The sequence below is a fragment of the Papio anubis genome, chromosome 18, assembly GCF_008728515.1.
Source record: "Papio anubis isolate 15944 chromosome 18, Panubis1.0, whole genome shotgun sequence".
Taxonomy (NCBI): Eukaryota; Metazoa; Chordata; class Mammalia; order Primates; family Cercopithecidae; genus Papio; species Papio anubis.
Window position 1 is genome coordinate 20,285,455 of NC_044993.1, and position 71,951 is coordinate 20,357,405.

Genomic DNA, 71,951 nt, shown 5'->3' on the forward strand with positions numbered 1-71,951 from the left:
TTACATTTATGCTATCAATTACCAGCAGCTTAACAGATTGTGTGGATATTTCTTCCCTTAGATTTAGATAATTGGAATCAGTCTTCTACCTCAGGCTTTCATGAATCGACCAGGATTTGTCAAGCACCTACCAACTATTCAGCATCAGGGAGAGTGCTATGATAATAAATTCTTATTAGTATCGAAGATTAAACATTAAATTCAAACTTTGGTAACAAGAATGGGGGCATCCTTTCCTGTTAGTAATCCTCAGTTCCTGTGATAGTGAAATAGCCAAGCCCTAATGAACGATCTCTCAACAGAAATCTGATACGTTAGTAATGGTAGATGGCTATCAGTATGTTTTAAAGGTAATTATAAAAATGGTTTATTTCCCTTGTTTTATTAACACAGTCACTAAACTTCAATCTCAGTGTTTAATTTCCCCCAACAGTTTAGCTATTTCCAAGAAAAACAATCATTTGAAGACTGGCATTGCAGATAACAAAACAGTATTACCTGGTACTGGCTTCTCTTTCAGTAGGTAGTTTCAGTGGAAACAGAACCTCAAACCTGGCTACCCCGTTCCCACTTCACATCCATTAAAACACAGCCTTACTTTTTGCATTTCACGATTATCAAATGAACGATTCACTTCACGAAAAGAACAGTGAGCAGAATCCTGGAGAACCACGGAACTCCCCACCACATTGTGCTAAACACATCGTTAGCACAGACACGGGAGACTGTCATGCTTCTCAAATCCTTCTCTTCCAGAACACCTAAGGATTACAAAACCAACACTTCTACGTAAAAAAAAATTTTTTAATTAAAAAAAAAATAAGTGTAGTCAGGGCAAGAAAAGGAAAACAGTGTCTTTATTGTGTGTAGTTCTAACAAACATTCACTGTGTGTGCATTCCAGCAGAAAGAGACAAAGATCTTCGTTCAAAATATTCTGAAATAAAATAGGTAAACTAACGCCATTAGTGAATATACAAAAGGAATGTTAATGTTACTTGTTCACAGTCAAAGGTGAAGTTAAAAAAAAAGGGAAGTTAAATAACTGAAGTAATGGTTTGCCCAAATAGCAAACGTAGGATACAAGCGTGGGCAAAGAGCAGCTACTGAAGCTCACGAGGAGGATGCTGGATATAGGGTAGGTAACTTGACAAATGCCTCTGCTTCTTTGGAACCTTCTTCCTAGATCACCCCCACAAATTCCAAACCTGGCTCTTTCAGAGCACAACAGCCAAATGTAACTAAACTCCTCATTACTTCTGTGATATTTGGCAACAGAATGAGATAGTTAAAAAAAGAAAAATCAATTTCTTGTTGAGACAAGACATGTCTGAATCCATTTCTCCTGGGGTAGGAGGAGGTAATGAACATCAACGTTCTGCATCTCAATCTCCTAAAACGGAATTTAACCAGATAGATATTGCTTGAGATTTTAAAGCAGGAGATACCATAAGTAATGATACTTAAGGCCTGTAAAGCATTTTTCATTGTCCCACATTGCAGCTAAATGAGTATAAACTCGACAGTGTTCTGATTTCACAACATATGCATTTATGACAACTGCTAAAAGAACTTTACAGGCTCAAAAGATAGGTTCCAAGGGATTTTTGTTTTTGCTTAAGGAGTCTTGAGATCTAAACACAAGATAAACTTTGACCCCACCACTCTGTTATCTTTACAAATGCAGAAGTCATTTGGAAACCAAAACCAATTGCTGAGTAGGGGCTGGGGAATTTTGGTGTCATTTCAAACTAGTCTCTACTGAGGCAGGTTTAAACCCTGACTCTCAGACCAGGGGCAGTGGTACCAACACCCTCTATTTTGGTGGCATGAAACTTCTCTTACCTCCTCCTTCGTGTCCAGCAGCCATGATGTGTACAGTCCAGTTTGCAGCAGCAGCAGCAGTTAGTCCTCCTCAGGAATAAACAACCAAACACCCCAGAGACCAGCTCCAGGTGGCACTGTCAGCCAATGGGGACTGGCTCCACTTGCTCTCCAGAGGACTTTCACCACCTACCCCTGTCAAGACTGTTTCGTGAATTCAAGCCTACTTCCTTAAAAAAAGTCCTTTTGGATGGATTTGGCTAGTGTGCTATATTACTTTATTGTTTAGAAAAACCTCCGCAAACTCTCACACAAGATTTACCTTTCACCTGGCTGTTTTTGTAGGCAACAGAATAATAGTAAATGGACCCCCAACTGGTTTTCCTAATACAAAGTGACATCACATCAGCAGTAGCTCAGAAGCAGCCCTGGGTACTGCAGGGATTTCATGGGTGGAAGAGACAAAGTCTAATTATCTTTTCCTCTGGCTCTCAGTAAAAAACAAGTCCAGATGTAAACAGGAAAAGAAAACCAATGTGAAGTAGAAAAACATACCTTTTGCACTGGCATTTACCTTAAAAATAACAAAAACACCAATTTTACTTAAGATGGTAATTCTCTAACATTGCTTATAAGCCAGATGTTTTTCATTCAATTTTGGACATTGCCAACACATTTTTACAACTGATTCAAGTTATCTTCAGGCTTGGCTTTAGATTGAATGTTCCATTTCAAGCTCCTCAATACTCCTCTGTTCTTTACTTTTACCCCAATGTACTTCAATAATCACGTAATTTATTTATTACAGGCAATCATATACCAATCCTTCCTTGCCTTTAAATAGAGAAGCATCAAGTTATACCACTGTTGTTAAATAATAACCAAGGTTTTTATCAATATTGTCTTAAAAGTAGCATCTTATAATGCATACGAACATTTTTCTAAAGATAAAAGTTTTACTAAACCCATATCCCTGACATTTTGTAAAACTCAGCCAGAAATCTCCTAAAATTACTCCCAAATATATCCAAGTGTGCAAGTACAAGGTTAATATTATTTTGATGAATTCTGTATTCATTCAACTGCTAAATCACAGGATACAAGACCTGGGTTGAACTTTTTCTTAAATAGTTTGCATGGGCAGTCCCTGGTTTGCTGGGCAGTTTCCTGTCTCATCAAATCCCTGGCAAGCTGGGAGGGAGGGAGGAGATGCTGAGCAGCCTCTATGGTCCTTCTTGAACCAAGCTGCTCCCTGCCGGATATGACAATGGCTCAGAAGCAGACTAGCAATTCTCAAAGGACAGGGAGAAAAATTACCACAGTTGCTGGCAGAAAACAGCCAGTGTACTATTTATTTCCTCAGGTGCTTCTATGGGGAAAAAAATAAAAGTCTAATATGCCAGAGAAATCATCACTGAACCAATAAGACACAGTAACATAATTCTAGTAACCTACTTCTCAATGAACACACATCAGAGAAAAAAACTGCCAGTATTTTATTCTCATGGAAAAACAGAACAAACCCACAAGTTGGAGTCATGGAGGTAAAATACAGAAGAAATGGAAAACGGGCTCTTGTCATGAACTCTCACTTTCAAATACCATTTTCTATGGAAGTTACTTTACTCGGGGCAAACAGAAGGCCATGCTGGAGTCTTTTACTTTTGGAAAATGGAGAATCAAAAATTTGCTAATCAACAAACAAAATAGGAGGGAAAATCCTTGGTAAAGCTCTACAGACATAATTATACATTTATATTTTACCAATAAAAGATAGCTAGGGTAGAAAAAACAGATGGTTAGAAACTGGTGCCAAACCAAAGTGAAAGCTTTGGTGCTTTTTCTAAACTCCTATCCTGAAGTAGTGTTTTTCAATATTTTTCTAAAGAAAGATAACTCTGAATTCACCAGGGTTCTATCACCCCAATTCATCCCTCCCTTTCCAGCCCCAAGACATAAAAGGGCCATGTAGTTTTTTTGTCCAGCACCACTTGGGAAGGGGCTGGGCTCAGGGGGTGGGAAGAGCTACCTGCTGCCCTAGCTTGAAAGGGAGGAGGAGGTGGCCACACCATTCCTTGTAGCTTTATCATGCACATAAAAGGAACAAAACTCATTTGGCAGTTTTAAGTTTAATAGGTGCATACCTTTACTTCAGGAATTAAACCCCTTATGATAAATAACAGAATTAAATCAGATTTTTTTTTTTTTTAAACAGATAAGAGTCTCGCTATGTTGCCCAGGCTGGTCTCAAACTCTTGGCCTCAAACGATCTTCCCACCTTGGCCTCCCAAAGTGCTAGGATTACAGGCCTGAGCCACCGCACCCAGCCCTAAATCAGAAATTTTTTTAAAAATTTACTTAAAAGAAAAATGAAAAAATAAAAGTTTCAACACTAGACTGCCGCCCTGTTAAGAATGTCTAATGTGCAATCAAAGTATTGGAAAGCAGGCATTTTTACGAAAGAGCAATGTCACTATAACTTATGAACAGGAAGTTTTGAAATATAAGGGTACTCATGGAAACCAGTGAAGAGAGGAAACACCGGCAATCATTTGACACAGAACAGTGAGCAGGTACTTTGGGAGTAAGGCTCTGAGAGATGGAGGACACTGGTCCCAGATCTGAGGTGGATGTCTGGCCAATCGTCTTGGCTCCAAGGGGGAAGAATGCAACTGGCAGGATTCGAGGAGAGGGCACTTCTGCAGCCCCCAAGCAAGTCTCTAGTTTTCACCCCAAAATGGATGCACTTTCCAACTTCAGCAAGGCCTCCTCAGGAGGATTTGCTTTCCGATGTGTAGTAGCGGTACAGGAAACCTAAGAGAACAGCGCCTATGATGGGTAAAATCCAGTATGACCAGCAACTAGGAGGAGGGGGAGAAAGCAATAAAACTGTTAATATTTTAAGACACATGTTCACTATCTTTCAGCTTTCACATGTTTTTATATGGGCGAGGAGTTTTTATTTACTTTGGGAAATTTAACTGCTTTTATCACAAAGTAGTTGGGGAAAAAATATTTGGATTGGAGTGACAAAATTACAAAGTAATTTTTTAAAAGGTTAAAAACAACCAATAGTATGATATCAAATAAGATGCCTTTCCATGCCTTTATATGTGTTTCTACAAAGTCATATAGTGGTTATTTCTGAGTTAGGGATTATGGATACTCTCACATTGTCTTCTCTGTGCTTTTGCTTTTCACGTATTCTGCAATTAACATTTTTAAACAGGAAAAAACACCATTATGTAAGTGACATTTCATATATGTATAAAAAAAATCCATCCCAATATAAATTTGGAAGTAATCATATCTAATATAACTACCAGAAATATCCTATCTACTTCATATGTATTTTAAAGATTTAATCCTTACAACACCCTATGAAATAGGGCTATTATTCTCATCTCATACAAGAGAAACATAAGCTTTGCACCCCAAATCCCAAAGCTAGTAAGGGAGTTGGACAGTGTGATTCCAAACCCCTCTTCTTAATCCCTAGTTAAGTTTGGACACTAATAAGGATACACATACACAAAAAGTATATACAGTTCTAATAGGGTAAAGCAAATGGCAGCTTCAAAAGTACTGCAAGAGCCTTTCCTTAGGAGCTTCAGAACAGTCATCATTCTCCTTAACATAATAATTCTTTAATAGAACTTATTAGCACACTAGTTTTAAAGTATAATTCTTCCATGATCCAAATGACCCGGCTGCCCCTCTACTTAAAACATATGAGTCTTGGTATTAAAAGGTTTTGAAGTCAATAAAACGAGCTGAAGTTCATGAGAAAAATGATTCTTTGCCTAAACATGCCTAGCACTCTGTATGCTTACGTATGGCAGAAAGCTAAGCTGGACTAGTTTGGAATGGTAGCCAGGCAGCTTTGTTTAAAATACCAAGCAATATGGCATGTATAACAGCAATATGCACTGGGAACTCTGAAGTAATCTCCTGATAAGAGTAATGAATTCAGACTCCTTGAAGAGCAACCACAAAAGCCTAAAGAATCCAAAAGTAGGATCCTTAAGAAAACACTGAAGAAGAAAATTTGACTTTTTTTTTTTTTTTGAGATGGAGTCTCGCTCTATCGCCCAGGCTGGAGTGCAATGGCGCGATCTCGGCTCACTGCAAGCTCCGCCTCCTGGGTTCACGCCATTCTCCTGCCTCAGCCGGTGGATCCGCCCGCAGAGGCCTCCCAAAGTGCTGGGATTACAGGCATGAGCCACCGTGCCTGGCCAGAAAATTTCTTTAGTACAAAAGACTGAGAATGGTTGACACCAATACTCACATAATTTTTCCTAATACTTAACTGCGACTGAGGAGAGAACCAGACGAAACACATTTATACTGCATCACAGGAGATTCAGGTTCAACAATAACTTCCTGTCCTAACACAGACTTTTCTTCTTGGAGATTCATCCAGATTACTACATGTTTGTGATTCATTTATTTTTATTGTTTTGTAGTGTTCCATTGTATGAATATACCACAATTTATTAGGGTTGTTTCTGATGTTTGAATATCTCGAATAATGCTGCTGTGAACATTCTTGTACATATTTCTGGGTGTACTTGTGCACACATTTCTATCAAGTATATCATTAGAAATGGAATTGCTGGGTCAAAAGTTAATTCATCCTGTCAAATTTACTAGATAATGCCAACCTGCTTTCCAAACTGATTATACTCATTTACATTACCCTAGGAGTGTTTTTAAGAGTTGGGGGATAAACTTTCCAACCAACTCTTACTTGCAAAATTTTTAATTTTTATCAATCTGGTTAGGTATGAAATACACCTATGATTTTAATTCACATATCACTAATGATGAATGAGATTAAACCTCATTTCCATATGTTTACATTTGTGTTTCCTTTTCTGTAAAGTGTTTAAATCTTTTTCTCATATTCTTTTTTTTTTTTTTTTGAGATGGAGTCTTGCTCATCGCCCAGGCTGGAGTGCAGTGGCGCGATCTCGGCTCACTGCAAGCTCCGCCTCCTGGGTTCAGGCCATTCTCCCATCTCAGCCTCCCAAGTAGCTGGGACTACAGGCGCCCACCACCACACCCGGCTAATTTTTTGTATTTTTAGCGGAGACGGGGTTTCACCGTGTTACCAGGATGGTCTCGATCTTCTGACCTCGTGATCCACCCGCCTTGGCCTCCCAAAGTACTGGGATTACAGGCATGAGCCACTGTGCCCAGCCCTTTTTCTCATATTCTACTGAGGTTTCAAAAAACTGATTTGTAGGGATTCTTTATATCTTCTGCCTGATAATTCTTAATCAGTTTTTATGTTTAGCATAAGTCTAAGTTTTATAGCATAAGCATAAGGTTTTTTTTTTTTTTTTGAGATGGAGTTTCGTTCTTGTTGCCCAGGCTGGAGTGCAATGGCACGATCTTGGCTCACTGCAACCTCCGCCTCCCAGGTTCAAGCAATTCTCCTGCCTCGGCCTCCCAAATAGTTGGGACTATAGGCACGCACCACCATGCCCAGCTAATTTTGTATTTTTAGTAGAGATGGGGTTTCAACATGTTGTCCAGGCTGGTCTCGAACTCCTGACCTCATGATCCACCCGCCTCAGCCTCCCAAAGTGCTGGGATTACAGGCGTGAGCCACTGCACCCCGCCCTGCATAAGCATAAGTTTTAAGTTTAAAATCTGCAATTTTGTGGCTTGTATTTTCAAAATTTTATGCAGCATTTTGTTGACCCTAAGCCCTCAATATTAAGGAAACTAAATTTACTAATAGTTTGTACTTTTTTATACTGTGTCCATTACCTCAAATAATAGATCTGATATTTTATGGGAAAAAAAAGACATATTTTCTTTCTCTGAAATACCCTGAGATGTCCAAAAGATAGAATGGCTAGCTCTATATAATCTCCACAAATATATTGTACAGGCCAAGGATTCCACAGTCATTTTAGATAGAGGCACTTAAGGGAAGGCAATTTATAACTTTCAGAGCTAATACTAATGAATTACTAATATTAATGCCAAGGAATATATTGTAAGTAAACCTGAGAAAATCCAAATTCCTAAATATGACTGCAGTGTTTTTTTCTTCTGTAAAATGTAATAATAGCACCTATCTTACAGAATGGTTGTGAGAAGTAAATGAGATTAAGTTTTAAGTAGAATAGTGTAGCTGGTTTGAACTGCAGAGACTGAAGGCTGACCCACTAGTAGCTACCTGTCCATGCATACTGGCCTCTTACTGAGTGTGATTCCAATTTGTGTCACAATAAGATTAAAAAATTACTCAAGGCATGAACCTTTTAGATTATTCGAAACGGCTAAAAGTATAAAAGTTAATTTTGCTAATGTCAAGGAACAACTGAATTTGCAGTGATTTGGGCCAAAAAAGAATTAGTTGTCAAGCTGCACTCGTAAGTTATGTTACATACATATACTTACGGAAGAGTCTCTTGCTAGACATTACTTTGAACATAAGGAAATCTGTTAAGGGGATACTAACCTTTTGCATGTATCATGTTTTGAAGGGTCCTGAAAATGACACATATTCAAAAATAACAAACAAAAAGAAACAAGATTAACATAGCACATATACATTTTCTTGAATAGCTACATAAACCCTGTAACTGATACCAGAACTTCACTTTTCATGCATTTTGGTGTTTACAAATATATAAGCAATGGATGGACTGGGAATTTTATTTCTGATAACATACTGGCACTTTGCTAGGTTCCTTCCTACTGAAGAATCACTAATGAAAGCATAGAAATGACCTAAACTTTTTTAGATGTTAAAAAATGTTAATAATACAAACTACATTGAAATGGACTACTTTGTGGTCATGATGATGTGCCTGGTTCAGCTGGGCTTGCCACTGGCAGTAGCTAACATCATACTTTCTAAAAACCTTTTTTAAAGCCCAAAAAGCTCTTCTAACACGTAGATCAACTGTGAAATCCTCTAGATCATATAGATGATTGCTTTGTAGATCACAAAAATATACTGGTTCACTCTTTGAAATCATAATAATTATGAAGGGAGACCTTAGAATTGATTTCACAATGAAAAGAGAAAAAACGGAGTCAAAGGAAAGAAAATGACAAAATAACCTTAAAATATAAATCTTAGCAATAAAAGGTACTGAAGTATTGATATCTGCTATAACCTTCAGAGCATTATACTAAGTGAAAGAAAGCAGACACAAAAGACTACATATTATATAAATCTGCTTTATAAAGTGTTCAGAATAGGACAATCAATAGAGATAGAAGTAGATCAGTGGTTGCCTCGGGCTGGCATGAGGAGGACGAGTTGTGGGGAAGTGGAAAACAACTGCTAATGAGTATGGGGTTCCTTCTTGGAGTGAGGAAATTGTTCTCAAATAGACTGCACAGCTTTGTAAATACACTAAAAACCATTGACTTGTACAGTTTAAATAGGTGAACTGTATGGTATGTGAATTGTATCACAATAAGGTTGTTATTAAAATTTTTTACTCAATTTAAGTAAGTATCAAATGAGGTGCTGATTCCATTAATCAGCTGTATAGTACAAAAGGCCTGCTAACTTACTGCCAGAGGACAATAACACTTTTAGCATAGGTTACTGCTGCCCAAAATACCATCTTTGCAAAATGTAGAAGTACTTCACGGTATGAACATGGAATATTAGCTCTGCTTAACCACCGTTTTCAATAATCTCCAAGAATTTCCAATCACATTGGCCCCGATATACTTTAGAGTAGTCCATGAAATGAGTTTTAATTTCACATATCCAAAACACTGCCATGCAAATGAATACATGCCCCAAACCTGAAAGAAATTAGCCTGTAGACAAGAAAAATGTCAAATGAAAGGTTTTAAAGAAACCATACTGGCCGGGCGCGGTGGCTCAAGCCTGTAATCCCAGCACTTTGGGAGGCCGAGACGGGCGGATCACGAGGTCAGGAGATCGAGACCATCCTGGCTAACACGGTGAAACCCCATCTCTACTAAAAACTACAAAAAACTAGCCGGGCGAGGTGGCGGGCGCCTGTAGTCCCAGCTACTCGGGAGGCTGAGGCAGGAGAATGGCATAAACCCGGGAGGCGGAGCTTGCAGTGAGCTGAGATCCGGCCACTGCACTCCAGCCTGGGCGACAGAGCGAGACTCCATCTCAAAAAAAATAAAAAATAAAAAAAAAAAATAAAGAAACCATACTAACATACTACTATACTTCTTTAAGATTTTAATGATTATTGTTATCTGGGACATTTCAGCTAGTCTAGTAAGGATCTAATTAATTAAAATGAGTTACAGGTCAGTCTTTGAAAAATACAACAAATGTTACTATCTACAGATTCAGAAGGTGGGAGTGGTAGCGATGGTAGTGTGTGCATCAAGTTAATTTATAATGTTGCCTTTTAAAATAAATATTCCACCACAGCAGCTGAGAAATAATTGAATTCCATCAAGAAAATGTTCATGGTCTTTTATGCTTTAGCTACATAAATACCAATGATTTACAGACAAAAAATGTAGTTACTATTTTTAAAAGGGATAATTTGAAAGGCTTATATGAGAGCATCACAGCATAATATATGTATTATGATGCTTAATCTATAATTAGAGTAAAAATCATATACTTCATATAAACAGATTATCTAGATTTCAAAGCTTTTAGCCTCTTTTACGATCAAAAGCCCTGGATGTCTGCTAAGTAAGGTGAGCCTTAGAAAAAGGTAATAAGCAACCGAAGAAAGAGAACAGAGACAGCCAAAACTGTACTATGCTGAAACGTAAAAATTTCTAAACAATAAATAATTTAAAACATATGGTGTTCTTTGAACTAAGTACTGCAAAATGTGCCTGTTTTAAGATCAATCCATCCCTGGGGCCGAAAAAAAAAAAAAGACCAAGTTGTCTAACTCATTAAAGGAAAGAGAAGAGAAAGAGGCATACACTCCCTCTAGGATACTGACAGCCAAGTAGATGCAAACCATAGTGACCCCACTTTTAATCAAATACATAATAATCAAAGAGATGTTGAAGGCACAGCTCTTAGCAGCCAAGACGCTCAGTCAAATTTGGAAATAAGCCAAATCGGTTATTTTTAAACTGAAATGAAAAAAGTTCTATTAACACATAACCTCCCTTCCCTAGGCACAGCTCCCCCCAATCTTCATTTCCACAGTTAAGCACTGGGCTAAATCTAATGGATGCTTAAGGGAAATTCGTACAGTTTATAGTTGACTTTAATCTATCCCTTCAGGTATTGAGGCATATCTACCCGGTTATGTCCATGCCCAGATTTTAATGCTCTCAACCTTTGGCATGGAAAGTAATAATTGCAATACTATGACTTTAGTTACAAGAGCGAATCAAATCCACAGTTCTTCCAGCATAACCCCTACCAAGCAATTAATATGCATGCTTCTTTTTCTTCAAAGAGCTTAGAATACACTGGCAAACAACAAAATTGCTGTGACTTTTGGTATTATAGGTTCTAAAAAAAAAATTGCTGTTAAGTCTACTCTGACTTTAGCTCAAAACTCATGGAAATTAACTATTTAAATAAAACTGGTTCCTCAAGTTCAAGGTTCATTAAGGCTTTTCTTCCCCACTAAAATAAATAAGTAAGGGCTAGGCACTTGGTTCACACCTGTAATCCCAACACTTCGGGAAGGCTGAGGCAGGAGGATCGCCTGAGCCCAGGAGTTCAAGGTTGTAGTGAGCTAGGATTGTGCCACTGTACTCCAGCCTGGGGGACAGAGCAAAATCCTGTCTCAAAAATAAATAAATAAATAAATAAATAAATAAGTATATTTATATACATATAAACACTAAAGACAGACTTTTTAGGGAAAAAGGAAATATTTTGTAATACCTTAATAGAATTTTTATAAAGCTGCTCATAACTAAAATTATATCTAATATCTTCAAGCCCAATGTTATAAATCAGTTTCCTAATTTGTAAAATGAAAGGCTCAGATCAAATAAATGTGAATTCTAAAGTCATATTCAATTATCTCAACACAATTTTCTAAGCCAAGGACATTGTGGCAAAACCTAGAGGAGCAGGCTTCTAAAGGGTAGAGAGAAGAAAACACCATTCTCTCACGTCTAGGAAGACTGAAGAAGCACTACCACAGGTAGATTTTTCTCTCTTCCACCAGCTACATAAAGGAGTGATTTCCCAGATATTCATCTGAGAGTATCACGTCAGTGCACCATAAGCATTGACCCAATTTGCTAAGATTAAGAGAATGACAAAGAGGCCGGGCGTGGTGGCTCACACCTGTGATCCCAGCACTTTGGGAGGCCAACGTGGGCGGATCATGAGGAGAGGAGATTGAGATCGTCCTGGCCAACATGGTGAAACCCCGTCTTTACCAAAAATACAAAAATTAGCTGGGTGTGGCAGCGCATGCCTGTAATCCCAGCTACTCAGGAGGCTGAGGCAGGAGAATTGCTTGAACCCAGGAGGCAGAGGTTGCAGCAAGCCGAGATAGGGCCACTGCACTCCAGCCTGGTGACAGAGTGAGATTCCACTCAAAAAAAAAAAAAAGAGAGAGAGAGAATGACAAAGAAATGTCACAACTGGCAACTACATGGAAAGGATGTGGGGGTCAATGGGGGTGGATTTCACGATGAACTTTGTTTATGAGAAAACATGACAGAAGAGCACACACTTAAGGAATGGAGTACACTTTGTCATCAGGACAGAAATGTAGGAAAGAATGAACCAGAATCATGATTATGATGCATTAAGACAGACAGGGCAGCCGGGCACAGTGGCTCATGCCTGTAATCCCAGCACTTTGGGAGGTCAAGACAGGCGGATCACGAGGTCAGGAGATCGAGACCATCCTGGCTAACATGGTGAAACCCTATCTCTACTAAAAATACAAAAAAATTAGCTGGGCATGGTGGCAGGGAGGCCGAGGCAGGAGAATAGCTTGAACCCGAGAGGCAGAGGTTGCAGTGAGCCGAGATCACGCCACTGCACTCCAGCCTGGGCAACAGAGCGACACTCCGTCTCAAAAACAAAAAACAAAACAAAACAAAACAAAAAAAACAGGGCATTATACCTTCAACCTATACAGCTTACATTTAGGCTTTCAAAAGCTTAAAAGGAAAATATGAGGTATATATAAAGACCTTATGTTTTAATTCCTACATTGCTATTCCAAGAGGATTCTAAGTAGTTAAAATTGGAAAAAGCAGATTTTAAGCCACAGGACACCTTTGGCAAATTTAATGGGTATTTAGGTGGTCTGGTAGAGATTGTGTAGCTTTGAATTTGGAACACTGTGGTATCTCTGTAGCCAGTAACTTATGAAAAACAAGTTGGGAACTTCTGGCTTCAAATTCTAAACTGGAAAGGATTTTCCCCCCATAATACCATGGACCTTACAGTATGAGCTACCACTATATGAATTTTAACATTAGGTTCATTTTACCACCTAAAATGTTTGAGTATTGAAGGCATATGATTTCAGCATTTTATAGTCCCAACTATGACACAGTCATGTGGTATGGATCTTGAGGACAGCCTTCTCATCAAGCTCCAATATACTAAAATATACAAGTCAATAAGAACCATTTCTTTCTGGATATGAATATAATTTAACAATTACTGCCTTGCAAAGCATGTAATCCTAGAGTCGAACGGTTATATTAAAAAATTTCCCTGTAGATATGGCAAAATTCAAAGATAGAAAAACAGCTCCTAAAACAAATTGCTATAAACTCTCTTAAGAACTCATTGTGGGCCGGGCGCGGTGGCTCAAGCCTGTAATCCCAGCACTTTGGGAGGCCGAGATGGGCGGATCACGAGGTCAGGAGATCAAGACCATCCTGGCTAACACGGTGAAACCCCGTCTCTACTAAGAAATACAAAAAATAGCCGGGCGAGGTGGCAGCGCCTGTAGTCCCAGCTACTCGGGAGGCTGAGGCCGGAGAATGGCGTGAACCCGGGAGGCGGAGCTTGCAGTGAGCTGAGATCCAGCCACTGCACTCCAGCCTGGGTGACAGCGCGAGACTCCATCTCAAAAAAAAAAAAAAAAAAAAAAAAAGAACTCATTGTGATAAAATATGTAACACCTCGCTCAAGAAAAAAAAACTAACACATTCACAGGATGATCTCTATTGGGACTTAAGAAGTGAAAAATTTAACATTGGAGGACTGATTTGAAAAGAATGTTTCCTTGCCCTTCTGATCCCTTGTTTTGCAAAACTATACATCATTTCTAAGTAGAGCTTTACCAATAGAAGACATTAGTCCTTGAGAACTCTCAGCAAAGGGTATTTTGTCTTTTAAGAGTAATTTTGTCATCACATTCTACGATTTCTTTCAAAAGATTATGTTACAAAGTGTAAGTGTTATACAAAAACAGGAAATAAGCCAAGCGCAGTAGCTGGTGGCTCACGCCTGTAATCCCAGCACTTTGGGAGGCCAAGGCAGGCAGATCACCTGAGGTCAGGAGTTCGAGACCAGCCTGGCCAACATGGTGAAACCCCGTCTCTACTAAAAATACAAAAATTAGCCAGGCGTGGTGGTGGGTGCCTGTAATCCCAGGTACTCAGAAGGCTGAGGCAGGAGGAGAATCGCTTGAACCCAGGAGGCAGAGGTTGCAGAGCCGAGATCGCGCCACTGCATTTCAACTTGGGTGAGAGAGCAACACTCCGTTTCCCCCACCAAAAACAAAACAAAACAAAACAAAACAAAACAACCCAACACAACGCACAGGAAATCAGGAAATAACCAGACAAAATTCTTTGGTAAATAGCAATCACTGCTTGTCTAAAGGACATCAGGATCCCAATCCAAACTTTAATAAATTAGGTAGTAGGTATGGAAGGGATATTAAATAATTCTTAAAAATAAAAATTTTAATTTACTATAATCAACTATATTTCATAATTATAAACAATATATTCTTTTTAGTTTCTCTCCCATAAAAGAGGTAAACTGTATGTTACATAATACATTATATAACAGAAAACTGTATGTATAATAAAATTCAGTAGCATCTGGGAGAAAAAAATATAACTTTAAATGCAATTAATAGACTGCTTCTAACATGTAAAATTTACCAGATTCCAAAAGTTAAGCTTCTTAAGTTAAAAATGAAGTTTAAAAAACACGTTAAGCCTCTATGGAGACAATTTTATTTGTTTTAAAAAACAGATCAAATCCTTTGAAAGCAAATGTCATCACATCAACACTTTCATCTATGGAATACTAAATATCTACTTAAAAAATGAGAAAGATCTTTTTTTTTTTTGAGACAGAGTCTCGCTCTCTCGCCAGGCTGGAATGCAGTGGCGCGATCTCTGCTCACTGCAAGCTCCACCTCCTGGGTTCACGCCATTCTCCTGCCTCAGCCTCCCGAGTAGCTGGGACTACAGGTGATTGCCACCGCGCCCAGCTAATTTTTTGTATTCTTGGTAGAGACGGGGTTTCACCATGTTAGCCAGGACGGTCTTGATCTCCTGACCTCGTGATCCGCCCGCCTCAGCCTCCCAAAGTGCTGGGATTGAAGGCGTGAGCCACCGCGCCTGGTCAACATTTTTTATAGTATACTTTCGAACTATTAATATTTTTTTTTTACCATGTACATTTTAAACTACTCATTCAAAAAAAATGTAATGGGGAACTGGTCAAGTTACTAGACCTATTTGAATACAAGATTTGACTAGTAAAGCATTTGAACTATTATCTAGATAATATCTATTGAATAAATGAATGAAATGGTGCCCACTTTTTTAGTCAGGTTAGGATTTGTATGCACTTTATCTCTTGAACTGATGGCAGATTAAGTGATAAAACAGCTAACCAAGAAGTAAATACATCATCAAAAGAGGGAATTCACAGACCACGAATATTTATAGGTTACCTGCTAAAGAGCAGGCAAGCAGGCAGGCAAACTGGCACAGAGAGCACTAAGTCTGTTTCTAAGGTGAGTTTCCATAACCAAAAACAGACCAGAAAAATGTTAAGTCAAATATAAGTAGAAGATTGATGGCTCTCAGCATGAGGGTTAATCCAGCAAGGAAGAGATTCACAAAGACAAATGGTTTTTAATTCTAGTTAGTTATTTTTGATTGAAGCAGGTAAAACAAAAATCTGTTGATAGATCTTTAAGTTTTTAAGTCTTTAGGTTTTCAGTATAATAATTCTGGGCCTTCAACTCAGGTACTATCCATCTAACAATAAAACAATGGTGACCATTAATTATTTACCTGTGTTATAAAAGTAATATGAAAGGTGTTTTCTAAAAGAATTAGGGAATGGTTACTGATTTATATACTGGAATAGCAACATTTTGAGTGTTTCTTGGGGGGCAGTAGGGAAGGTGCGGTTCAGACAGGAAGTAGATATGGGGTTGTGGAGGTGGGAGAGGAGACAGGTAGAAATAGAGGAAAGGAGAAGAAGGAAAATGGAAATGAAAACTCCCCCCCATAGGCTGAAGATACCTTTAATTCAACTTTTAAAAATCACTTCTTCATAAAGATTCAGAAACCCTGAACCAAGAGAAAGGAAGGTAACCAATGAAATGAACTCCACTTCCATTTCTTAATGATGAATGGTTAAACCAGAGATAAAATATGAAGAAAAGAGACAGCTACATCCTAGACACCAAGTGCCTATTTAAACCTCTGTAAGAAATAAATGTGAGAGATCAAGAATTTATTCCTGGAACTGAAGTCAGGTTGGAATATTCGCTCTATAAAAACCTAAGTAGGTGGTCTTGAAAATGTTCCAAAAGGCCTTTCTTGCCTGATCTGCCTAAAGTAGAGCAGAGTGACTAGAGACACAATAGCCAGACTCTTTACTTGATGAAGACATGGCCCTTGAGTACAGTGACATGAGGAAAACTGGATTGAAAACACTGCCTTTAGTCATTTTTTAACCCAGATAGGGGCTAAACTACATTTGGAGACTTCTAAATTATTACAGAACTCGGTGAGCTTAAATGCTTTTTCTATATTTCTTACAAAAAAATCTAAGGTTCAATAGTTGTTTTGGTTTTTTTGTTTTGTTTTGTTTTGTTTGAGATGGGGTCACGCTGTGTGACCCAGATGGAAGTGCAATGGTGTTACCATGGCATACTGCAGCCTCAAATTCCTGGGCTCAAGCTATCCTCCAGCCTCAGCCTCCCCAGTAGCTGGGACTGGAGGCACACATTACCATGTGCAGCTAATTTTATGATTTTTTAAAAATAGAGACAGGGTCTCACCATGTTGCCCAGGCTGGTCTCCAACTGCTGGGCTCAAGCGATCCTCCCATCTCAGCCTCCCAAAGTGTAGGGATTACAGGCGTGAGCCACTGCACCTGGATGGCTCAATAGTTTTAATTCAGCTGAGAAATTTCTAATTCTTTGGCCTATAGAAGGCAGACAATGCTTATCACTGAAGAGAATTAAATTTTCCTAAGTTTTCAAATGAAAAGATGGGCATATCATTCAGCAAAAAGTTTGGGCTTAGCTACCTACTTATCACCTAGATTACTTAAACTGCAAATTCCTAAACCCCATCTCCAGAGATTCCAAATCAGTAGGAGTGGAAGCCCAAGAAATAAACATTTCCTATATATTTTCATGTACATGCCAAGGGATTCCAATTGAGGTGATACAAGAACAGAATTTGGGGAACATTGTTCTACATTCCTAAGAATGGTCCTAACTATACTACCAAGAAAGAAAAACAGCAACAAGAAGCAATTTGTAGACTTCTGGACATTGTAATTGCAAACATATTTTTTCTATTGTTTTAATATAAAAGATGCTCTCATAGTTGCTGTGCAGAAATGTGTTATGGCTCCTATATCCCTTGAATCAGATGTTGACCTCTGAGAGTGGTATTTTCTGGACATGTTCGATATACATATCAAGGCCATGCGTAGTTCAAATTTTACCATAATAACACAAGTTATTAAGAGTAAGCAACAACAAAAAATGATGGCTGCTTACCTCCAGGGAAGGGGAACTAAGACACTGAGAGCTGGAGATAGGAGGAAACTTTTTACAGAATACTGTTTTGAACTATTTAATTTTTTTTTTTAAAGGATTCAAGAATGGGTAATACATGTGTTAGGAGGAGAGGACAAACAACCAACAGTTGTTACAAAGTGTTTTAAGAACCATTTCATTCCCCCTTCAGAAACAATTCAATAGTTCAGAGTAGCAGTCTAGCAAGATGGAAGAGTTAATTTACACAAACACTCTGGATTGCAGGGCAACAGATGGCAGACACTGTTAAGCAAGCAATCTCTTGAGTTAATAGAATTCTTGTGTCTAGGCCAACTTTAATTGCTGTGTCAAACCTATTCAGTAATTCCAGCTCAATGAGGAATGGGAAGCAAGCAGCAAGGAGGAGAAAAAGGGGAGGGAGGCAGCATCACTTTCCTATGTTCTAGGTGGCACCTAAACTGCTGTCCCTTTAAATTAGAGTGCTGTGTAACAGCTATCTGAAGGACAGAAATTAAGGAAAAGTGTTAGGGAAGAAGGGAAATGAACCACCTAGCATGTGGGAGGCAGAAAATGGTTCCATATTTTCTTCCTGGTATGCAGTGCAGTACACATTAAAGTTTTCAAACACTCAAATACTTAGTCTTTTGTTTTCGCTGTATTACTAAGTAACCGGGAAGGGTGTGAGCCTATTTGAGCCTACAGGATAAAAGAATTAAATTTGGAAAATAAGTACAGAAAGGCCTCTGTGTTACAGATAAAGAAGATAAACTATAAGAAACAAAACAACTTTGAAATTATTTTTTTCCAACACAGAAACAATTATTATCATTTGTTCTACATAATGTAAAAGTAAGGTATTTTTCTATAACTGAACCCATAAACTAATGTCTTTCAAAACCACACAAGGCATAGCTTTGGAGTTTCAGGGTTTTTTTGGTTTTTTTTTTTTTTGAGACGGAGTCTCGCTCTGTCGCCCAGGCTGGAGTGCAGTGGCGCAATCTTGGCTCACTGCAAGCTCCACCTACCGGGTTCATGCCATTCTCCTGCCTCAGCCTCCTGAGTAGCTGGGACTATAGGCACCTACCACAGCGCCCAGCTCATTTTTTGTATTTTTAGTAGAGACGGGGTTTCACCGTGGTCTCAATCTCCTGACCTTGTGATCTGCCCACCTCGGCCCCCCAAAATGCTGGGATTACAGATGTGAGCCACCATGCCCGGCCGAGTTTCAGTTGTTTTTTTTTTAAAAAGCATATAGAAGCATTAGCAAAATGTTTCCTGCCGTTCAAGACTCAGCTATTCTTTTTTTCCTGAGATGACACCAAGTCCAAATTCCTGAAAAATAGGATTTTTGCTTGGGGAAAAAGGAAATACTTTGTAACTTCTCTTGTTAAGAAAAAATGTTCCAAAAAGCAGTTCTACTTGAGTAAACAGAAATATAAGCACAGAAGACAAACCAATGACTTCTTACCTTGCTACCATTTTCAGGTTTAAGGTCACTCTGTTAAAAAAAAAGGAAAACAAATAATATTTTAAGACATATCCAAATGAATTCTCATTATATGCTTGTTTCTAACTTTGGAATATGAGACTGTATTCTGGTGATAGTGAATTCCCTGGGAGACTTGAGGATCATAGAAAGATACCCCTACTCTGAGCATATCACAGTCCCTTGTTAGCATGGTATATACAGACAGTTTTAAAAGTCCATAATTACTACCTTTAGCAAGGAGCTTGCAAAAACAAGCAAACCACTATTTTAGGTAGAGGTATTATTAACTGCGTTACAATAATAAATCAACACATAAAAATAATCCACAATCAGTTCCCTTAGCTTTTTAGAGATACTACATGTGCTATCTGGCAAAGAAGCTATATCCTAACACAGTAAGACTGGATAATTTTGGAGAAAATTTAGCCTGATGGCTAGGTTGAATGAATTTCCATCTTTTTTTTTTTTTTTTTTTTTTGAGACAGAGTCTCGCTCTGTCGCCCAGGCTGGAGTGCAGTGGTGCAATTTTGGCACACTTCAACCTCTGCCTCCCAGGTTCAAGCAATTCTCATGCCTCAGCTTCCCAAGTAGATGGAATTACAAGGGTGCCTCACCACACCCGGCTAATTTTTGTATTTTTTAGTAGAGGCAGGGTTTCACCATGTTGGCCAGGTTGGTCTCGAACTCCTGACCTCAAGTGATCCGCCTGCCTTGGCCTCCCAAAGTACTGGGATGACAGGTGTGAGCCACCACACCCGGCCAATAATTCATTTCTTCATCCTGTTCTGCAGCTATTGAGTAGTTTTCTCTGCATAAGGGTTGCTAGCACTGATAGTTCTTACCGGATGGATATCACCAATATAGTACTGCTTTAGCATTTCTCTGGCATCAGAGGAGTGTCCTACATCTTCAAAGCTTTCACTTGCATCTACACCAGCTTGTTCCAGCAGAACCTCTTCTCCTCCAGGGTGCTACAAGGAAAATATATTTACTGAACCGAGGGTTCTCTAAAAAGCAAACCAACAAGTTACTTTCCCATACCCCTTTCTTCCTTTCTCCCTTTATTAGAAATAATAGAACAAATTGACACTGTGTGCTGCCCGGTAAGAGGCAATGGGAAGAACATAGCATAACTTCTGTGATACTGTGGTCAAAAATGCATAATATGGGGATTACTGTGAGGACACCTAGGACAACCACAAATTTAGAAATATTCTACAAAATCTCTCTGGACAGGTCTGGCCTGTATCTCTAAAGATACCACCATCATGAGAAAGTAAAAGAAAGAGTGAAGAAATTGTTCCAGATTGAAGGAGGCTAGAGAGACATGACAACTGGGAACAATGTGCAATCCTAGGTTGGTTCCTTTTGCCAATATTATTAAGATAACTGCAGAAACCTGACTGAGGACTCCAGGCAAAGGGTATATGCAATTCTTTATTATATTCTTGCAACTTTTCTGTAACTTTGAAATTGTTTCAAATTAAAAAGTTAACTAGGCCAGGCGTGGTGGCTCATGCCTGTAATCCCAGCACTTAGGGAGGCCAAGACGGGCAGATCACTTGAGGTCAGGAGTTCGAGACCAGCCTGCTCAACTTGGTGAAACCCTGTCTGTACTAAAAATACAAAAAGTGCCAGGCATGGTGGTGGCGGGTGCCTGTAGTCCCAGCTACTCAGGAGGCCGAGGTAGCAGAATTGCTTAAACCTGGGAGGGGGAGGTTGCAGTGCGCCAAGATCACGCCACTGCACTCCAGCCTGGGCAAAAGAGCGAGACTCTGACTCAAAATAAGTGAAGAAATAGATAAGTTAACTATATAAAGTAGTGCCTCAGGAAGCAGATTCTGTAACTATCAGCTATGTGACCCTGCACAAGTTATTAAGAAATTGAGATGTCTTTGGTTCCTTACTTGTAAAATGGAAATGTTAGTAAGAGTACCTGTCTTGACAACTATTGTACATATTAAATGAGATAAGCGTATAGAACACTTTGTACTCCAGAAGAGCATAATATAACACCATCTACGATTTTTAAATGTAGATACATATATGCATATTTATACCCCTGCATAAAATATCTCTAGACATGGTGAAAGAACCTAGTGGCTGGGAGATAGGGTGGAAGGAAGACTTAACCACATACTCTCCTGAAATTGTGTTTTGTTTGTTTGTTTGTTTTTTGAGACGGAGTTTCACTCTTGTTGCCCACGCTGGAGGCACTGCACTCCAGCCTAGGCGACAGAGCGAGACTCCATCTCAAAAAATAAAATAAAATAAAATAAAAAATAAATAAACTGTAAATGTTACTTCCCAGTCACAGTCACTAGCCAATGAGCTCCCTGAGGATGAGGATAACTTCTATTTTTATCTCCTAAAAGGTCTCCACCCAATGAGTGGGTCTCGCATCCTAGTATTTAAGAATGCTATTTTAAAGCAAGAGTAAGACAGCCACCATTCATTTGTTATTATATCTGAAACTCTCAGGTGTGGTGTGTTCTTTGTTGTGGAACTAAGTCATCAGTTCTGGAATTATGTCCCAATTTGTTCTATATATCTAAACTATGAACGCTATTTTTTCATTTTGACACATCCCAACTATTGTGTTGCCTTTCAAAGTAAAAGGACAACAAAGCTCTGTAGTAGATTACGACATTTCAGGGAATGACTGAATTTATGACTTGCTACACAGTTCTTTCTAGAAAGTACTTTCACTTTCATCAATCTCTCGCCACTTATAAAAAAGAGAAATCACACCACTTTTTAAAAATATCAAGTAAAAATTATATATTCACTGTGGTAAATCTGGAAAAAAGAATAATCAACTAGAGTCCTGGAACAGAAATAAGTCCAGTTAACAATTTGGTGCATAAAATTTCATTTCCTGTGTATTCTTTCAATCATTTCAGCCATTAGTCTACAATGTTTTATTGAATCCTTACTATTTTGTGTGGTAGGCAGTAATAAATAGAAGTCTTTTCTGTTCTCACAAAGTGAATTCATATAGTACATAATGTTTTATAGCCTGCTTTTTTTTTCACTGAAGCAAGTGGGGGTCAGAGTGATCAAACAAAATTCTTTGGTTTAATAACTTTCACTCTAAAATGTGATCTTAATAGAGATGGCTTAGAACAAGCAAAAAGATGTCAGGCAGCTCTTGGTTTCTGTTTAGAACTCCATAGTCTCCAGACATAGTGAGTGAAAATCAAACGGATAGAGGGCTGCTGTGGGCCACTGGAGGCCCAGCTGGAGGAGCTGAAATCAGTGCACTAGGCCCAAGGCTGTAGCAGGGTCCTGGCCAGTCTTAGGTCAAGATAATACCCAGGCTGAGGGAGCATGAGAAGGCATCGAGGAGAACTTAAAGAGCCCCAGCACCCCAGGAGAAGCCAGACCAGCTCTCAGTGAAGGAGCTACTGTTCAACTCCAGCATCAGCCACTGGATGGTCCTGCCCATATTTATCATCTCCTTCTTCTCAGACATGATCTGCCACTACATGTTCACCCTGGTACAGAGCGACAAGAAGCTCACCCAGGAGCAAGTTTCTGAACAGTTAAGTCCTAATTTGAAGCAGAGCCTTCAGTGAAAATGGAAATTACATTCCCAAAAAGTATTTTCTTGACATGAGAATATTACATCGACAACCCAGAGGATAAAAATATCACCACTTCCTCCCACTATGCTCTCAGGCATGATGAAAGGAAATATAACAAATGTCATCCCTATGATTACTTGTGAATGGGTCAACATGACATATTCAGGCATTGTTGCAACCAAGGTCCTATTTCCACTGACCCTCTATTTTCTGTTGTTGTTTGTTTGTTTGTTTTGAGACGGAGTCTAGCTCTGTCGCCCAGGCTGGACTGCAATGGCACCATCTCGGCTCACTGCAACCTCCGCCTCCCAAGTTCAAGCGATTCTCCTGCCTCAGCCTCCCAAGTAGCTGGGATTACAGGTGCCTGCCACCATGCCCGGCTAATTTTTGTGTTTTTAGTAGAGACAGGGTTTCACCGCATTGGCCAGGCTGGTCTCAAACTCCTGACCTCAGGTGATCCACCCGCCTTGGCATCCTAAAGTGCTGGGATTACACTGCGCCCAGCCGACCCTCTGGTTTTAAGCCTATCCTGCAGCAAGTTATCAAACTACTCACATTAGATCCACCCTGAATGAGCTCTGTATCCTGGTATTTCCTCAACATATTTGGGCTTCAGAGAATTTACTGTGATTCTGGGCCAAGATAATGGCAATTGACCAATAAGAAATGAGGCAGGAGCAGATAACCAGAGCAGCCATGCCCATGCCCACAGACACCAGCAAATCTTCCAAGACAAAGTAGAAAGTTTTGGAGCTGACGCATTACCAATGGACACCAGATGATGTCAAAGAGCTCATGGGCAAAGACCTTCACTTTGAAGGAAGTCCAAAAAGGAGTTACAAGACCAAGTGCCATGGCTCACGCCTATAATCCCAGCACTTTGGGAGGCTGAAGAGGACAGATCACTTGAGGCCAGGAGTCTGAGACCAGTCCAGCCAACGTGGTGAAACCCTGTCTCTACTAAAAGTACAAAAATTAGCTGGGCATGCTGGCACTCGCCTGTAATCCCAACTATTCCGGAAAACCACTTGAACCTGGGAGGTGAAGGTTGCTAGTGGGCCACGATCGCGCCACTGCACTCCAGCCTGGGCAACAGAGTGAAGCTCTGTCACAAAATAAATAAATAAATAAATAAATAAAGAGTTACAAACCTCTATTTTTTGAAGACCAAGCAGTAAAGATTAGCTCTGCCAGAACTTGGAGTAGCCTTTAACCTGCTAACTTGTGTTTGAGCTAGAGCCTCTCAGAATTAAAAAAAGGAAAAAAAAAAAAAAAAGATAGCTAGGCACAATGGTTCACACCTGTAATCCCAACACTTTGGGAGGCCAAGGCGGGATGATTGCTTGAGGCCAGGAATTCAAGACCAACCTGGGCAACCAAGCAAGACCCCGTTCTCCACAAAAAAAATTTTTTTAATTTAAAAATTATCCAGGCATGGTGGCCTGTAGTCCTGGCTACTCAGGAAGCTGAATTAGGAGGATCACCCAGGAGCCAAGGAATTCAAGGCTGTGGCACCACTGCACTGCAGCCTGGGCAACGGAACGAGACCCTGTGTCTAAAAAAATTAAAAATACAATACATAAATATTAAAAAATAAAAAATAATAATTTAAAAAGAAAGATATATGAGCCTCTCAGCATACAGCAAGGATCATTCTTATCTGAGCCTGGTTTCCCTTTATGCCTGAAACTAGAAAAAATGAAGGGTGTGTGCTGGATGATTTACAGCCAAAGAGCCATTTTAAAAATGTTTTACATTTTCCTTCTGGTGACTCTAGAAATGAAAGGCAGAGAAAGGGGAAAACTTAAGCTAGCCAAAATATAAACATTTACCAAAAATTCAATCTTTGAAAAAGCATTATTATTTTCTGAAAGATTTCATGGAAACCAAAAAAAAAAGGGCTGGGTGCGGTGGCTCACGCCTGTAATCCCAGCATTTTGGGAGGCCGAGGCGGGCGGATCACGAGGTCAGGAGATCGAGACCATCTGGCTAACACGGTGAAACCCCGTCACTACTAAAAATACAAAAAATTAGCCAGGCGTCGTGGCAGGCACTTGTAGTCCCAGCTACTCAGGAGGCTGAGGCAGAAGAATGGCAAGAACCCAGGAGGCGGAGCTTGCAGTGAGCCGAGACTGCACCACTGCACTCCAGCCTGGACAACAGAACAATACTCTCTCTCAAAAAAAAAAAAAAAAAAAAGCATTATTAATTATAACTAATTATTATATGCAGTCTGACTTTTAATCACAGTAAGCTCCTATTTTCTTAGGATCCAAGCACCCTGCATTTTTATATTTAATTGTGTTAGTATTTTTATAACTTTCTTTACAAAAGTAATAATTTTCATTATCAAAAATTTAGAAACTATAGATAAGCAAAATGAATCTCCCTGTATTGTTCATTTTGAGCCTACAGGATGACATGAAGAGCAAATATGTGAAAACTTCATTCACACAAACTCTTTTCAGACAGATTATCCAGGGCCAGGAGACGTAGCAAACCTTCTATATATATTAATACTATCCAGGGAAAATTAGTGACTCTGACATACTGCTACATCTATTTCCCATCTAGGGAACTTTCAGGACCATCAAAGACAGGTTAAGTAATGGGAAGTTCTTGATCTAGAGTTGAGAATATTATCAAACCCCCTGGAAAAAAAATGAGTTTCTATACTGTATATGTCCAGTCAGTTGAACTAAAAACCCCAAATATTCTAGATAAGAGTTTACATAACTTTTTAAGAAGGCAAAGAGATCAACTGCTGGCAGACATATAGGTGGGGGTTGTACAGGAATTTTTCTGTCTGGAATAAATGTCCAGGGAAGTGGCAGGGTACCATTTCTGTACCAACGGGTAGATGAAATTTGTATAATGAGCACTGTAATCAAGAAAGAAGTGACTCTTGACTACAAATTAAACCACCTCGCTTTCTCTTTAAGAAACAAACCAAAGAGAAGCAAGGCCAGGTCATGGTGGCTCATGCCTGTAATCCCAGCATTTTGGGAGGCCGAGGTGGGCGGATCACAAGGTCAGGAGATCGAGACCATCCTGGCCAACATGGTGAAACCCCGTCTCTACTAAAAACACAAAAAATTAACTGTACATAGTGGCATGTGCCTGTAGTCCCAGCTACTCAGGAGGCTGAGGCAGGAGAATCACTTGAACCTGGGAGGCGGAGGTTGCAGTGAGCCAAGATCGTGCCACTGCACCCCAGCCTGGACAACAGAACAAGACTCTATCTCAAAAAAAAAAAAAAAAAAAGAGAAGTAAAACTGGGAAATCAGAATATCTGTGGACTGTATTAATGTCAATATCCTGGTTGTGATATAGTACTAAAGTCTTGCAAAATGTTACAAATGGGAGAAGAGTACAAAGGATCTCTATTATTTCTTACAACTACATATGAATTTACAATTATCTCAATAAAAATTTCCATTAAAAAAGAAACCAAATGAAGGCCAGGCACAGCAGCTAATGCTTGTAATCCCAGCACTTTGGGAGGTCAAGGTGGGAGGATTGCTTGAGCCTGGGAGTTCATGACCATCCTGGACAAGTGAGACGCTATCTCTTTAAAAAATAAAAATAAAAAATCAAACGAGATCCCCTAAATATATACTCAAATGTGTAACAGATATACGTATTTACACACACACACACACACACACACAACACACAGGCCATAGCTGCATTATTCATTACAGTCCCAAACTGGAAATAGCCCAAACGTCTACAGCAGACTATGTATAAATTGAGATATAATCATACAATGGAATCCTAACCTGCAATGAAAAAGAATGAACCACTGCCACATACACAACACATGAGAATGCAATATGTTGAACTGAAGAAACCAGACACAAAAGAATATACACTGTGAAATTTCCATTTATAAAAAGTTCAAACACAGGCAAAATGAACCTATGCTGTTATGGTAATACAGTGGGTACCTCTGGGGATGAGGGAGAACCAGATGGTGGTTATACAAGTGTGCTCACTTACTACAGTGACATCTTATGGCTAAATTTCAAAAATATAGGCAGTATGTAAAGTAGTCAAATTCGTAGAAACACAAAGTAGAATGTGACTGCCAGGCACTGGGGAAAGGAAAAAATGGGAATTTATTTAATGAGTATAGTCTCATTTTTGCAAGATGTAAAAGTTCTGAAGAACCTGATTCACAACAATATTCAATATTCAAAATTCAAAACAATTGAACTGTACACTTAAAAATGTTTAAGATAGGCCAGGTGCAGTGGCTCAGGCCTATAATCCCAGGACTTTGGGAGGCTGAGGCAGGAGGATCAGTAGAGGCCAGGGGTTGAAGACCAGCCTTGGCAACACAGCAAGACCCCTATCTATATTAAAAATAAAGAAAAAAAATTGGCCAGGTATGATGGTGCACACCTGTAGTCCCAGCTACTTGGCAGGCTGAGGCAGAAAAACTGCTTGAGCCCAGGAGTTCGGGGCTGCAATGAGCTATGATCACACCACTGCACTCGAGCCTGAGTGACAGAGCAAGACCGTGTGTTTAAAACAAACAAATGTTTAAGATGGTAGATTTCGGCTCACACCTGTAATCCAGCACTTGGGGAGGCTGAGGCAGGTAGATCACTTGAGGTTGGGAGTTTGAGACCAGCCTGGCCAACATGGCGAAACCTCATCTCTACTGAAAATACAAAAATCAGCTTGGTGTGGTGGCCTGCACCTGTAATTCCAGCTACTCAGGAGGCTGAGGCAGGAAAATCACTTGAACCCAGGAGGCGGAGGTTACAGTGAGGACAGATCACGCCACTGCACTCCAGCCTGGGTGACAGAGTGAGACTGTCTCAAAAAAACAAAAACAAAACAAAACAAAAAAGATGGTAGATGTCATGCTGTTTTTACCATAATATAAACTTTTAAGTAAAATACAATTAAAAATAGAAATAGGCTGGGCGCGGTGGCTCACGACTGTAATCCCAGCACTTTGGGAGGCCAAGGCGGGCGGATCATGAGGTCAGGAGTTCCAGACCATCTTGGCCAATACAGTGAAACCCCATCTCTACTAAAAATATCAAAATTAGCTTGGCCGGGCGCGGTGGCTCAAGCCTGTAAGCCCAGCACTTTGGGAGGCCGAGACGGGCGGATCACGAGGTCAGGAGATCGAGACCATCCTGGCTAACACGGTGAAACCCATCTCTACTAAAAAAAAATACAAAAAACTAGCCGGGTGAGGTGGCGGGCGCCTGTAGTCCCAGCTACTCGGGAGGCTGAGGCAGGAGAATGGCGTGAACCCGGGAGGCGGAGCTTGCAGTGAGCTGAGATCCGGCCACAGCACTCCAGCCTGGGTGACAGAGTGAGACTCCGTCTCAAAAAAAAAAAATTAGCTAGGTGTGGCGGTGGGCACCTGTAGTCACAGCTCTTCAGGAGGCTGAGGCAGGAGAATCGCTTGAACCCAGGAGGCAGAGGTTGCAGTGAGCCAAGATCGAGCTCTCAGTTGATTTTTCACAAGGATGCCAAGTCGATTCAGTGGAGGAAAGAACAGTCTTTTCAACAAATGATGCTGGGAAACTGGATTTCCACATGCAAAGGAAAGAAGTTGAACCCCTATCCCACACCATATTAGAAAAATTAACTCAAAATGGATCAATAACCTAAATATAAAAGCTAAAATCATAAAACTCTCAGAGAAAACATAAGGGTAAATGTTCATGACCTTGAGATTGGCAATGGATTCTTAGATATGATACCAAAAGCATGGGAAACAACAACAAAAAACAGATAAATTGGACTCCATCAAAATAAAAACTTTTGAGCATCAAAAGACATTAAGAGTAAAAAGACAATCTACAGAATGTGAGAAAATATTTACAAATCATATATCTGATCAAGAATTAATATCCAGAATATATAAAGAACTGTAACCTAACAATAAAGACACTCCAATTTAAAAGTGGGCAGAGAGCCGGGCGCGGTGGCTCACACACCTGTAATCCCAGCACTTTGGGAGGCCGAGGCGGGCGGATCACGAGGTCAGGAGATCGAGACCATCCTGGCTAACACGGTGAAACCCTGTCTCTACTAAAAATACAAAAAATTAGCCGGGCCTGGTGGCGGGCGCCTGTATTCCCAGCTACTCGGGAGGCTGAGGCAGGAGAATGGCGTGAACCCCGGAGGCGGAGCTTGCAGTGAGCCGAGATCGTGCCACTGCACTCCAGCCTGGGCGGCAGAGCGAGACTCCGTCTCAAAAAAAAAAAAAAAAAGAAAAAAAAAAGTGGGCAGAGAAAGAGCTCTCTCACTGTCTCCTTCTCACATCCAAATTTTAAAAAAGGCAAAGAACTCTAGTAGACATTTTTCCAAAGAAAAGATACAAATGACCAATAAGAAGATGAAAAGATGTGCAATATCAGCAGTCATTAAGGAAATGAATTCTGTCAGAAAGGGACTCCCCAAACCAAAAAAAAGAAACGAAAATCAAACCATAACGAGACACCACTTTACACCTGCTAGGATGGCTACAATTAAAAAAACAAAAATCAAAAAATGGGATCTTTGTATATTGCTGGTGGGAATATAAAATAGTGCAGCTGCTGTGGGAAATAGTTTGGAGGTTCCTCAAAAAGCCAAACATAGAATTTCCATATGACCCAACAATTCCACTCTTAGATATGTCCAAATGAATTAAAAACAGACTCACACAGATACTTGTACACCAATGTTCACTGTAGCATTGTTCACAACAGCCAAATGGTAGACAACCCATGCCTATAAACAGATGAATAGATACACAAAATGTGGTATATACATTATTCAGCCTTAAAAATGAATGAAATTCTGATACTACAACATGAATGAACCTTGAAGACATTATGCTAAGTAAAATAAGCCAGATACAACAGGCCAAATAGTGTTGATTCCATTTATATCCTAGAGTAGTCAAATAGATAGAAACAAAAACTAGAACTGTGATTACCAGAGGCTTGGAAGAGGGGGAAATAGGGACTTATAGGTACAGAGTTTCAGGTTGGAATAATGAAAAATTCTGGAGATAGGTGGTAGTGATGACTGCACAGCAATGTGAATGTACTTAATGCCACTGAACTGTACACTTAACAATTAATAAAATGGTAAATTTTATGTTATATATATTTTACAAATAAAAATAAAACAAAACACATTATGCTAAGTGAAAGAAGCCAAATACAAAATGACAAATATTATATGATTCCATTCATATGGGGTACCTAGAAAAGGCAAATTCAATAGAGACAGAAAGTAGATTAGACATTAGCTTGAGTTTGGGGAGAGGAATACGGAGTTATGGCTTGATGGTCAGAGTTTCTGTTTGGGATGGTAATGAAAAAATTTTGGAAATAGATGGTGGTGATGACTGCATAACAGTGTAAACATAATTAACGCCACTGAATTATACAATTAAAAATGGTTAAAATGGCAAATTTTGTTATCTATATTTCACCACAATAAAAGAGAGAGTAAAGTTAGGTTTATATATCTACAATTAATATAAACTAAAAATGTGCTTTTGTCTGAATCGTAACAAGACAGAAGTATATAAGAGGTTTTATGCTCAGTAGTCTAGATTAGCTGTCTATACTATTCAAATCCACTAGACACTCAAAAATTCCTCCCTACTTTTTATTAAGTAAACCTAGTAAGACAGTAGATACTTCCCATTTTCTTCTAGGATTTGCTTTGTATTTAAACCTCGTGTGAACTTGCAAAAAACATTCTTCTAACCTGAATAGCCTTGTACTTTAACACTAATGGACTCTTTGTCTACTTAATATTACGTACACAATTACACAATATTACAAATGAAATGTTTCAAATAAACTATACTGCCGATGAGATTATAAACTGCCAAAAGAGACAAAACAATGATTGTGATCTATTCATTTCTATCTAAGTCAAGCAATAATAATCAAGTGAAATACTTTACAGCTACAAAGGAAATTTCGCAGTGTCCTCTTGTGAAAAATTTTATCCAGTTCAACTGTCCCAAGAATATATGATAGGAATAGGGGAAATCTATTGACTTTTCCTTAAGTTCATTTACTTTACTAAGTACTATTGGAACGCAGACAGAAAATCTGTTTCAACAGAGAAAGAGGACAAATTCCTTATGGAAAATAATACTTCCAGATTACTAATTCTATGGAAATAGGGGACTGACGGGCAGAAAAGAGGAGAATGTGAAGAATGGCAGCTACAGAATAAAAATCTTGTTGGAAAAAAAATTACACAAATTCTCTGTGGGTGGAAATTCCATAGTGATGTAATAAAAATATAACAATGGAGATATACTAGAGACCACCTGACTTGGAAAATTAAATCTACAAACATTAAGATTGAGGAAGTGCAAAATTAGGCCTGGTGATGAAAAGGGGGTTCCTCTAGCCAAACACGTTACCTCATCAAAATAAAACATAGACATTAAAATTTTGGAGAGGACAAAAACTACTTCCTAAAAAACAGTCTGCAGGGCAGAGAAAGATAACAGACCTGGGGGGTGAACAGGAAGAAATGGTGCAGGTCTACAGGTATTTGCGTTTGGGTTAGAATGAGCCTGATAAGAAAAGGCTGTCACCTAAGAGAGGCAAACCAGCTGGCTGCCAGGAATGGTGTAACCTTGGCAGGGTCTGAAGTACAGGTCTGCAGATCCAAACATAAGTTGACATCCTTATCCCCACCAGATGGGGTCCCACTGCACTGATTCTCACAATGCCATAGGTTCCTTCATGGTATTTATGTATCACAATTGCAATTATTTATTTAATATCTTTCTTCTCCGTCAGACTAGATAAACTCCATTGGGAACAGAGACCACATCTGTCCCATTCATGGCTGTTTTAGAACACAGCATGGTGCCTGGAACATAATGGGAGCTAGGGAGTGAGCACACACACAGCTCACAAGTGCGAACACACACTTGTGTGTTCTAGGATTTGCTTTGTACTTTAACACTGTTAAAGTGCATGCCATGCCCCTGGGCAAAATGAATACATAAATGAAAGTAGATTCCTTGATCAGGTCACCTCACCTGGGCAGTGGTAGAGGTTAAATTCTGCCTCCTCGGCCGGGCGTAATGGCTCACGCCTATAATCCCAGCACTTTGGGAGGCCGAGGTGGGCAGATCACGAGGTCAGGAGATCGAGACCATCCTGGCTAACACGGTGAAACCCCGTCTCTATTAAAAATACAAAAAATTAGCCGGGCGTGGTGGCGGGCGCCTGTAGTCCCAGCTACTCCGGAAGCTGAGGCAGGAGAATGGCGTGAACCCGGGAGGCGGAGCTTGCAGTCAGCTGAGATCGTGCCACTGCACTCTAGCCTGGGCAACAGAGCAAGACTCCATCTCAAAAAATAAATAAATAAATAAATAAAAATAAATAAATTCTGCCTCATCTTATTTCTCACCTTCCCTAGAACTAACCACTTGGAACACTCTTGGCAGAGAGCATTCTTTCTATAAAATTATAATGTGAGGCTGGGCACGGTGGCTCACTCCTGTAATCCCAGCATTTGGGAGGCTGACCTGGGAGGATCACCTGAGGTCAGGAGTTTGAGACCAGCCTGACCAACATGGTGAAACCCTGTCTCTGTTAAAAACACAAAAAATTAGCCAGGCGTGGTGGTGGGTACCTGCAATCCCAGCTACTCGGGAGGCCGAGGCAGCAGAATTGCTTGAACCCAGGAGGCAGAGGTTGTAAAGAGACCGCGCCAGTGCACTCCAGCCTGGGAGACACAGTGAGACTCCATCTCAAAAATAAATTAATTAATTAATTTAATTATAATGTTAATTCCAATGGCCAGGCAACAATCCACTTTCTTTTGACCAGCCTTGGAGAAATCCAGTAGGAATTATTAGTCAAACTCCAAAGCTTTCAAGAAATACCCTAGGATTGTACCAAATAGAGCCTGCATTCCCAGCAGTCTTAAGGCAAGGCCACTCTATACCTCACACAACAATTGCTTGGGCACAGATCTTCCCTGCAAATCCAAGTCATCTAATTTATCTTCCAGTCCTTCAAAGCACTTGCCACTTGGTACTCAAAAGATGCTGCAGGAAACAATGCAATTTTGTATTAAAAACAAAATAATCACTAACACTTACTGAGCTCTTTAAGCCAGGTAATATGCCATAGTAAACCTATATATGCATTATTTAAATTACTTGTCACAACCACAACTACCCTGTTAAGTATGTGCTATTATCTCCATTTTACAGAGGGAAAAGGGCCTTTACAGAGCCCTTTACAAGGTTCCACAACTATTAAGTGGTAAAATAGAAAGCTCAATCAGACACTTGGACCCCAAAGCTAACACCCAGCCACTAAAAAAAAAAAAAACGCTTTCAAGTCAAAAATAACAAACAACCCAATTTTAAAAAGGGCAAGACCAAACAGATACTTCATAAAAAGGCATATATAAATGGCCAATAAGCCCATGGAAAGATACAACATCATTAGTCATCAGGAAAATGCAAGTTAAAACCACAATTATATACCATTACACACCCATTACAATTGCTTTTTTTATTTTTTGAGACGAAGTCTTGCTCTGTCTTCCAGGCTGAAGTGCAGTGGTGCGATCTCGGCTCACTGCAACCTCCACCTCCCAGGTTCAAGCGATTCTCCTGCCTCAGCCTCCCAAGTAGCTGGGATTACAGGCATGCGCCACCACACGTGGCTAATTTTGTATTTTTAGAAGAGACGGGGTTTCACTAAGTTGGCCAGGCTGGTCTCAATCTCCTGACCTCGTGATCTGTCCCCCTCGGCCTCCCAAAGGGCTGGGATTACAGGCATGAGCCACAGCGCCTGGCCCACCACACACCCATTAAATGGCTAAAAGTAAAATAACTGACAAATACAATGTGTCAATGCAGATGTGAAGAAACTGGAAAACCTACATTGTGGTGGGAATATAAAATGATATAAACACTTTGGGAAATGCTCTGGCAGTTGCTTAAAAAGTTAAACAGACACATAACCTAGTAATCTCACTCCTAGCAATTTTACTACTAGGTATTTGCCCAGGAGGAATAAAATCATACGGCCCCACACAAAGATTTGTACATGACAGTTCCTAGCAGCTTTATTCATAATAGCCCCAAACTGGAGACAACAAAAATGTCAATCAACAGGTGAATGGATAAACAAATTTTGGCATGTTCACACAATGAAATCAGAAGTTACAAATCACTGATAATACAGAAAATATAGATGAATCTCACAGATAAACTAAGCAAAAGAAGCTAGACAGAAGAGTACATACTATAGTGTTAGAAATAAAATCAGTGTGTATGGGGACAACACTGGTAGAAATGTTCTATACAGTCATGTGCCACACAATATGGTCAACAATGGACCATATATATGATGGTGGTCCCATAAGATTATAATACTATATTTTTATTGCACATTTTCTATGTTTAGATGCACAAATACTTGTTACTATGTCACAACTGCCTACAGGTTTGTACAGGTTTGTAGCCTAGGAACATGAGACTATACCATACAGCTTAGGTATGCAGTAGGCTACACCACCTAGGTTTGTGTAAATACACTCTATGATGTTCACAATGGGATAAAATCAACTAAAGATGCAGTTCTCAGAATGTACCCTCATTGTGAAGTGACCCATGACCGTATATTGATTGTGACGGTGATTATACAGATGAGACATTTGTCAAAACTCACTGAATTCTACAGTCAAAATCTGTACATTTTATTGTCCCTACATTTGATTTCAATTAAGTCAATTTAGAGAAAAAGTGACAGCAAAATATTGATAAACCCAAATGTTTATCAATAGACTACTGCTTAAATAAATTATGATCCATACAATAAATCCTATGCAGCTGTGGTGAAGGAGGAGGAGGGAGGCCAGTTATTGCTATGGAAAGATCCCTGAGATATACAGTTAAGTGAAAAAGGCAAGACACAGATCAGTGTGCATAGTATGTTATCTTTTGTGTAAAAAAAGAGAAACTATATTCACCTTGCCTTGTATACGCAAAAAGAAACTACACAAACAACGGTACACAAACAGCGGTAGTTAACTTTAGGAGGCGGTGAACCTGGGCAGAGGGGAAGGTGGCTTTTCACTATATACCTGTTTGATGTACTTAAGAAATGAAAAAAATTACCTAGGTTCCAGGAAAGGGGTAACTGTTTTAACTCCCTATACCACATTCCCAATCCTTCCAAATTATATCTAAAATGTGAACAAAGCTATAAAACAGACCTAATTCCATACTCTGCAGCCATGAAAAACATTGACGCAGATCCTAGGGTATGGTTAAGAGTACAGGCCATAGGCCGGGCGTGGTGGCTCAGGCCTGTAATCCCAGCAGTTTGGGAGGCTGAGGCGGGCAGATCAACTGAGGTCAGGAGTTCGAGACCAGCCTGGCCAACGTGGCAAAACCCAAGGGGAACATCACACACCAGGGCCTGTCATGGAGTGGGGAGAGGGGACAGGGACAGCATTAGGAGATATACCTAATGTAAATGACGAGTTAAAGGGTGCAGCACACCAACATGGCACATGTATACATATGTAACAAACCTGCACGTTGTGCACATGTACTCTAGAACTTAAAAGTATAATAAAAAAAGAAAAAAATACAAAAATTAGCCAGGCATGGTGGCAGGTGCCTGTAATCCTGGCTACTCGGGAGGCTGAGGCAGGGAGAATCGCTTGAACCCAAGAGGTGGAGGTTGCAGTGAGCCGAGATCACACCATTGCACTCCAGCCTGGGTGATGGAGCAAGACTGTCTCAAAAAAAAAAAAAAAAAAAAAGAAAAAAGAAAAAAGAGTAGAGTACAGGCTATAGGGTCACAGTGCTGGAGTTCAAACCTCACCTGTGTCACCTAACTTTATGACTGTGAAAGTTCCTCCTCTGCTCCTGTTTTCTCATCTCTAAAATGGGTTTTTGGGAGGCTTAAAAGAGAAATTACATGTAAAGCACTTAGAATAATAAGCACCCAATAAATACTATGACGACTACTAGGGCAAATCAACTAACAGAATACTATGACTCTATTTCTGTATATATTTGTACATATTTGTATATATAAGTATATACATGTTTGTACATATAAGTATATGCATGGAAGATGTAGTCAAATTATTGGGATTGAAAGAGTTTAGCCTAGCCTAACTTAAATGTGTTCAGAACACTTACGTTCACCTACAGTTGGGCAAAATCATCTAACATGAAGCCTAACTTAAAATAAAGTATTGAATATTTCATGTAATTTATTGAATACCATACTGAAAGTGAAAAACAGAATGGTTGTATGGGTACTACCATGTCACTTTCACACCATGGTAAAGTCAAAAAATTTTAAGTCAAGCCATAGTAAGTCAGGGACAGTCTGTAAATTGCTCCAATGCCATCCCTCATCTTAAAACATGTCAGTGGTTTTCTATTATCTTTTGGATCTAATCCAAACTACCTACCAGACCTTGCATGTCCTGGCTCCTGTCTAGCTCTCTGGCCATTCTTGTCCTTCATTCACTATAGACATAGCTTTTTTAAGTCCCACTAATGTGCCAAACTCTTGCTTGACTTCAAATGCTGCTGGAATGCTCTTTTCTGTATTCTTTCCAAATCAGGTTCATGACCATCAGCTCAATTAAAAATTATCTTCTCACAGAGGCTTTCCCAGATCACTCTTATTAAATTAAATCTTTCCTGATTTTTCTTTCTCGTTTGTTTTCTTCATAAAAGTGCCATGATTTAAAATTATTTCATCTGTCTGTTTTTGTTTTGACTCCTCTAGAATGGTAGCTTCAAGAAGGCAGTATCATGGGATTTTTTGGTTTTGTTTGTTTGTTTTGAGACAGGGTCTCGCTGTCACCCAGGCTGGAGTGCAGTGGTGCTATCTCGGCTCACTGCAGCCTCGATATCCTGGCCTCAAGCTATTCTCCCACCCCAGCCTCCTGAGTGGCTGGGACTACAGGCTCATGCCACCATGATCGTCTAAGTTTCGTATTTTTTGTAGAGATGGGGTTTCACCATGTTGCCTAGGCTGGTCTCAAACTCCTGAGCTCAAGTGATCTGTCCACCTTGGCTTACCAAAGTGGTGGGATTACAGGTGTCAGCCACTGCACTCAGCTTTGTTTTGTTTTTAAGACAGAATCTCACTCTGTCACCCAGGCTGGGGTTCCATGTTTATTTTTATACACCACCACGGCCTACTACTACACAGAACTTAACAAATATTTGTTGGGTTAATAAAATGTTATCCCATTCACAAGATGGGTCCTAAAGTAATATTCTCATTTATGGTGACAGTTTCTAAAAACATATATAGGCCGGTGCTGTGGCTCATACCTGTAATCCCAGCACTTTGGGAGGCCGAGGTGGGCAGATCACTTGAGGTCAGGAGTTCGAGACCAGCCTACCCAACATGGTGAAACCCCATCTCATAAAAATTAGCCAGATGTGGTGGGAGGCACCTGTAGTGCCAGCTACTCCAGAGGCTGAGGCAGGAGAATCACTTGAACCCAGGAGGCAGAGGTTGCAGTGAGCCAAGGTAATGCTACTGCACTCCAGCCTGGGCGACAAAGCAAGACTCCATCTTAAAATAAATAAATAAATACGCATATAAAGTTTTAAAATAGGGCTGGGCATGGTGGCTCACGCCTGTAATCTCAGCACTTTGGGAGGCCAAAGTAAGTGGATCACCAGAGGTCAGGAGTTCAACACCCGCCTGGCCAACATGGCGAAACCCCATCTCCACTAAAAATAGAAAAATTAGCCGGGCGTGGTGGCATGCACCTGTAATCTCTGCTACTCAGGAGGCTGAAGCATGAGAATTGCTTGAATCTGTGAGGCGGAGGTTGCAGTAAGCCGAGATCATGCCATTGCACAGAAGCCTGGGTGACAAGAGTGAAACTCCATCTCAAAAAAAAAAAAAAAAGTTTAAAAATATCACAATGTTATTTCAAGTTACTCTTTTGACAAATGGTTATTTATACACAAGTCAATGGCTTCCAAATTTTCACTTGTAATACCCAGTAAGAAAATAATTTTACACTGCAATCCAGTAAATACCATATACATGAGACATTATAGGCCAGGCACTGTGGCTCATGCCTGTAATCCCAACACTTTGGCAGGCCAAGGCAGGAGGATCACTTGAGCCCAGAGTTTGAAACCAGTCTGGGCAACATGATGAAACTCCATCTCTACAAAAAAAAATACAAAAAATATTAGCTGGGTGTGGTAATACATGCCTGTAGTCCCAGCTACCCGGGAGGCTGAGGGGGGAGGATTGCTTGACCCCAGGAGGCAGAGGTTGCAGTGAGCCAAGATGGCACCACTGCACTCAAGCCTGGACAACAGAGCCAGACTGTCTCCGAAAAGAAAAAAAAAAAAAGACATTATATATAACTGAACAAAGTTTCACAAAATTTTACCCTTGATAAGAGAGATGCACTTTGATATTTTCTATTCAATGTCATAAAATATTATAACCATTTTTATGTGATTTTTCTAAACTACTACATAGTGGAAAGATAATGACATGCACTGCTTTCATTCATGATTTCAACAACTCATGAATGCACTGATTCAAACAATGCAAAATTAATCTGCTAGGGAAAGATAATTCAATTATATTGCCAATTCTAAACTACCACATTTAAACTCCAGTATCACACTCTAACCAGTCATCAATCAAAAAAAATGGTAACCTACAGACACAGGACACTTAGATTAGCAACCCCTTGCTAAAGGAGGGGCCCCAAAGTGACATCAGAGTGGAAAGAGAAGGATGAACACCAATGTAAGTCTTTCCTCTCTCATCTAATAGCAACCCAATTCTTGAAGACTCATAAGCCAAACACTTTGGTGTTATCGTTGACTCCTTTTTCTTTCATTCCCCAAATATGGCACACCATTAAATCCTATTGGCTCTTCCATCACAACACATCCAAAATCTGACACTTGTTCTGGTCCAACCCACTATCTCTTGCCTAATTACTAAAACAGCCTCCTAATCGGGCTCCTCAATTCTGCCCTTGTCCTCTTGAGAAGGTGAAGCCAGCTGGACTTTCTGGGTCGAATGGGGACTTGGAGAACTTTTCTTTGTCTAGCTAGAGGATTGTAAACGGACCAATCAGCGCTCTGTGTCTAGCTAAAGGATTGTAAATGTACCAATCAGCACTCTGTAAAAACACACCAATCAACACTGTGTCTAGCTAAAGAATTGTAAATGCACCAATCAGCACTGTGTAAAAAATGAACCGATTAGCACTCTGTAAAATGGACCAATCAGCAGGATGTGGGTGGGGACAAATAAGGGAATAAAAGCTGGCCACCCCAGCCAGCAGTAGCAACCTGCTGGGGTCCCCTTATATACTATGGAAGCTTTGTTCTTTCACTTTTCACAATAAATCTTGCTGCTGCTCACTCTTTGGGTCCGTGCCACTTTTAAGAGCTGTAACAACTCACCGTGAAGGTCCGTGGCTTCATTCTTGAAGTCAGCGAGACCAAGAACCCACCAGAAGGAACCAACTCCAGACACACTCTCCCTTCAGTCTTTCACAACAATGTAGTCAGAATGATCCCATTAAGCCATTAAGTCACATCAGGTCACTCTTCTGCTCCAGTGATTTCCCATCTCAAAATAAAAGCCAAAGTCCTTCCTAAAAGAAAGTTGCATGTGATCTGCCCTCCCCTGATCATTCTGATCTCATCTGCAACTATCCAACCACTGTGGCCTCCCTCACTGTTCCTCAAACACAGCAGACATCCTCCCATCTTAAGGCCTTTGAACTTGTTTCCTCTGCCAGGAATGCTCTTCCTACAGATATCCTCATGGCTAGCTCCCTCACTTTGCTCCTGGCTTTTACTTAGTCATCTTCATAAAGTTATCTCGCCACCATTGCTAAAATTTCAAACCCTCCTCCTCACACCACATACACATTCCACAGTCCTCTTCCCTGTATTATTTTTTGTGTGTGTGATGGAGTCTTGCTGTATCACCAGGCTACAGTGCAGTGCCACAATCTCGGCTCACTGCAACCTCCACCTTCTGGGTTCAAGTGATTCTCCTGCCTCAGCCTCCCGAGTAGGTAGGACTACAGGCACACGCCACCACGCCCAGCTAATTTTTGTATTTTTAGTAGAGATGGGGTTTCACCATGTTGGCCAGGATGCTCTGGATCCCGACCTCATGATCCACCCACCTCAGCCTCCCAAAGTGCTGGGATTACAGGCGTGAGCCAGCATGTCCAGTCCTCTGTATTATTTTTCTTCTTAGTGCTCACCACTACCTAACACAGTATATATTTTAGTTATTTATTCTTATTGTCTGCCTCCTGTGCCATGTAATCTCCATGAGGGCATAGCTGTTTATTCGCTACTAAATCCCCAGCACCTAGAACAGTGTCTGGAAAATAGTAAAGGCTTAATAAATATTTGAATAAGTGAATGAATGAGTAGGCTTGGAATGAACAAGAAAACAGAATAGATTAAATAAGAATAGCTAATTAGGCTGAGACAGTGGCTCACACCTGTAATCTCAGCACTTTGGGAGGCCCAGGCAGGAGGATCCCTTGAGCCCAGGAGTTTCAGACCACACTGGGCAACATAGTGGGACCCCAATTCTACAAAAAATTTAAAAAATTAGCCAGGTGTGATGGTGCATACCTTTTCCTAACTATTCGGGAGGTTGAAATAGAAGGATCACTTGACCCCAGGAGACTAAGGCTGCAGGGAGCCGCACTCCAGCCTGGGTGAAAGTAAGACCTTGTCTCAAAAAACAAAACAAAAAAACCACCAAACTGCAGGTAAAGATCTGCGGCTTAAGCTCCAAGGGAAACCTTGGCACATTAGTGATGTCTCTGGCTATATCAGCATGTGGTTGAAACAGGTTAGTTACTTCTGGAATCTTCACAGAGGAAAAAAAAAAAAAAGAAACAGGTAGCAACTATTACTTGAGACTGAATTAATGCTCTCTGTAAGGGCTGAGTGTTCCCTCCAAGCTCACCATCTATTCTGAATCAAGCAAGAAAAAAAATGGGGGGAAATAAAACCACAAATGAAAAACATGATTTTCTTTTTTTTTTTCTCTTTTTTTGAGACAGTCTCACCCTATCACCCAGGTTGGAGTGCAGCAGCACCATCTCAACTCACTGCAGCCTCTGCCTCCCAGGTTCAAGCGATTCTCCTACCTCAGCCTCCCAAGTAGCTGGGATCACAGGTGCCACCACGCCTGGCTTTATTTTGTAGTTTTAGCAGAGATGAGGTTTCACCATGTTGGTCAGACTGGTCTCGAACTCCTGACCTCAGGTGATCTGCCCGCCTCTGCCTCCAAAAGTGCTGGGATTACAGGCATGAGTCACTGCGCCCGGCCAAAAAACTTGATTTTCTACCCATTATGAACCATGCTTTAGCATGAAACTTATTATGAAGCAAATACCAGAAGTCATAGCTAAGGCTAGAATTTTGAAGTAATGCTATGCAGACAAGAGAAATCAAGGGATCTGTCAAATCTGCTACTAATTGATTGTATGACCAGGGTCTCTCTGAACCTATTACTCGTACTTCTGTTAAAATAAAAATCACCACTATCCAAGTCACCCTGGACTAGTTGTTCTGAAGATGAAATAATGGGAAAGCCCCCCACCCCCCGCCTTTTTTTTTTTTTTTTTTTTGGAGTCTCACTCTGTCGCCCAGACTGGAGTGCAATGGCGCGATCTTGGCTCACTGCAACCTCCGCCTCCCTGGTTCAAGTGATTTTCCTGCCTCAGCCTCCCAAGTAGCTGGGACTACAGAGTCTCAGGCTGGAGTGCAGTGGGGTGCAGTGGCGTGATCTCAGATCTCAGCTCACTGAAAGCTCTGCCTCCCGGGTTCCCACCATTCTCCTGCCTCAGCCTCCCAAGTAGCTGGGACTACAGGCGCCCGCCATCACTCCCGGCTAGTATTTTGTATTTTTAGTAGAGACGGGGTTTCACCGTGTTAGCCAGGATGGTCTCGATCTCCTGATCTCGTGATCCGCCCGTCTCGACCTCCCAAAGTGCTGGGATTACAGGGGTGATCCACAGCACCCGGCCGGAAAGCAATTTTAAAAGCATAAAATGCCATACACCATACAAATGCAAGAAGTTACTAAATTCTGAGTTTGTTAAGTTATTGTTCACTATTAAGATTTATTAAAAATAATGTTCTTTGGGGGAAACTTTTACATTTTAAAAGTTTTTAGAATTAAAAGTCAGGATGCAGAGATTTCTCTTTTAGGCCCCAAATTAATCGAAAAAATATTTCACTAGTATATTTGCTTCAGAGAAATAGAAGTGAGCTTTCACAAGTCATTAATCTATTGCTCAAAATAAAATGATCTCACACACACACACGCACACACACACACACAATCAAAGCTTCAAACCAATCTTTAGTGGTTGCATATCACTAGTTGCCTAGGGTTGGGAGAGAATGACTGCAAAGGGAAAGGAAGCTTTTTAGAGTGATGGAAATGGTTTATGTGTTAACATGGATGAATACATTTTTCAAAACTCAGCAAAATGTACATTTTAGATAGGCACAATTTACGTATGTACACCTCAAAAAGTTAGTTTACATTTTTAAAAGTCTATCCTCTTTCCTTAATTAAAAAAAAAAAATTAGTTGCACAATGATCTCAAAGATAATTTTTAAAATGAGATCTAATGCAACAGGCTTGAAGATTAAATAAAACAGCCTTGAATATTTAAGAAAAATGACAAAACATGAGCCAATGACAAAAAAAAAAAAGGTTGATTTATGAATTTCTGGCCTCAAGGTCAACTCAGATTAGGGGGGAAAAAAAGACAATGGAGGCATAATAAAGATGGGGGAGCGTGTGGAGAGAAATCTCAGCTTCTACTCTAGAAGACAAAAACCAAAAACGGTATTACTTCAGAAGGCACACTGGAAAAGCACAGATGTGGGTGCACTTCAGACCTAGGTTCAAAGGATCTAGGCCGTTAACTGCATGGCCTTGAGAGTTCTCAACCTGTGAGCCTCAGTTTCCCTTTCTGTAAAATAAAGATAATGATGGCTTAGAGTTTAGCTGAGCACACAGCAAGTGCTCGACACATAAGTAATACATGGTATTACATAAGGCACCAGAACTCGGAGCTGACTGGAAATGCATGCAAACTAAAGCCCTCCCCCCAATCCCACCCCAGTTTCCTTCTGAGGGTCGTGATCCCTTTCGTACGCCTTATCGCCCCCAGCCAAGCCTCCCTTCCTTCCCACATACCCTCCACACAGCCTTTTCACCCCTCGCCCCAGCAGCTCCAGAGGCCTCCCACCTCCCAGGCCCCACCTCGTTGAGGAAGCGGGTGACATCGTAGACTCGCCCATGGATCACAAGCCACAGTTCCTTCAAGGAGTTGCGCTTTGCCACCTCCTCCAATCGGTAATAGGTGACTGAGGTCTCGACTTCCTGCCCTTTCCCATCGCTACCGCTAGCTTCCGCAGTCGCCATTGAACCGGACATACCGCCTCTCCACCGCTAACTGAGATTCCGCGACTACTTTCCTGGAGAGACCGCTCTCAGCCTTCCTCGGCTTCCGTAACCAGGGCCCATAAGGCCTTGAGACGGTTCCTAGCAACAGCCAATCACACTTCCGAATAGTGCCTGGTTCGTTTTCTTTTCACCAATGAAACAAGTGACTCAGTTAGAAGTCCCGCCCACTCCTCGCCAGATCCTCCAGGTGAAAGTCTGGTTCGAGGTCGAACTAACCAATTAGGGTCGTTCAGCCCCTCCAACCTCGCCAATCAGATACCGCGATTTTTGGACTGGCGCCGAAAAGAGATGTGCTGACAGCTGTCACCTCAGGAGAGGTTCCCCTTCGCTCAGCCTGTGGGCCTTTAGGGTCTCAGTGTTCCGCTTCCCTTCCCATCGCTGTGGCTTTCTCCTGAGTCTCAGGAAGCTCGTTTCTCCTACACTACCGGCACATCTTGTATCCCAACCGTGATTTTACGTCTTTGCTGCCTCCAGGTCGTGATCTGGCCAATCCCGTCTCTCCTCAGTTTCCCCATCAGTAAAATGGGCTTGATAAGCTCTCTCTTAACAAATGGGTTTGCCTTTTCTTTTCTTTCTTTTTTTTTTTTGAGACAGGGTCTCGCTCTGTCACCCAGGCTGAAGTGCAGTGGTGCGATCTTGGCTCACTGCAACCTCCGCCTCCCAGGTTCAAGCGACTCTCCTGTCTCAGCCTCCCGAGTAGCTGGAATTACAGGCACCTGCCACCACGCCCGGCTAATTTTTGTATTTTTACTAGAGACGGGGTTTCACCGTGTTGGCCAGGCTGGTCTTGAACTCCTGACCTCAGGTGATCCGCCCGCCTAGGCCTCTCAAAGGGCTGGGATTACAGGCGTGAGCCGCTGCGCCTGGCCCAGTTTGCCTATTTTAATGAGAGTGCCTGTAAAGCGCTTGGTGCATAGTAATCGCTAAACAGGGTAGCCAATTAGAAAGGCAATTGCTGTCCCGAGTCCTTGGGACAGCAGTTGGGGGTAGAGCGTGCCACGTATCCCATGTTTCTACCACCATTCCGAATCCGATTTTCAAACGAATTCTGTGATGATCAGGATCAATCTGCACTATTTTAGTCTCTACGTGATCTAAAATAGAACTGAACTTAACTGCTCTCCAATAGAGGTCCCAGCACTTTGGAATTCCAAGTTTGGTTAAGGTGCAGTGTTGTGAGCCACTTTTTAACTGCCATTATAACTGACAGATTGCTCTTCCTATAATGTCATTTTCATCTTGTCACTCTCTCAGTCTACCATTCAGGGGTCTCCACAATCCATTCGCAACCTCTTTCACTAACATATCATATTTTCCACCATTCCCTTTGTAAGCCTGTTGCACCAGCCCTGACTACGAAACTTGCTGGTTTAAAACCACATCTGTGGTCATTCCAGGTCCACCAAGTTAATTTCAGATCACGTAGAGATGAAAATAGTGCAGATTGATCCTGATCATCACAGAATTCGTTTGAAAATCAGATTCTGAATGGTGGTAGAAACATGGGATACTGCACGCTCTACCCGCAATTGCTGTCCCAAGCACTCCTCTTCCTTTCAATGCCTACGGGCTTTTCAAGTTCCTCTTCAGTTTCTTCTATTTTCAAACTTCTCCTGCCGTTCTGAGCTCCAGTGGTTCCATTCCTTTGTAGTACCTAAGAAAGCATATTACTATTTTTGGAAACCTGCTACATCTATAAATTTTAACTTTACAGAATTTACTTCCCTAGTTAGACTGACACGATGAGAACAATCTCACAAGATTCTTAGGATCCTCCACAAACTCCAGATTCAAATATTTACATTTATTCCAGACATTTACTATTTACTGTTACAAGTCTTAGGATAGGCATTGGGAGTAGAGAGATGACATAAGAAACAAAATCTCTGAAAGAAATAAAAACATTTACAGGCTGAATGCGGCTGCTCAAGTCCCGTAATTCCAGCACTTTGGGAGGCCGAGGTGGACAGATCACTTAAGCCCAGGAGTTCAAGACCACTTTGGGCAACTAGTGAGGCTCTTGTCTCTTCAAAAAATACAAAATTATCTAGGCATGGTGGCACGCAATTATAATCCCAGATATTTGAGAGGCTGAGATCTGAGGATGGATTGAGTCTGGGAAGTCGAGGCTGCAGTGAGGTGTGATCACACCACTGCACTCCAGCCTGGATGACACAGCGAAACCCTGTCTCAAAAAAGACAAATAAATAAAAATAAAAAATAAAAAATTACGAAGTCTAGCACTTAAGTGATATATACATGTAACATTTTATTTGAAATGTTTTTTTTAGAATTTCTAACAAGTAAGTTACAAGAATAACACAATGAATGACCGTATACTTTTAGCTTCGGTTTACCAATTGTTAACATTTTTCAATATTTTATTTTTTTCCACATATATTTTGATCGTTGTTGTTAATAATGCTGAACTATTTCAGACATCACCCACCCTTTACAGGCAAATAATTCTACGCGTATCTTCTAAAAATAAGAACATATTGTTACATAACTGCAGTATGATTTTCAAATTCAGAGAATTTAACATTCACACAAAACTATTCTCTAACATACTCTCCATATTATTTTCCATTATTGCATTCATGTCCTTTGTGGAATTTTAGTGTGTCTGTATGATCCAAGATCCGGTTGAGGATCATGTATTGCACTTAGCAAAGTCTCTTGAGTCTCCTTTAATCTGGAACATTTCCTTAACTTTGCTTTTTCTTTCATGACATTGACATTTTTAAATAGTATAGCCTCAAATTGAATTTTACACTCAAAAATTATTGTGACCTAAATGTTTTGGTCGTAAATTTATATTCACAATTTATAGCACATGTTAGCCGGAAAGTCTGGCTTGGAATACCTGTCCCTACCACTCACAGACTTGGTGACCTTGGGCAGGTTTCTTAGCCTCTTTTTTTCTATGCAGATACCCACTACCCACTTGTTCCAACACCATCTGATGAAAACACAATTCCCCCTTGAATTGTTTTCCTGTCTCTGTTGAAAATTGATTGATCATTTAAGTGTGGTTCTCTTTCTGAACTTTCTATTCTGTTCCAATGACTTATTTGTTTATCCTTATGCCAGTTCCACAGTCTTGATTACTGTAACTTTGTCATAAGGCATTAAATCGGGTAATATAAGTCTTAAGGCTTTGCTCTTAACTTTTGAAAATTATTTTTGCTATTCTACATTCTTTGTATTTCCACATACTTTTTTTTTTTTTTTTCACTCTCGTCACCCAGATTGGAGTGCAATGGTGCAATCTCAGCTCACTGCAACCTACACCTCCCAGGTTCAAAAGATTCTCCTGTCTCAGCCTCCCGAGTAGCTGGGATTACAGGCCCCCACCACCACGCTTGGCTAATTTTTGTATTTTTAATAGAGAGGGGGTTTCACCATGCTGCCCAGGCTGGTCTCAAACTCCTGTCCTCAGGTGATCCACCCACCTCAGCCTCCTAAAGTGCTGGGATTACAGGCATGAGCCACTGTGCCCGGCCCCACATACTATTTAAAATCAGCTTATTGACCAAGTGATCAAATTAAAACCTCTCCATAATAAATCGTGTTGACAGCACCTGGTGTGATGTGATGAAAAGGGCATGTTGCCACTGTGGCATTCTTCCACAAAACTCGTAACCATAGTTCAAGCATGGGAAAACATCAGGTAAACTCAAACTGAGGGACATTCTACATAATGCCTGACCGGTACTCCTCAAAACTGTCAAGCTCATTTAAAAAAAAAAAAAAAAGGAAAGACTGAGAAATTGTCACAGACTCAAGTAAACTAAGGAGACATGACAATTACATGCAGTGTAGTATCCTGGACTGGATCCTAGAACAGAAAAAGGGCACTAGGGAAAAACTAGCGAAATCCAAATAAAACAGTAAGGTACCAGTGTTGACTTCTTACTTTTGACAAACATATTATGGCAATGTAAAGTGTTATCATTATGGGAAATTGAGTGAGTATACAGAAACTCACTGTACTATTTTTGCAACTTTTCTATAAATTAAAATTATTATAAAAATAAAGGTTATTATTTTTTGCTAGGCACTGTGTCTCATGCCTGTAATCCCAGCACTTTTGAGGCTGAGGCACAAGGATTGCTTGAGCTCTGGAGTTCAAGACCAACCTGGACAACATAACAAGACCTCATCTTTTTTTTTTTTTTTTTTTTGAGACAGAGTCTTGCTCTGTCACCCAGGCTGGAGCGCAGTGGTGTGATCTCGGCTCACTACAACCTCCACCTTCCGGGTTCAAGCAATTCTCCTGACTCAGCCTCCCGAGTAGCTGGGATTACAGGCACCTGCCACCATTCCCAGCTAATTTCTTTGTATTTTTAGTAGAGACACGGTTTTGCCATGTCGCCCAGGCTGGTCTCAAACTCCTGAGCTCATGTGATACACCCACCTCAGCCTCCCAAAGTGCTAGGATTATAGGCATGAGCCACTGTGCCTGGCCTGTTGAATATGTTTTATACATCTATCAGAATGATCATATTCTTTTTCTCCTTTATTTTGTTAATATGGTGAACTACACTGAGTGGTTTTCAAAAACTTAACCATCTGGCTGCGCTTGGTGGCTCACACCTGTAATCCCAACACTTTGGGAGGCTGAAGTGGGTGGATCATGAGGTCAGGAGATCAAGACCATCCTGACTAACACGGTGAAACCCCGTCTCTACTAAAAATACAAAAAATTAGCCAGGCGTGATGGCATGCACCTGTAGTCTCAGCTACTTGGGAGGCTGAGGCAGGAGAATCGCTTGAACCTAAGAGGCGGAGGTTGCAGTGAGCTGAGATCGTACCATTGCACTCCAGCCTGGGTGACAGAGCAAGACTCCTGTGGGGAAAAGAGAGATCAGACTGTTACTGTGTCTATATAGAAAGAAGTAGACATAAGAGACTCCATTTTGTTCTGTGTTTGAGATGCTGTTAATCTGTGACCCTACCCCCAACCCTGTCCTTGCAAGAGACATGTGCTGTGGTGACTCAAGGTTTAACGGATTTGGGCTGTGCAGGGTGTGCTTTTTTAAACAAGTGCCTTAAGGCAGTATGCTTGTGAAAAGTCATCACCGTTCTCTTAATCTCAAGTACCCAGGCACACATACACTGCGGAAGGTCGCAGGGACCTCTGCCTAGGAAAGCTAGGTATTGTCCAAGGTTTCTCCCCACGTGATAGTCTGAAATATGGCCTCGTGGGAAGGGAAAAACCTGATCATCCCCCAGCCTGACACCCATGAAGGGTCTGTGCTGAGGAGGACTAGTAACAGAGGAAGGAAGGCCTCTTGGCAGTTGACATAGAGAAAAGCATCTGTCTCCTGCCCATCCCTGGGCAATGGAACATCTTGATGTAAAACCCGATTGTATGTTCTATTTACTGAGATGGGAAAAAACTGCCTTGGGGCTGAAGGTGAGACATGCTAGCGGCAATACTGCTCTTTATGCACTAAAAAGGTTTATGGAGATGTTTGCATGTGCATATCAAGGCACAGCACTTTTACTTAAACTTCTTCATGTCAGAGATCTTTATTCATATGTCTTACTGCTAACCTTCTCCCTATGATGATCCTATTATCCTGCCACTTCCCTTTTCTAAGATGGTAAAGATAATGATCAATAAATACTGAGGGAACTCAGAGACCGGTGCCAGCGCGGGTCCTCTAAATGCTGAGCACTGGTCCCCTGGGCCCACTTTTTCTTTCTCTATACTTTGTCTCTGTGTCTCATTTCTTTTCTCAAGTCTCTCGTTCCACCTAACGAGAACCGCCCACAGGTTTGGAGGGGCAGGCCACCCCTTCAACTCCATCTCAAAAAAAAAAAAAAAAATTAACCATCTTTGCATTCCTGAGATAAATCCCACTTTGGTTATGATGCTAATCTCGTTTATTGAATTCAATTTGCTAATATTTTAAAAGGATCTTTGCATTTATATTCATGAAGAGTATTGGTCTGTAATTTTCTCTTCTTGAAGGTCTTTGATAGATTTTTTCAAGCTCTTTGACAAAAATTTACTGGGTAGCTACAGTAAAGCATTATGGCGACATGAGAATTAAACAAAATTCTTAGCACACTGCCTATCACAGAGAGTCACCAGTAAATGCTGGCTATTTTGGGGGCTATTGTTTCTAGATGCTGAAAAATGAAACCCAGTTCTTTTTTTTTTTTTTTTTTTTTGAGACGGCCCCGCTCTTGTCACTCCAGGCTGGAGTGCAGTGGCTAATCTCGGCTCACTGCAAGCTCCACCTCCCACCACTTTCTCCTGCCTCAGCCTCCCCGAGTAGCTGGGATCACAGGCGCCCACACCAAGCATCAGCCTGCTAGTTTTTGTATTTTGTAGTAGAGATTTGGATGTTTCACCCTGGTTAGCCAGGATGGTCTCATCTCTCCTGACCTCTGTGATCCACCCGCTCCCGGCCTCCCAAAGTGCTGGGGTTATAGGCTTGGAGCCACCACCGCCCAGAAAACCCAGTTTTTTGAGACTCTGAGTCTCGCTCTGTCAGCCTTGCAGGGCTGGGAGTGCAGTGGCTGATCTCAGCTCTCACTGCAAGTCTGGCCCCTGGTTCCCTATTCCTGCCCCACATCTAGCTGGGACCACAGGCCACCCTCACCGCTAATTTTTTGTGTTTTTAGTAGAGACGGGTTTCACTGTTAGCCAGGATGGTCTCATCTCCTGACCTTGTGGATCCGCCTGCCTCGGCCTCCCTCCCAGTGCTGGGATTACAGGCTTGAGCCACCGCGCCCGGCCAGAAACCCAGTTCTTAAGGAAAATTACAAGGAAGATGGCACTTACCATATAAAACAATTTTAACATGAACATTTTACTATTGCTGTTTTTACAAGTTAGAAAATCCTCTCCCCAGGCTGGATGATAATCAGTGTGTATTCTGTAATTTATCTCAGATAACACTACCTTAGCATGTGAGACACTGCTCCACTGGAGTTGTTATTTTTATTTATTTTATTTTATTTATTTTATTTTTTATTTTTTGAGACGGGGTCTTGCTCTGTCCCCCAGGCTGGAGTGCAGTGGCACGATCTCGGCTCACTGCAAGCTCTGCCTCCCGGGTTCACGCCATTCTGCTTCAACCTCCCAAGTAGCTGGGACTACAGGCGCCCACCACTATGACTGGCTAATATTTTTGTGTTTTTAGTAGAGATGGGGTTTCACCATGTTAGCCAGGATGGTCTCGATCTTCTGACCTCGTGATCCGCCCTCCTCGGCCTCCCAAAGTGCTGGGATTACAGGCATGAGCCACCGTGCCTGGCCTGGAGTTGTTATTTACCTTGCAAGCTCATTTTACTGCTTTTGTATAAACAGGAAATGGTCAAGGCAAACATTGTGCATGCTCTTTGAGAACAGAGCAAGAAGCAAGGTTGCTGTCCCAGTTTCTGCAGTCATCAGGCATGCCCTGTGTTCTCTTACCCTTTTGAGGTGGCAGCGGAGAGGAATGTTCCCTTTTCCTCTTCCAGGAATGAAATACAATGAGATGGCCCTCCAATCTTTCTTGCCCTTCTCAAGATATTATGTTCCCTGGCAACCTACTCTTTGCCCCTGCCAGAGGGAAGACAAACTTCTAAAGCTGTCACACTCCAACACTCCAACACTCTTTCCCTTCCCAGGGCCAGGCCTGAGTCATCCAGTGTTTGGGAGGCTTCAGGAAAGTTAGACTTCCTTGCAAAGTTAGGAACCTATATCCTCCAGGGTATAGCCTCAGAGGGTGTTTGGTTGTCAGCATTCTGGTGTAGATCCCACTCTCAAGTCAGCCAGATCTTCCTGGCCCGTTAGGTGGCCTCTTCTGGAGTTTCACCCAAGAACATCTTGTCAGTCTTATATCAGTGAGGCCCGACCCCCACCAGCCCAGCCCAGCTTCTAGGAGTGAAAGAAACTATAGGCTGATGCAAACAGCCATTGGCAAGGATGCTTTCCACCCTGGGTTGGTTTTCCTGGCTTCAGAACATTCGCTGTTCTTCCTTCCAGTGTTTGCTACTTTATTTTTAATAGGTAATAAATACAATTCACTTGTATTTTGTTTATCCCTTCCACAGCCCTTCCCTTTTTTTTTTTTTTTTTTTTTTTTTTTTTTTTTTTTTTTTTGGACGGAGTCTTGCTCTGCCGCCCAGGCTGGAGTACAGTGGCCGGATCTCAGCTCACTGCAAGCTCCGCCTCCCGCGTTCACGCCATTCTCCTGCCTCAGCCTCCCGAGTAGCTGGGACTACAGGCGCCTGCCACCTCGCCCGGCTAGTTTTTTGTATTTTTAGTAGAGACGGGGTTTCACCGTGTTAGCCAGGATGGTCTCGATCTCCTGACCTCGTGATCCGCCCATCTCGGCCTCCCAAAGTGCTGGGATTACAGGCTTGAGCCACCGCGCCCGGCCGCCCTTCCCTTTTTATACAAAGCATAGCTTATTATAGATAAGTTTTATTGTTTTATTTGTTGCTTTATTCGCTTAAAATTTTTCTTCAAGTTCATTCGATTTATTTATTTATTTATTTACCGAGACAGAGTCTCACCCCATCACCCAGTCTAGAGTGCAGTGGCACGATCTTGGCTCACTGCAACCTTCACCTCCCAGGTTCAAGTGATGCTTCTGCCTCAGACTCCCAAGTAGCAGGGATTACAGACACAAGTCACCATGCCCGGCTGATTTTTGTAATTTTAGTAGAGATGGGATTTCACCATGTTGGCCAGGCTGATCTCTAACTCCTTGCCTCAAGTGATCTGCCTGCCTTGGCCTCTCAAAGTGCTGGGATTACAGGCTCAATATCATTTTATTAGTTTATTATTTTAATTTATTATTATATATATATTTTTGAGACAGGGTCTCTGTCACTAAGGTTGAATGCAGTCTCAGCTCACTGCAACCTTGGCCTCCCAGGTTCAAACAACTCTCCTGCCCCAGCCTCCCAAGTAGCTGGGATTACAGGCACACTCCACCACGTCCACCTAATTTTTGTATTTTTAGTATAGGTGGCATTTCACTGTGTTGGCCAGGATGGTCTCAACTCCTGATCTCACTATGTTGGCCATCCTGGGTGACAGAGCAAAATTCCGACTCAAAAAAAAACAAAAACAAAAACAAAAAAAAACTGGCTCACAAATATTCCTAGCAGCATTATTCATAATAGCCAAAAAGTGGAAACAATCTAAATGCCCATCAATTAATTCATGGATAAATAAAATATGGTTGTATCCTTAAAATGGAATAGTAGGCCGGGTGCAGTGGCTCACGCCTGTAATCCCAGCACTTTGGGAGGCCAAGGCAGGTGGATCATGAGGTCAGGAGATGGAGATCATCCTGGCTAACATGGTGAAACCCCGTCTCTACTAAAAATACCAAAAATTAGCCTGTCTTACTAAAAATACAAAAAATTAGCCGGGCACGGTGGCGGGCACCTGTGGTCCCAGCTACTCAGGAGGCTGAGGCAGGAGAAAGGCATGAACTTGGGAGGCGGAGCTTGCAGTGAGCCGAGATCACGCCACTGCACTCCAGCCTGGGCGACAGAGCGAGACTCCATCTCAAAACAAAAAACAAAAAACAACAAAAAAAACATGGAATAGTATTCAGCAACAAAAATAACATGCTAAAACATGGTGAAAACATCATGCTAAGTGAAATAAGCCAGTTACAAAAGATCACATTCTATATGATTTTATTTACAGGAAATTTCTAAAACAGGCACATCTCTAGAAAAAGAAAGTAGATTTAGTGATTGCCTAGGACAGAGAGAGTTGGGGAGAAATGGGGAGTGACTGCTAGTGGGTAAGAGTTTTCTTTTGGGAAAGATGAATATGTTCTAAAATTAAACTGAATCTCATAAATATGCATAATTATTATGTATCAAAATAATAAAATAAAATTAAATTGTAATAATGATTGCACAACCCTGTGACTATACTAAAAAATATTCAATTTTACGAGATAAATGGGTGAATTGTATAGTATGTGAGTTATATCTCAATAAAGCTGTTAAAATCACAAACGAAACCTAGATATAGTGTTAGAAGTCTGTATTTGATGTTATAGAAAAGTCATGAAGAGGAGGAAGGAGAGTGATTTAAAAATATTGAAAGGCTGCAATCCCTGTCAGGTGCAGAGCCACTGAGTAAATGGATGTGAAAAGACTTTAAAATTGTGAAGCTGTTTATAATATAAGGGATTCTTTTTACTTTTTTTATTCTTCTTGTTTTTTTTTCTTTTAGATGTGGTCTTGCTCTGTCGCCCAGGCTGGAGTGCAATGCCAAGATCTCAGCTCACTGCAATCTCTGCCTCCCAGGTTCAAGCGATTCTCCAGCCTTAGCCTCCCGAGTCGCTGGGACTACAGGTGTGCCCCACCATGCCCAGGTAATTTTTGCATTTTCAGTAGAGACAGGATTTCACCATGTTGGCCAGGATGGTCTTGATCTCTTGACCTCATGATCCACCCGCTTCAGACTCCCAAAGTGCTGGGATTACAGGCGTGAGCCACCGCACCCGGCTCTTTTTTTTTTTTTTTTTTTTTTGAGACAGGGTCTCAGTCTCTTGCCCTGGAGTGCGTTGGCATGGTCATAGCTCACTGGAACCTCGAACTCCTGGGTTCAAGTTATTCTCCTGTCTCAGCCTCCCAAGTAGCTAGGTCTACAGGCATGTGCCACCATGCCCGGCTAATTTCTTTTATTTTTGGTAGAGACAGAGTCTCCCTATGTTGCCCAGGCTGGTCTCAAACTTCTACGCTTAAGCAATCCTCCTGCCTCAGCCTTCCAAAGTGCTGGGATTACAGGCATGAGACACAGCGCCTGGCCAGATTCTTTTTGTTAAAGACAATCTAGCACATAGATTAGATGACTGTCACTATTTTTACTACAGTCTGTTGGGCAAAGGCCACTTTGATAAGTCATAATGTTTCTATAAACACAAAGTTTCCTGTCGGTTGGTTTTGTCCTCCAAATGCATCAGTTGTCTTTGGCCAATGGCCTTTTTCTAGTCTGTTAAGGATGAGTAGCAAGAAAGCTCCATGGTGATTAAATTAACTTTTACATTTTATTTTATTTTATTTTATTTATTTTATTTTATTTTATTTTTGAGACAGAGTCTTACACTGTCGCCCAGGCTAGAGTGCAATGGCTCAGTCTTGGCTCATTGCGACCTCTGCCTCCCAGCCTCAAGCAGATCTCTATCCTGCCTCAGCCTCCCAAGTAACTGGTACTACAGGCACACACCACCACGCCTGGCTAACTTTTGTATTTTTAGCAGAGACCGGGTTTCACCATGTTGGTCAGGCTGGTCTCTAACTCCTGACCTCACCCTCCCAAAGTCTTGGGATTACAGGCATGAGCCACCATGCCTGGTCATTTACTGTACTTTAAAAAAATCGCTTTATTAAGATATCATTTTTTGGCCAGGCACAGTGGCTCATGCCTGTAATCCCAGCACTTTGGGAAGCCAAAGCGAGTGAATCACCTGAGGTCAGGAGTTCGAGACCAGCCTGACCAACATGGTGAAACCCCGTCTCTACTAAATACAAAAAATTAGGCCAAGTGCGGTCACTCACACCTGTAATCCCAACACTTTGGGAGGCCGAGGCAGGAAGATCGCCTGAGCTCAGGAGTTTGAGACCAGTCTGGGCAACATAGAGAGATCCCATCTCTTCAAACATTTTTAAAATTAGCTGAATGCGGTGGCACACGCCAGTGGGCCCAGCTCCTTTGGGAACTGTGGCAGGAGGATTGCTTGAGCCCAAGAGGTTGAGGCTGCAGTGAGCCATGTTCACGACACTGCACTCCAGCCTGGGCAACAGAGCGAGACCTTGTCTCCAAACAAAAAAACAAAAAAACAAAACAAGGGCTTGTGAACACTGGTCTTGAGTGCACAGAGCGCCTACCTTCCTTTACCAGGAGCAAAACACTGAGTGGTCTTTGTAACCTCGGCCTCCCAAAGTTCTGGGATTACAGGCGTGAGCCACCGCGCCTGACTGTAACAGTCTACACATCTAACCTTTTGCACTGTCAGATCCAAAGGGAAAAAACCTGATGAGTTGTGATGAGTTGTTTGGGGAAGTGGCACAGGCAAACCACTCACTGTAGAGGACCCAGCATATCACAGAGGACTGAAGGGGCCAAGGCAAGGGAGAGGTTGGGCGGAAACGTGTTACACACCAATCCCCCAACTCTGGTGAGTCTCCGCCTTTTCTGGTACCACCAGCAGGAAGTCACAGTCCTTTCTTTGCAAATAATGTTTCAGAAATGTCCTGGCTGGTGTGGTGGCTTACCCCTGTAATCTCAGCACTTTGGGAGGCTGAGGCAGGAGGATTACTTGAGGCCAGGAGTTCGAGACCAGCCTGGGCAATATGATAAGACCCCGTCTCTACCCCCAAAAAATTCAAAAATTAGCCAAGCATGTGGCAGTTGCCTATGGTCCCAGCTACTCAGGAGGCTGAGGCAGGAGGATTGCTTGAGATCACTTGAACCCAGGAGGTTGAGGCTGCAGTGAGCTGTGTTCATGCCTCTGCACTCCAGCCTGAGCAACACAGCAAGACTCTGTCTCAAAAGAAAAAAAAAGAAAAGAAAAGAAAAAGAAAAAGCAATTAACTTCTGGAGCTCACTCCCGCCCCCAATCCACTCAGGCATCTTGTGTTTCGAGTCAAGGTTGTAGCAGGCCCCGCCCCACTCTGGAGCACAGATGGGGTGCAGCATTTCGAGAGGCATCTTCAGTGCTTCCATACCGCTGAAGCCCATACCCATGGAGCACATACCGTTAGTGAGCACGATGGCACCTGCAGTTCTGCGCAACAGCTTCATAGCCTTTTGTTTGAAGTGCTGCCATAATGACGTTCACACTATTGTAACGCCGATGATTCAGATACGGCCTTGTCTTCTTTCCAACGCACACAACTCGTGTTTTTCATTTTCGGTTCCAGGGAGGGCTAGAAACATCCCCCTCTTCCCTCCTGAGGAAGAAAGTAAGCTTCGCAGTCTTCTCAGGATTTCTGAGGTTCACTTTGTTCTCTAGTGTCCGTGTTTTATACTTTGTCACTGGGAGAAAAGGTTGGAAACAAAAGAATGAAATCCACCTCCACTTTCTTCTCAATAGAAAAACAACTTTGGGATTAGTTTATTTCGCCACCACTGTCAACGTGCAGAGTTTTAGAAAATCATAGAAAATGTGAAGCCTTGTTTCCTTTTTCTCACTCTCTCCCGTCCACCCTCCTCCAAAAAAAATACTATTTTGCTGTATTTTCCTCTCGGAAAATGCCAACCAGGCCTCAAGGTAGGAGCACCAAACAGAATCGGTCATGTCGCTCCTTTTCTTCCATTTCTTTCAAACTTCCATGACACCAGCTTAAGAGAGAAGGCCTGGGTGGTGGATAAAAATGCAATATTCAAGCAGCTATCAAGGGGTGTTGGGATGGTAAGCCACGCTGGGGCGTCAGGGGCAGCCCTCCATCCCTTGAGTACGGTGGAGCCCCACGGGGCTCTGGTCAAGGTGGGCACAGCTCCTTCAGAAAGTGAGGACACCTGCCCGCTTACGCTGAGCCTGACATCAGCGGCTGTCACTAGCCAGCATATGTGTCTCCAAAATGGCTTAATTTCTCTTTATTTTTATTTATTTATTTTTTGAGATGGAGTTTTGCTCTCGTTGCCCAGGCTGGAGTACAATGGCATGATCTCGGCTCACCACAACCTCTGCCTTCTGGGTTCAAGCAATTCTCCTGCCTCAGCCTCCTGAGTAACTGGGATTACAGGTGTGTACAACCATGCCCGGGTTTCACCATGTTGGTCAGGCTGGTCTTGAATTCTTGGGTGATCCGCCTACCTCAGCCTCCCAAAGTGCTGTGATGACAGGTATGAACCACCACACCCGGCCTCAGGATAGCTTAATTTCTATATGTCAAGCACAGGCCTGTCTTGGAGGATTTTCCCTCTGCCGGAATGGTCTCCCCAACCCCTGCTTCACATACAGACCCTATTCCAATGTCAGTTTAAATGTCATTGCCTTCCTAAGATCATGGCTCACCACTTCCTCCTAAGTGGTTACCCAGTGTCTCTCTAACACATCATTCTGTTTTCTTTATTCTCCATTTGCTCATGGCTACATGACACTTTCTTTTTTTCTTTTTCTTTTTCTTTTTTTTGTTTGAGATGGAGTCTCACTCTGTTGCCCAGGCTAGAGTGCAGTGGCATAATCTCAGTTCACTGCAACCTCTGCCTCCCAGGTTCAAGCGATTCTCCTGCCTCAGTCTCCCGAGTAACTAGGATCACAGGCACCTGCCACCATGCTCGGCTAATTTTTGTATTTTTTGTAGAGATGGGGTTTCATCATGTTGACCAGGCTGGTCTCAAACTCCTCACCTCAAGTGATCCTCCCACTTCGGCCTCCCAAAGTGCTGGGATTATAGGCATGAGCCACCGCACCCAGCCTACATGACGTTTTCTGATTTGTGTGTTGATTGATCTGTATGCTTTCTGTGTCCTCTGTCCAACGTCATGCATTGCACACAGTAGGTGCTTGAGAACTATCTGCTAAACAGATAAATGCTCAGCTTCTGGGATAAGGAAAAAGGGGTAAAGCTTCTAAACAGAGTTTTTTTGAAGTCGGAGTGTGGGAAAGGAATTTGGCCTTGCCGCTGGGTTGAGAATGCCTACAGGCAGCTCCAAACCTCGACGCTTTCTTCTTAAAGCATTTTAACTTTGTGCTAACTTGAGCAGTGGACATGAGACCCACCCCCGGTTAAGTTCAGGTTAGGTTTGGGACACTGGGATATTTTCTTTCATCCATAATCACTGGATCAAGTCCTATAAATCAAACAGTTGAGACACAAAACACAAACAAGGTCGTAATTTGTTTCTTCCTGCCCTCTGTTTTTCTTGGCATGGAAAAACTCAAGCTTTTCCTGACTAAGGATGGGTAATGACATTGAGGGGTGATTCATTAAAAGTGGCCTAAGTAACTGGCCTTTTATTTCTTCTCATTCTTTCCCCATATTGTCCCAAATTCTGTAAGGAAACACATTGAATAAAATAATTCTTCTGTTGATAAAGAACTTTCCCTTGACTCTTTGTTCACTTGCAGCTGTATGTTCCCAGAATCAAATCCTTTGAATTGGAGAGGCCAGTGTGAGCACGGGTAAATGTGATGGGTATTTCTGGTAGAGAAAGAAAGGCCAAGGGCCCCGGCTTATGGAAGCCACTTCTCTTACCACCTTTTCTTTCTTTCTTTTCTTTTCTTTTTTTCTTTTTTTTTTTTTTTTTTTTGAGACGGAGTCTTGCTCTGTCACCAGGCTGGAGTGCAGTGGCATGATCTCAGCTCACTGCAACCTTCAACTCCCTGGTACAAGCGATTCTCCTGCCTCAGCCTCCCGTGTAGCTGGGATTACAGGCACGCGCCACCATGCCCAGCTAATTTTTGTGTTTTTAGTGGAGATGGGGTTTCACCATATTGGCCAGGATGTTCTCGATCTCCTGACCTTGTGATCCGCCCACCTCGGCCTCCCAAAGTGCTGGGATTACAGGCATGAGCTACCGCGCCCAGCCTCTTACTGCCTTTTCTTAACCAAGCTGCCTATTAAGTAAGGAAATTGTTCGTGTCCCCAGGGATCCTGGCCACCCAACCAAGAGTGGGGTGTTGCTGTGGCTGAGTCTGGGAGCCTCAGTTCCTCAACTCTACAATGGATGTCATAATATGGGTACCTTCTTCTCACATGAGTGCCATTTCTTTCTTTTCTTTTCTTTTCTTTTCTTTTCTTTTTTTTTCGACAGAGGGTCTGTCTCTGTCTCCCAGGCTGGAGTGCAAGGGTAGTGGCATGATCTCAACTCACGGCAACCTCCACCTCCCAGGCTCAAGCCATCCTCCTACCTCAGCCTCCTGAATAGCTGGGACTATGGACACGAACCCACACACCTGGCTAATTTTTTGTATTTTTTGTAGTGATGGGGTTTCACTGTGCTGCCGAGGCTAGTCTTGAACTCCTGAGCTCAAGCACCTCCCACCTCGGCCTCCCAAAGTGCTGGGATAACAGGCATGAGCTGCCTCGCCCAGCCGTGTGTGCCAGTATTTCAACCATTCCTGAGGCCAGGAAAGAGAAAAGGACGTGGTGACAACAAAAAAAATTCCATGTAATAATGTAACTATATCATAATATTAGGATAAATAGCAGAATAAACCATTTTCGTCTTCTACATCATGCGCTTCTATATTATTTGAGCTACTTTTATAAAATTTTTAAGGAATATGAAGAAATTTTAAAATATATACAGAAAAAAGGCTGAACAGTAATAAACTCAAAGGTTAACAATAGCTATCTCAGAGTTGAGGGCTTGGAGCTGACTTTAACTTTCATCTTTATACTTTTCTATGCTTCTCTATATCTTTGTTTAGTTATTTCAAAGATTGTATATTACTTTTATAATGAAAAATTAATAATAATAAAATACTGTGTTATTTAAGCTGGTATGTACGCACCAAACTCCTGCTTCTCTCTGTGGAAGTGGAACAATCTATTTTCCAAGAAGTGGGCGTAAAAGGATACAAGTGGGTTGGGCGAGATGGGGGACAGATGTGACTGTGGTCCCGGTCAGGGTGAGGCTGTGGAAAAATACCAGGGATGCCACACCCTGCACGTGGTTCTGATGAAGTCCACTATTAAATCACTGCTCCGTTGTTCTCCGCCCCGCTCCATGTGATATAATCCATTTCCTCTCACCTGCAGTTGTAAGTAAATCTAACTTTTCTGCCTTTCTCGTAATTTCCCTCTGAGGCTACTTCTAGCACTCCACTATCTCTGTGGATTCCCAAGGAGAACAGCTTCTTCTCCTGGGGCTGGGAACACAGCAAGGAAGGGGAGAGGTGAGAGGATGAATCTATGGGTCCCTGACCCTCTAAGTCGGTGGTTCTTGATAACTTTTGAGAAGGGATTCATTAAATAGCAGACTCAGTCTGGCCAACATGGCAAAACCCCATCTCTACTAAAAATACAAGAATTAGCCAGATGTGGTGGTGCACGCCTGTAGTCCCAGCTACTTGGAAGGCTGAGACAGGAGGATCACTTGAACCCAGGAGGTGGAGGTTGCAGTGAGCCAAGATGGCTCCACTTTACTCCAGCCTGGGTGACAGACTGAGACACTATCTCAAAAAAAAAAAAAAAAAAAAAAAAAAAAATATATATATATATATATATATATATGTATGTATCTCACACTTCCTCCCTACTCAGGCTCTAAATCAATTGAGGGGGCAAAAAAAGTCAGAAGATGGATAATCTTCTGATAAAGGCTATAGGCTGGAGAATGTGGCTGAGTGTGTCCTTGTATCCTAATAAGACAGACTATCCCATCAGTCCCAAGCAGTAGTGGACCGGAGCACCCTCCCATGTGGAAGGAGAGAATTTGTGCTCCCTTCTTGATCCTCAGATACCAAGAAGAGGAAGACACGGCAACTCATGCCCAGTTTCTCCTAATGCTCTCCTTTTCCCTATGTGCAGGAGTAAGGACTGAAGAGGAGGCTGGAGCATTATGGTACTTGATGGCCCTCCACACCGAATGAAATATCTGGAGTGGGAGGACGCATTTTCTTCTCCAAAAATTCTTTAAAAAAAAAGGGGGGGGCTTGCTTTGTCACCCAGGCTGGACGGCAGTGCAGTGGTGCAATCTGAGCTTACTGCAACCTCCGCCTCCCGGGTTGAAGCGATTCTCCTGCCTCAGTAGCTGGGATCCCGAGTAGCTGGGATCATAGGCACCTGCCACCATGCTCTGCTAATTTTTGTATTTTTAGTAGAGACGGGGTTTCACCATGTTGGCCATGCTGGTCGCGAACTCCTGACCTCAAGTGATCCGCCCGCCTCGGCCTCCCAAAGTGCTGGGATTACAGGCATGAGCCACCGCGCCTGCCCCCAAAATTCTTACTATTTCTTGGATTATACAATAACTTTGAGTATGTGAAGCAAGCTATGAATCACCATACAAGGAAAATGCACGTAGGTCTTCTCATGGGCTTTTGTATCCCTTTCTGTCTTCTGGTTTCTGTGGCTCCAATTTTTCTTTTTCTTTTTTTTTTTTGAGATGGAGTCTCACTGTGTCTCCCAGGCTGGAGTGCAGTGGCCGGATCTCAGCTCACTGCAAGCTCCGCCTCCCGGGTTCACGCCATTCTCCTGCCTCAGCCTCCCGAGTAGCTGGGACTACAGGCGCCGCCACCTCGCCCGGCTCTTCTTTGTATTTCTTAGTAGAGACGGGGTTTCACCGTGCTAGCCAGGATGGTCTCGATCTCCTGACCTCGTGATCCGCCCATCTCGGCCTCCCAAAGTGCTGGGATTACAGGCTTGAGCCACCGCACCCGGCCAATTTTTCTTTTAGGAACTGTTCCTCTTCCATTCTATGTGAACTAGTGGTGCTGCCAATCAGTATGCTCCACCTCCCGGTGATGACAAGGGTTGGGCATATGATCCACTCTGTCCAATCAGAGAAGCTGTTTTCCTGGCCCTATTGTTTCCTGAATAGGCATGTGATTTAAAGCAGCCATCAGGGAAAGACAATTCAGGGAGGTGTGACATAAGTTTCCTTATTAATACTAACCCGGCAGGGCAAGATAGCTCACGCCTGTAATCCCAGCACTTTGGGAGCCCCAGGCGGGCAGATCACAAGGCCAGGAGTTCGAGACCGGCCTGGCCAACATGGTGAAACCTCATCTCTACTAAAAATACAAAGTTAGCCGGGTGCGATGGTATACACCTGTAGTTCCAGCTACTTGGGAGGCTGAGGCAGGAAAATCGGTTGTACCCGGGAGGTGGAGGTTGTAGTGAGCAGAGATCATGCCACTGCACTCCAGCCTGGGCGACCGAGAGAGACTCCGTCTCAAATAAATAAATAAATAAATAAATAGGACCGGGCGCAGTGGCTCAAGCCTGTAATCCCAGCCAGCACTTTGGGAGGCCGAGACGGGTGGATCACCTGAGGTCAGGAGTTCGAGACCAGCCTGACCAACGTGGAGAAACCCCATCTCTACTAAAAATATAAAATTAGCTGGGCCTTGTGATGCATGCCTGTAATCCCAGCTACTCAGGAGGCTGAGACAGGAGAATCGCTTGCACCCGGGAGGTGGAGGTTGCGATGAGACGAGATCACGCCATTACACTCCAACCTGGGCAACAAGAGCAAAAACTCCATCTTAAAAAAAAACAAAAACAAACAAAAAACTAATCTGGAGAAAAAGTAAAGCTTAGACTCTCTGTAGGTGCTTTTTTCTGCCAAGTAGAAAGAATCAATCTGAAGAATGGAGCTCAACAAAGCAGAAATACATCTAAGGACATTAGTGAACACTTGAATCTAGTCACCAATGAAATCTGGTCTTCTGGTTACTTGAGCCACTAAATTCACCTTTGCTTTTGCCCAAGCTGCTGGAGGTAGGCTTCTGTTCTTTTGTATGTGCACACACAGAACTCGGCCTCTACTTTCCAGAAGTGCTATGAGCCCAGACCTGCCTTGGATGTTAAGAGCCCCCTCTGTGAGCAGTGCCCGTTACGAATTTGAAGTATGATCAACTATTCTAAAACATTCAAACACATCTTGCTGCTGCATTTGGGGCAGCAATACTTGCTTCTTCATGTTGGCACCGTTTCTGCGTGTCAGCAACTTGGAAACCATACTGAAAATACAGGCCGGAGGGCATGTAGCTTAAGAGAAAACAAGTCTCATGGGTGTGTTACAATGTAGGAAATGCTCCCGAAAGTGTCTACCAGAGGATAGAGAGGTTATCTTAAAGTTCAGCCACCCTCTTTTTCTTTATGTATATAATAGGTGAGAGTTGGAGGTGGGAAAGGGAGAAAGAGAATCCTACCCAAACCAAAGAGGATGTTTGGACAAGTTAACCTGCGGAAAGCTCTAGAAATTTGACGCAGGGTGATGAAAAAGCTGTGGCATGATAGCATCTGGTGTTTGATTAAGCCTTTCCTCTAGGCTGGATGTCGTACTAAACACTTTACATACATTATAGCAATTCTAGTGGGTACTGTTGTTATTCCCATTTTACAGATGGTGAAAGTAACACTAAGAGGAGTTAGAAACTTGCCCAAGGGTCCTGCAGCTGGTAGAGCCAGGATTTGACATTGGGGCAGTCTGAACCCTATATTTGCTAACCATGATGCCCTTCTTTTCTAGCTAAAAACCTGAGTTTGAATCTAGCTCTGTCATTTGCTGGTTGAGTGACCTTGAGCAAATCAACCTCTTTGAATCTGTTGCCTCATGTAGAACATTCAGGGATTAGGCCAGGCGTGGTGGCTCACCACTTCGGGAGGCCGAGGCGGGCGGATCACGAGGTCAAGAAATCGAGACCATCCTGGCTAACCAACATGGTGAAACCCCGTCTCTACTAAAAATACAAAAATTAGCTGGGCATAGTGGCGCATGCCTGTAGTCCCAGGTACTCAGGAGGCTGAGGCAGGAGAATCACTTGAACCCGGGAGGCGGCGGTTGCAGCGAGCCAAGATCGCGCCACTGCAGTCCAGCCCAGGCAACAGAGCAAGACTGTCTGAAAAAAAAAAAAAAAGAAAGAAAAGAAAAGAAAAGAAAGAAAGGAAAACTCAGGGATTATAGTAAGTAATTTGTTTTCTCTCTTTTAATTCTAACATTTCAAAAATTATAATACCCCCAATCCCCCAAACTAGGATTTGTATTACTGGCTTGAACTTTTTTCGCTCAAGACCCTCTAGATTGGTTTTCCCACGGATTTCGGATCAAAAGCCTCCTTTGGGTTATGTATTCCTTTGAAACGGATTCAAAGGCAGGGGGATCTGAAAAGAATTCATCCTTGCTGAGTGAATCAGCATCCCGTGAGCACAGGTGACAAGTTCTGACCCATCCCTTCACTGTCTGATAAGCCCAAAGGTCATGCTCTGGACTCAAACCTACTTTTCCTTCTTCCTGCCCATTTTGTGGGTTTTCTGATAAGGTGCCGCAAGTCAGCTGTGACACTGTTTTCTCTCCCTACAAACACAGTCCCCAGGGCATGCACTCTGCCTGCAAACTTCCCAGCTGCTTCCAGCTCTCCCTCTGCCCACGGCCCTTTATTGCTGCATTCCAACAAATTAGCCATGTGACAGATTATTTTTAACTTCAATAGAGCAGCTCTCTCTCTTTTAATATATCATGCTTGGCCCACATTCCCTCGGTGAAAAGGGCACCATCGGCTGCTTCTGAGAACTTTTAATTACTCCAATTGTTTGCAAAACTCTCTTAGAAGCTTGGGAAAAAATATTGTAAGCTACAGTTCTGATTAAAAAGAAGAAAAGAAAATACATTTCTTTCTCCGTTCCCTTCCAGTCCCCTTCCTCCCCAGTTTTCTTATTTAGTGGAGACCTGGGAATTTTCCAGGTCTTCCCAAATCCCCTCTACCCCCCTGCTACCCATTATCTAAGAGCAGGTTTTTTAAAGTGTAAATCCATCTCGAAAAAAAGCTAGAGAAAAAAAGTAATAAAGTGCAAATCTATTTGGGAGGAAGGGAGGGCAGGTTCCTGAGTAACAGAGACCCCCACCCCAATCCCACACAGAACCCCAGCAGGTGAAGGATGGCAGCTCCTGAAGCACTGAATTCCAAGACTCTTCCTAGGTCTTGGAAGTCACCAAGAGGGTCCTGGAGGTTGAGCTTGACACTGAGGTTGAACCTTCTATCTTGAAGTAAACTGCACAGAAACAATGAACATCTCAGTAACCACCACACGGGCCAAAGGCCCTTCTCCAATTTTTCTGAACTTTCTAAATCCCAGATACTTCTCTAATTTCTTTTTTTTTTTTTTTTCTTTTTTGAGATGGAGTTTTGCTTTTGTCACCCAGGGTGGAGTGCAATGGTGCCATCTCAGCTCACTGCAACCTCTACCTCCCAGGTTCAAGTGATTCTCCTGCCTCAGCCTCCCGAGTAGCTGGGATTACAGACACCTGCCACCACGCCCAGCTAATTTTTGTATTTTTAGTAGAGACGGGGCTTTCACCATGTTGGCCAGGCTGGTCTTGAACTCCTAACATCGGGTGATCCACCTACCTTGGCCTCCCAAAGTGCTGGGATTACAGGTGTGAGCCACCGCACCTGGCCCGTATAGTGCTCTATTGCTAATGTAAAACAAAATAAAGGAGGAAATAATATATGTGTTATTTTATTTTTTAATTTTTTTTTGGAGACAATCTCATCCTGTCATCCAAGCTGGAGTGCAGTGGCATGATCTTGACTCACTGCAATCTCCACCTCCTGGGTTCAAGAGATTCTCATGCCTCAGCTTCCCAAGTAGCTGGGACTACAGGCATGCACCACCACACCTGGGTAATTTTTTGTATTTAGTAGAGATGGGGTTTCACTGTGTTGGCCAGGCTGGTCTTGAACTCCTGAGCTCAGGCAATTTACCTCTGCCTCCCAAAGTGCTAGAATTACAGGCATGAGCCACCGTGCCGTGCCTGTAAAGACAAGCCTGGCCAACATGGTGAAACCCTGTCTCTACTAAAAATATTTAAAAGTGGTAGAACTGGGGAAGGGAACTGGGCAACTGGACAACAGGGATGGGGAAACAAATTTCACTTTATACCTTTTGTATCCTCTGAATTTTTAAATTATGCAAATGCACAACCTAATCCAGTATAATTACATTTTTTTTAAGTTGAAAGGAATATTTGGCAGTATTTCCAAGCACCTGGGCCCTTGAGATATGAGAAACGCCCACCATTTATGAATTGGGGCAGGAGGAAAGGGCCAGATCCCAGCTGTCACTCACTGTAGTCATGAACCGAAGGCATAGCATCACTCTAGTAAGATAAAAGAGGTACCAGGAGGACAGGAGGAAACAAAATCAGTCTTGAGTCACATATGGGCATCATGGGTATTTATAAAAGGCTTAGACGGTTCCTTCCTAAATTTGAATTTATGTCAAGAGAGAATCATTTCAGGAAGTGTGAGTTCCTCTCTTCAAACTGTTTTGGACAATCCCATTCTGACATGAGCTGCATAGAGCCAAGCTCATTTATAGGGAACATCTGTGTGGGAGGAAGCGGGAGGTGGGAGCGGGTAGAAAAGAGACCTCCTGAAGCTGAACTTGGACACCGCTTGTCTCTTTTCCTGGTTTCCCTTGAGCTGTGCATTTGCTTGGTCATGTGACAAGGAAGGTCTATGAAACTTTTATGGTCCATTATGTGGATTTATGCATATAACATGGAAAAGTGACACGTGGAAGAGGAGCTTCACTGAAATCTGCACTCTTTCTGTCAATATCTGTGTTCCAGAAGGTTCCTAGAGTTGTTGGGTGATGGCTCTGATTACTGTCTCCTTGTGACCACTAGTCAGCCAAAATGAAAAAAAAAAAAAGTTTGGCTTTGAATAACAAGTTTATAATTATTCATCTTATTTCACAGTAAGTTACCCCTTTAAAATTCTACCATTATTTTTCTTGTATTTTTATTAGCATTTAATTACTAGTGAATATATGGTAATATATTCTAACTTTTTGAAAAAAATTGGAGAATTGCAGACAAAGTTTAGGTTCTCTTTAATCACTCCCCACAATGCCAGTTCCTTTCTCCCTTCCTCTCAAAAAAATCATTTCTAGGAGTTTTGAAGCTATCCTCACTGACTTTCCAGTATACTTTTACATACATATAAATGTACTTATAGAAAATAAATATGCAGTATTTTTATATGCATGTTTTTAAGAAAAATTATATTATATATATTATTCTGCAGTTTGATTCTTTTCATTCAATAATATAATATTGAAAACTTTATACGATTACTATAGATAGCCATTTTTTTTTTTTTTTTTGAGACAGGATCTCCCTCTGTCACTCAGGCTGGAGTGCAGTGGCGTGATGTTGGCTCACTTCAACCTCCACCTCCGGGGCACGAGTGACCCTCCTGCCTCAGCCTCCCAAGCAGCTGGGACCACAGTCACATGCCACCACGCTCTGCTAATTTTTGTATTTTTTGCAGAGACAGGGTTTTGTCATGTTCCCCAAACTGGTCTCAAACTCCTGGGCTCAAGCAATCTGTCTGCCTTGGCCTCCCAAAGTGGTGAGATTATAGGTGTGAGCCACTGTGCCGGGCCCTTTTTAACTTTTATACACTGTTCCATTGTGCTTGGCTATTTCTCTTTTGATAGGCATTTAGATTAATTCTAACCTTTGTCTACTATAGACAATACTTCAGTAAACATTCTTGTACAGTTCTCATTATACACATGTACAAGTACCTTGTAGTCAATAAACATTCGGTAGTGCAAATAAAAAGCCAATATGCAATCTTAGAATGAAGTTCAGGGACAACGAAACTCTAAATTTGCCAATTAAAAATTGTCATCATCGTGGGCATTTTGCACCTCTAGATTATTACGGTGTGGCCCTGAGGCTGGGGCTTGTGGAAGAACTGACTGAAGATGTTTCCTTGACCAGGGATAGAGAAAGAGAGAGCTGTAAAAGACCCTTGTGAAAAGTAGGGCTGGGATACTCAAGACTGTGCTATCTAACACAGTAGCCACTAGCTGCATGTGGTTATTTAATTTTAAACTTAAGTTTGTTCAAATTAAATCAAATTAAAAATGTGGTTCCTCAGTTACAGAAGTCGCATTGTAAGTGCTCAATAGCCACATATAGTCAGTGGCTACCATATTGAGTGCAAATACAGAACATGTCCATCATTAAAGAAAGTTCTGGCCGGGCGCAGTGGCTCATGCCTGTAATCCCAGCACTTTGGGAGGCTGAGGCGGGCAGATCACCTGAGATTAGGAGTTCAAGACCAGCCTGGTCAACAAGGTGAAACCCTGTCACTACTAAAAATACAAGAATTAGGCCAGGCGCGGTGGCTCACGCCTGTAATCCCAGCATTCTGGGAGGCCGAGAAGGGCAGATCACGAGGTCAGGAGATCAAGACCACCCTGGCTAACATGGTGAAACCCCATCTCTACTAAAAAAATACAAAAAATTAGCTGGGCATAGTGGCGGGTGCCTGTAGTCCCAGCTACTCGGGAGGCTGAGGCAGGAGAATGGCATGAACCCGGGAGGTGGAGCTTGCAGTGAGCCGAGATGGCACCACTGCACTCCATGCACTCCAGCACTCCAGCCTGGGCAACTGAGCAAGACTCCGTATAAAAAAAAAAAAAAATTCAAAAATTAGCAGGGCATGGTGGCGGGTGCCTGTAATCCCAGCTACTCAGGAGGCTGAGGCTGGAGAATCGCTTGAACCTGGGTGTGGAGGTTACAGTGAGCCGAGATTGTGCCACCATACTCCAGCCCGGGTGACAGAGTGAGACTCTATCTCAAAAAAAAAGAAAAAGAAAAAGAAAAAAAAACAGTTCAAATCAGGCTCAGTAGCTCACGTCTGTAATCCTAGCACTTTGGGAGGTCACTTGGAAGGTTGAGGCAGGAAGATCACCTGAGCCCAGGAGTTCAAGTCTGCATTGAGCTATGATGGCACCAATGCACTCCAGCTTGGGTGACAGAGTGAGACTTTGTCTCAAAAAGAAAAAGAAAAAGAAAACTTCTATGGGACAGTACTATTCCAGAAGTTATTTTATATGGTCTTGTCTAGCAGCCAGTTTAAAATTTCCTTTCCTGAAATGTCATTACTTTCATTATTACTAAACCTTTGATAAAGTATTTTAAATAATAGTAACAGCTAACATTTATGGAATGTATGTATTGGTTAGTTTTCTTTGTTGCGGAAAACAGATTTCACTCTTGCTAATTTAAGCACAAAAAGATTTATTAAGGGGTATGGATGGCTCATGGAATCATTAGGGAAGTTGAAGAAATAGACCCTAGGATAAATATCCAGGAATGACTTTCAAAGTGACACCGTGGTTGGGCACAGTGGCTCATGCTTGTAAACCTAGCACTTTGGGAGGCCAAAGCAGGAAGATCATTTGAAGCCACTAGTTTGAGGCTGCAGTGAGCTATGATTGCGCCACTGCACTCCAGCCTGGGTGACAGAATGAGACCCTGACTCAAAAAAAAAAAAAAAAAGAATTGCTAAGCAGCCACCACAGCTGTTGGCTCCAGAATAGCATTGCTTCTGCCCTGACCAGTGCCAGCAAAATGGATGCTTCCTGCTCTGTCTCTCCCTCCACGTGACTCATAGTTATCAAGTCTCACACAGTAGAATCTAACTCATAAACAGAACCAGAGCTGCAAGGGTGTTTGAGAAATGTCATATTTAGCTTTCCATCCTCTGCAGTCCAGGAAGCAAAGCTAGAAAGGGGTTGGGATGGGTTTTGAGTGACCCAGTCCAAAGCATCTGCCACAACTTGCCAGGTGCCAGGTCCCGGAAACATGCCTGATCTGATTTCATTCTTACAAGAATTCAGTGAGGCAGGGACTATCATCATCCCCATTTGACAGATGAGGACACGACAGTCATGGTGGGGTGCACGGCATGACCTTAGCTGTGCATTGGAGAATTAAAAGAGGACTGGCTGGGCGCAGTGGCTCACACCTGCAATCCCAGCACTTTGGGAAGCTGAGGCGAGAGGATCACTTGAAGCCAGGAGTTCAAGACCAACAACATAGCAAGACTCTGTCTCCATTTTCTTTCAAAAGAAATAGGCCGGGTGCAGTGGCTCACACCTGAAATTCCAGCACTTGGGAAGGCCGAGGTGGGCGGATCACCTGAGGTCAGCAGTTCAAGACCAGCCTGGCCAACATAGTGAAACCCCATCTCTACTAAAAATACAAAACTTAGCTGGGCGTGGTGGCAGGCACCTGTAGTCCCAGCTACTCGGGAGGTTGAGGCAGGAGAATCGCTTGAACCCAGGCGGCGGAGGTTGCAATGAGCTGAGATCGCACCACTGCACTCCAGCCTGGGCAACAGAGTAAGACTCTGTCTCAAAAAAAAAGAAAAGAAAAGGAAAGGAAAGGAAAGAAAAAGAAAAAAGATGGGCAACATAGCAAGATTCTGTCTCTATTTTATTTAAAGAAAAAAATAAAAAAAAGAAGATCTTCTTGTCCACTCTTGGAGAGAAGTAACATAAAGAGAAGAGAAAGCTGCCTGGAGAAACTAAGATGACCCACAAGAAGAAAGCGTGGATCCCAAGGTGACAAAGGACAGCCAGGATGAATCTGAGAGCTCATGAGTAGTGCTGTTGAATGCGTTCATGCCAGACAGATTCCAGAGTCCCTGCTCTCTCCCTAAAACCATGCTGCCCCCAATGGATAGAACCAGAACTTAGACACCCATAGGGAAGACAGAAGGACACGGGCCTGGTTGCATTCCCACAACTCCACTTGCATCTGTGGCACAGAACACAGTGCGAAAGTGAAAAAACTCAACAGGGAAGGCTTCCAGAAGGAGGTGAGTTGTCAGTCGCTTTTAGAAGAGAAGCGAAGTGTCAGGCTGTGAGAAAGCAGATGATTTCAGATGGAAGAATTCACATGCCTTCATGCCAGGACTCAAAAGCTGAGAGGGGCAGTCACTATAGCAAATCAAAGCAATGCCCTTGACTGAGGATAAAGGAAGTGAGTCAGTGTTTGGGAGAAAACAATAAATAAACTGGTGGGGAACGGGGGTGTGCAGCAGAATAAGATCATGTGAAACCCTTCCTGTGATTATAGTTTTATGAAAATATTAAACTATGTATTGAAATTCAGTTTGGAACAGAATGAAAATCTTGGAGACTGGGTCCTGGAAACTTTTTAACAAATGCCCCCAGGTGATTGGTTGCCTGTCTTGGCTGTCTTGATTTGCCTGTTCTGAGGTCTAGTCTCCATGTCAGCTCTCCTTCGATGGGACCTTGCCCAAGCTTTTGGGACTTGGCAGGTGGGGCCTCTTTGCATCATTCTTTACCGAAGACATTCTAATATGATCAAAAGATAACTATCGGCTGAGTGGGATGTCTCACACCTGTAGTCTCAGCTACTTAGGAGGCTGAGGTGGGAGGATCTCTTCAGCCTGAGAGGTCAAGGCTGCAGTAAGCCATGATCGAGCCACTGCACTCCAGCCTGGGCAGCAGAGCAAGCTCCTGTCTCAAAAAAGATAACCGGCCAGGCGCAGTGGCTCACGCCTGTAATCCCAGCACTTTGGGAAGTCGAGGCAGGAGGATCACGAGGTCAGGAGATCGAGACCATCCTGGCTAACATGGTGAAACCCCATCTCTACTAAAAATACAAAAAATTAGCCAAGCGTGGTGGCGGGCACCTGTAGTCCCAGCTACTTGGGAGGCTGAGGCTGCAGGGTGGCATGAAACCCCGTCTCTACTAAAAAGTACAAAAAAAAAAACTAGCCGGGCGAGGTGGCGGGCGCCTGTAGTCCCAGCTACTCGGGAGGCTGAGGCAGGAGAATGGCGGGAACCCGGGAGGCAGAGCTTGCAGTGAGCCGAGATTGTACCACTGCACTCCAGCCTAGGTGACAGAGTGAGACTCTCTCTCAAAAAAAAAAGATAACTATGTCAGGGGAAGAATATATTTCTTTATTGAAGTTTTTTTTGTATGCGAGAGGGAGGGGTGTTTTGTGTCACCCAGGCTGGAGTGCAGTGGCGCGATCTCGGCTCACTGCAAGCTCCGCCTCCCAGGTTCAGGCCATTCTCCTGCCTCAGCCTCCGAGTAGCTGGGACTACAGGCGCCCGCCACCACGCCCGGCTAGTTTTTTGTATTTTTA

The 71,951-nt window shown here is 42.2% G+C and overlaps 1 protein-coding gene across 2 annotated transcripts; it reads right to left on the reverse strand.

The window, feature by feature from the left end:
• Positions 1-3,298: 3,298 nt before the first annotated feature.
• LOC101009425 (cytochrome b5 type B) lies at positions 3,299-43,507 on the reverse strand. 2 transcript variants are annotated; one of them, XM_003917105.3, is made up of 5 exons: positions 43,156-43,507; positions 20,087-20,215; positions 19,224-19,253; positions 8,302-8,330; positions 3,299-4,684 (listed from the first exon to the last, which is right to left on the reverse strand). In XM_003917105.3, the coding sequence occupies exons 1-5, from the start codon at positions 43,327-43,329 to the stop codon at positions 4,594-4,596; spliced, it is 453 nt and encodes a 150-aa protein (XP_003917154.1). In that variant the 5' UTR covers positions 43,330-43,507; the 3' UTR covers positions 3,299-4,593. The 2 variants fall into 2 exon arrangements, with proteins under 2 accessions (XP_003917154.1, XP_009195026.1); XM_009196762.3 differs by lacking the exon at positions 8,302-8,330 and having other exon boundaries at positions 43,156-43,419.
• Between the last annotated feature and the right edge of the window lie 28,444 nt (positions 43,508-71,951).

Coding starts and splice junctions, on each gene's coding strand:
- LOC101009425 (XM_003917105.3), bottom strand. CDS start 43,329: ATGTCCGGTTCAATGGCGACTGCGGAAGCTAGCGGTAGCGATGGGAAA. Junction 20,216..43,155: donor TCACCCGCTTCCTCAACGAG/GTGGGGCCTGGG, acceptor TTTTCCTTGTAG/CACCCTGGAGGAGAAGAGGT. Junction 19,254..20,086: donor ATATTGGTGATATCCATCCG/GTAAGAACTATC, acceptor TTTTTTTAACAG/AGTGACCTTAAACCTGAAAA.